The sequence below is a fragment of the Bubalus kerabau genome, chromosome 1, assembly GCF_029407905.1.
Source record: "Bubalus kerabau isolate K-KA32 ecotype Philippines breed swamp buffalo chromosome 1, PCC_UOA_SB_1v2, whole genome shotgun sequence".
Lineage (NCBI taxonomy): Eukaryota > Metazoa > Chordata > Mammalia > Artiodactyla > Bovidae > Bubalus > Bubalus kerabau.
The window spans coordinates 62950368-63022456 of NC_073624.1; the positions used below are offsets into that span (position 1 = coordinate 62950368).

General features: G+C 36.0%; 3 protein-coding genes and 2 pseudogenes across 3 annotated transcripts in view; 4 read left to right on the forward strand and 1 right to left on the reverse strand.

Annotated features, from left to right (window-relative positions):
* Positions 1 to 8401: 8401 nt before the first annotated feature.
* On the forward strand, positions 8402 to 9340 carry LOC129641527 (olfactory receptor 6C4-like). Its single transcript, XM_055566221.1, has one exon. It carries the CDS (start codon positions 8402 to 8404, stop codon positions 9338 to 9340), a length of 939 nt encoding a protein of 312 aa, XP_055422196.1.
* An 11586-nt stretch (positions 9341 to 20926) lies between these two features.
* LOC129641528 (olfactory receptor 6C74-like) lies at positions 20927 to 21855 on the reverse strand (annotated as a pseudogene).
* An 18251-nt stretch (positions 21856 to 40106) lies between these two features.
* LOC129641529 (olfactory receptor 6C74-like) lies at positions 40107 to 41042 on the forward strand. Its single transcript, XM_055566222.1, has one exon. It carries the CDS (start codon positions 40107 to 40109, stop codon positions 41040 to 41042), a length of 936 nt encoding a protein of 311 aa, XP_055422197.1.
* Positions 41043 to 56655: 15613 nt separating this feature from the next.
* On the forward strand, positions 56656 to 57614 carry LOC129645520 (olfactory receptor 6C74-like; annotated as a pseudogene).
* Positions 57615 to 71884: 14270 nt separating this feature from the next.
* Positions 71885 to 72089, forward strand: part of LOC129641530 (olfactory receptor 6C74-like) — a 940-nt gene continuing 735 nt past the window's right edge. Inside the window, 1 exon segment of the mRNA XM_055566223.1 lies at positions 71885 to 72089. This exon segment is cut by the window's right edge and continues 278 nt beyond it. Coding sequence (XP_055422198.1) covers positions 71885 to 72089 — 205 coding nt within the window.

The window sequence follows — 72089 nt, forward strand, 5'->3', positions numbered from 1 at the left end:
ATACCTCATACTGTGTACAAAACTTAACTCAAAATGGTTCAAAGACGTAAATTTCAGAACTAAATACATAATTACATTTACATAAAATTTTAGAAAATATGCATTAATTTATAGTTATAACAATAATTTAGCTGTGTGGGAATGAGTAGAATACCTGGAAAAAATTAAAAAGGAGTGTGAGGAAATTTAGTGTTCCGTAGATACATTCATTATCTTGATCATGGTGGTGTTTGCACAGATATAATCTGAAAACTTAATCAATTTGTATATCTTAAATATGTGAAATTTATTATAAATCAATTATACCTCAGTAAAACAGTAATTTAGAAATCTAACTGGGCTTAAATTTAGAAGCTATAATGCTATATGCCCTTCTGCACAACACACACACACACACACACACCATAAAAAAAAAAAAATGATAGTTGCCCAAAACGTCCTTAGGTATACAGAGAAGATAGTAAATATGTCTTATATAGGATATTACATAGCATATTCATGTTGAAGCAGAATTTTAAACAGAAAAGAGATTCAATGAAAGAGATGTGCAAAAAATGTTTGGCAGCATCCATGTGACATCTACTGAAAGAAAGGGCCAAGAGAACACGGAAAGATGAGTTATCATTTGAGCAATTCACTTGTTATTTCACAATACTAGATTTAGTGCTAAAGAAGTCATATGAAGAGATAATATATAAAAAGAGGAAAGTATGTTATTTATGCATAGATTAATCAAGGGAAGTTCAAGAGTGAAACTGACAATTTCCTGAGAAAATATTGAAATCATTACATTAGGATGTGTGTGAGAATATTATGTCAGGCAAGCAATAAATTGCTATCTGAAAGAAGTTCAAATTGCATACAATTTTTTTTAATATTTCTATTTTGTATATAGAAATTTTTCATTGATTACAATCATTTTTTAAATTTTATATTTAATTAAATTTATTTATTTTAATTAGAAGCTAATTACTTTACAATATTGTATGGTTTTGCCATACATCAACATGAATCCACCACGGGTGTACACGTGTTCCCAATCCTGAACCCCCCTCCCACCTCCCTCCCCATACCATCTCTCTGGGTCATCCCAGTGCACCAGCCCCAAGCTTCCTGTATCCTGCATTGAACCTGGGTTGGTGATTCATTTCTTATATGATATTATACATGTTTCAATGCCATTCTCCCAAATCATCCTCCCGTCCCTCTCCCACAGAGTCCATAAGACTGTTCTATACATCAGTGTCTCTTTTGCTGTCTCGTATACAGGGTTATCATTACCATCTTTCTAAATTCCATATATATGCCTTAGTATACTGTATTGGTGTTTTTCTTTCTGGCTTACTTGACTCTATAATCGGCTCCAGTTTCATCCACCTCATTAGAACTGATTCAAATGTATTCTTCTTAATGGCTGAGTAATATTCCATTGTGTATATGTACCACAGCTTTCTTATCCATTCATCTGCTGATGGGCATCTAGGTTGTTTCCATGTCCTGGCTATTATAAACAATGCTGCGATGAACATTGGGGTACACATGTCTCTTTCAATTCTGGTTTCCTCAGTGTGTATGCCCAGCAGTGGGATTGCTGGGTCATATGGCAGTTCTATTTCCAGTTTTTTAAGGAATCTCCACACTGTTCTCCATAGTGGCTGTACTAGTTTGCATTCCCACCAACAGTGTAAGAGGGTTCCCTTTTCTCCACACCCTCTCCAGCATTTATTGCTTGTAGACTTTTGGATTGCAGCCATTCTGATTGGTGTGGAATGGTACCTGATTGTGGTTTTGATTTGCATTTCTCTGATAATGAGTGATGTTGAGCATCTTTTCATTTGTTTTTTAACCATCTGTATGTCATCTTTGGAGAAATGTCTAGTTTTTTGGCCCATTTTTTGATTGGGTTGCTTATTTTTCTGGAATTGAGCTGCAGGAGTTGCTTGTATATTTTTGAGATTAGTTGTTTGTCAGTTGCTTCATTTGTTAATATTTTCTCCCATTCTGAAGGCTGTCTTTTCACCTTGCTTATATTTTTTTTTGTTGTTGTTGTGCAGAAGCTTTGAATTTTAATTATATCCCATTTGTTTATTTTTGCTTTTATTTCCAATATTCTGGGAGGTGGGTCATAGAGGATCCTGCTGTGATTTTTGCCTATGTTCTCCTCTAAGAGTTTTATAGTTTCTGGTCTTATGTTTAGATCTTTAATCCATTTTGAGTTTATTTTGTGTATGGTGTTAGGAAGTGTTCTAGTTTCATTCTTTTACAAGTGGTTGACCAGTTTTCCCAGCATCACTTGTTAAAGAGATTGTATTTTCTCCATTGTATATTCTTGATTCCTTTGTCAAAGATAAGGTGTCCATAGGTGCATGGGTTTATCTCTGGGTGATTACAATCATTTTGAGTCATGGATATATTTAGTACGACAGAGGATGAGATGGCTGGATGGTATCACTGACTCGATGGACATGAGTCTGAGTGAACTCCGGGAGTTGGTGATGGACAGGAAGGCCTGGCGTGCTGCGATTCATGGGGCTGCAAAGAGTCGGACACAACTGAGCAACTGAACTGAACTGAACTGATGCTTTATCCATCTATAGGTATTTGTATATATGTATATATATATCTCATATGTAAGATGCTTACTCCTTGGAAGGAAAGTTATGACCAACCTAGATAGCATATTCAAAAGCAGACATTACTTTGCCAACAAAGGTCCGTCTAGTCAAGGCTATAGTTTTTCCTGTGGTCATGTATGGATGTGAGAGTTGGACTGTGAAGAAGGCTGAGCGCCGAAGAATTGATGCTTTTGAACTGTGGTGTTGGAGAAGACTCTTGAGAGTCCATTGGACTGCAAGGAGATCCAACCAGTCCATTCTGAAGGAGATCAGCTCTGGGATTTCTTTGGAAGGAACGCTGCTAAAGCTGAAACTCCAGTACTTTGGCCACCTTATGTGAAGAGTTGACTCATTGGAAAAGACTCTGATGCTGGGAGTGATTGGGGGCAGGAGATGAAGGGGACAACAGAGGATGAGATGGCTGGATGGCATCACTGACTCGATGGACGTGAGTCTCAGTGAACTCTGGGAATTGGTGATGAACAGGGAGGCCTGGCATGCTGCAATTCATGGGGTCCCAAAGAGTCAGACACGACTGAGCCACTGATATGATATGATCTGATCTGATTTCATACAGTATTTATTTTATAAACCTGATTATTTTTAAACATATGCTTAGTTGAATATACTTATCATTAAATTGAATTTATACTGAAGATATACACATGTATATTGGTGATTAGAAGAATCATCTATATAATTCTTTAATTATAATTAATCAATTAATTTATAAAAAATTGAATGGAGTTAGGAATATAATCATAAAGGTGACATTTTATTTAACTGTTAATGCTGACATTCCATTTCATTTTTCTTGCACTCATTTTGCTTATAAAAATATTGGTTTTTTTAGCTGTTTGTATGTGTTTTCACATGATTCAATTAGAAATATTTCTCAGAATGATTTTTTAGACAGAGATGATGAATTTCTCTTATTATTCCTTAAATAGGAAATGTTAGAGTGAAATATATTTTCTTAAGTGAATACTTCAAAGGTCCTTTCAGATCAGTATATTTAAAATACTCGATATAGTATCGTGCATCGAACCTGGACTGGATGCTTGGGGCTGGTGCACTGGGACGACCCAGAGGGATGGAATGGGGAGGGAGGAGGGAGGAGGGTTCAGGATGGGGAACACATGTAAACCTGTGGCGGATTCATTTTGATATTTGGCAAATCTAATACAGTTATGTAAAGTTTAAAAATAAAATAAAAAAAAAAATAAATAAAAATAAAAACTTCAAAAAAAAAAAAAAATAAAATACTCGATATAAACCTAATATTTCTTTGAAGTTTTCTGTTTTTAATCTGTCAACCTTATTTTTTTCTATGTTGGAGTATCTTTGCGTTGATTTAGAGAAAATGAATTTTTTAATTATTTTTTAAATTATTATTATTATTTTTTACAATATTGTATTGGTTTTGCCATACATCAACATACATCCTCCATGGGAGTACACGTGTTCCCTATCCTGAATCCCCCTGATCTCTCATGAAAAGTTAAAGTAATATGACATGCTAGAATAGCTCAAAACTAGAAAAAACTGATATGAAATAAGATTCAGGTAAAAAGAAGATGCAATTCACATATATTAATAGAATTTTAAATATGTACTGGTCACTTTCATAACACCTAGTGACTTACGACCTAGCATTAATAAAAGTCCTTCACTTAATGAAGCTTACATTTTAGTGACGATGATATGCAATAAGCATGAAAGCAAATAAAAAATAATAGAATTTAGAAGTGATGTTAACAATAAAAAAAAATACTCTGTATTAAATACCAAGCAAGCTAAGATATCTGGTCCCATCACTTCATGGTAAATAGATGGGGAAACAGTGTCAGGCTTTATTTTTCTGGGCTCCAAAATCACTGCAGATGGTGACTGCAGCCATGAAATTAAAAGATACTTACTCCTTGGAAGGAAAGTTATGAACAACCTAGATAGCATATTCAAAAGCAAAGACATTACTTTGCCAACAAAGGTCCATCTAGTCAAGGCTATGGTTTTTCATGTATGGTCGGACACAACTGAACAACTGAACTGAATCAAACTGAAGGTGTCAGACGTGACTGAGTAGTGACTATCCTGTGTAGTATGGTCAGGGAGGTTTCTGTGAGGCATGCCCACTTCTGAGATCTGTGTGACGTGAGGGAACTCCAGTCTTGTGATGGCTGGAGAAAGAATGCAGAAAGTTAGATGAGCATCGAGTTGGTAATGCTTTTACGTGACCAGGAAACAGCAATATATACACTCAGAGCAAAGTGAATATGAAAAAGAGTGGTAGATAATTTCTAAGATCAATGAAATTGTAGGGAAGATTTGGCAGGGGGTTGCAGCCTGGGTATATGCTCTACATGATGCTGCTGCTAAGTCACTTCAGTCGTGTTCGACTCTGTGCAACCCCATAGATGGCAGCCCACCAGGCTCCTCTGTCCCTGGGCTTATCCAGGCGAGAATACTGGAGTGGGTTGCCATTTCCTTCTCCAATGCACAGGACCACCGTTTTCTTCTCCTACCTTCTAATTTTCCTACCTTTGTTAGGAGAGAAAATCAGGCTCTTGCTGAGGGTTTTGAAGCAGACACATTCTCATGGTCCAGGGAGGATTTCCCAGTGGGTTCTAAAACTTTATATTCTCTCTTTCAGCCACAGAAGGAGCTGATTTGGAGTGAAGGTAGAACTGATTTATCTATTTGAGGTAGAAGAGGGCTGATGACTGCTGCATTTAACTAGAGATGTGTCTCATTATTGTTTTGTTTGTATACCTTTCATGTGTACTTGTTGACATAACTGCACATACCTTTTTTTTCATAAACTTTTGATTGACTTAAGTAAAGGTAAATTTTTTCAAAGCATTATATTTTAACAGCAAAAGGTATTTTCAAGCCAAAAAAATGTTATGCTACGCTCACAGAATTAGAGCTTGAAGTGGTAAAATACATAACTTTTTTCCTGTTTTTCAACTATTTCAATTCGTACTTTTCATGGATTGAGTTTTCTTAACTTTCCTCCTGAATGTAATCAAGAACAAAGGGATAGAGGTTTCTAATGCTTAGGGTCCACTGCAGAAAGAGACATAGCCTAAACATGAGGGTTATATGTAATTCATTGTGAAGGGATTCAAAACTAATGATATCTAGAAAAGTCTGAGAAAGTTTATCAACATCTTTTCAACTACAAATAAACCTTATCTTTAAAAAAAATCAGTATCTTAGCAGGATACCTTTTAATGACAAATATATCTTTTACTAAATAAATCTTGTTTGAATGAAATATTTGTTATTTGATAATATATAGATGTAATTTTATATATGAGTATATATATTCTTTTTCTGGGAATAAAGCTGTTTAATCTTAAAGGATTGTCATCTTTTATTATGTTAAAATGTTTGCTATAAAATTTTCTTCTTATATAAAATTATCATTTTGTTCATCTTTTATTTAATAGATGAGATCACTTATATAAAAGTGTTTTTGCTGAATTTTTAAAATCTTTTATTCATTCAAAAAAGTGTTTATATTACATGGGAATTATTTACAAAGTTTTTATTTTGTCAAAGATGCTAAACAATGAAAATTTCAGAATATTGTTGCTTAGTGAATGTAATTGATTGATTAATGAATTTCTAAAGTAGAATTTTGAAACTTAATAGTTAGGACCTCAAACAAGTAGATTAACATTGATATATTCAAATTATATGATACACTAGATATTTTTATGTAGAAAGGAGAAAATCACTACTAACTGTTCAAATCTCAAGATTTATTTCAGGTAGTTGTGGCAATATTACAGTTTAATGAGCTAGCTTTTGATAGTGGAAGTACTGTCCTAATATGTCTCTGAATATAAAATATTTCTGTGAAATTCATTATTTGTGCATAATTTTTAATTTCTCACACTCATTTATCTGTACTCATTACAAAGTAGTCAAGATAATATATTCTGACATAGATAACCATAATCAATTAACATTTAAATTTATATTATTGGTACATTTATCTCATTATTAACATAACAGGATTTTTAATACACTAATACTGTATAACTGCATAGCATGTTATAACTTCATGTTAATACATTAATATAGAGGTAGTTAACAAAAGAGACAATTCTGTACAAAAGTGCAAATTGGTTATAGTTATAATATCAGGAGACATGAATCTTCAAATTTTCCAGACATAATTCTATCATACAATAAATCTCCCCCAGCAAAGTTACCCTTTTATGTGTATCAAATATTTCTGGAATTTTTACCTTAATAAGGATGTAATGTGTTACTACCACTGCCTTATTGCATATCATCATATGAACATATGTCAACATAAGTAGTGAAACAATAGCTAAATGAAAAAGAAACCTCATAATATTTTGCATAGGAAAATCATTCTTATAGTAACATTTTTTCATGTCTGATTATGGAAACTATTAAAAGAAAAATCTGAGAAACTGTATGCATAAACTTAATTGGAGTTTTGATTTGCATAAAGCTGTATAGTATTCAATTAAATAGGTCTATGAATGAACTGTAGGCTGCCAGGCTCCTCCGTTCATGGGATTTTCCAGGCAAGAATACTAGAATGGGTTGCCATTTCCTTCTCCATGGGATCTTCCCAGACCAGGAATTGAACCTGCATCTCTTACATCCCCTGCATTAACAGGTGGGTTCTTTACAACTAGTGCCACCTGGGAAGCCCCATGAATCTAAAGAGAAGTAAAAAAAAAAAAAAAATTTGCATTGAAATTTTTAACAAATCTGTGCAATTTTCTAGCCTCTCTAAAAAAGATATAAAGAAAACTGGAGCCTGTTCTTGTGGGCTATAGGTTTATGTAAAAGTTGGATAAAGTATACATATTTGATATAATTAGAAAATAATTTGACTTTATGACCCAGTGTTACTTTCTGATAAATTTTTATAAAGAAGAAGAGAAACAATTATTGCTAATTGCATTTGTCAGATAAAATTGTATGGAAAGCAGAGCTTGAACTGACTTTTAAAGAACTGCAATAGGTTGATGGGCAGATTCTGCTAATAGCAAGAAAGTACAATATTTCTTTAAATTTAATATTTCACCAAGGACACATTAATCCATATATCTATATTAAATGGTGATGTCATTTATTGAACACTGATGACAGAGAAACTGTCAGTATTGTAAGTTCCAAACACTTCTGAATTAAAATAAAAATCTATCCACTCTTTGAACTTCAGTAGATGCACAGAACTATTGTTCAAAATGAGAAATCTGAAATAAGAGAAAAGGCAAAAACAGCAAAAAAAAAGTGAGCAAGTCCAATTTTATTCCAAGAGTTCATACCTTGGATTATATATATTTGTTGGCTAACAAACTGAGTTAAAAGGCTAATTAAGAAATCCCAATTAAAATCTCCTCTCTAAATTTTCCTTATATTTGTGTGTGTATGTGTGACAGCATCCAACAGTTTAGAGAAGAAAGTTAGAATAGAAAGAATACAAAGGAAAGTGCAAACAAGTGGGAAAATGATGAAAAAAAATATTGATTCATTTTAAAAGAAACAATTGAAAATGTCGCTAAGAAGCAGTACCTTTGTTATTTATGAATCAAAATAGGAAAATGTGTAAATTGTTTCATTAAAAGATCTGACTTTGAAAAAAGTAAGGGGAAGAGAAAGATTCTGAGTTTTAAATTTTACTTCTAATTGTTTTGAGTTTGATTTTATTTTTCAATAAAACCTGGTAAATTTTATTCCAACCATTATCATTATTATTTTATTCTTCCTGAATTTGTCAGAAGTTAACTATGGGAAACCAAACATCCGTGATAGAGTTCATCCTTCTTGGTCTGACAAGAGATGCCAAGCTTCAAGCTGTGCTTTTCCCTTTTCTGCTGTTAACATATGTCTTAAGTATCATGGGAAACTTGACAATCATCATTCTGACCCTGCTGGACCATCGCCTTCAGACTCCTATGTATTTCTTCCTCCGGAATTTCTCTGTTTTGGAAGTATCTTTTACCTCTGTCTTTGTTCCCAAAATGTTAGTCAGTATTGGAACTGGAGACAAGACTATCTCCTTTGCTGGTTGTTTCACTCAGTATTTTTTTGCCATCCTTCTGGGAGCAACCGAATTTTACCTTTTAGCTGCCATGTCCTTTGATCGCTATGTTGCCATTTGCAAACCGCTACATTACACAACTCTAATGAGCAGAAGACTCTGCATTCAACTTGTCCTTTGTTCCTGGTTCTCTGGCTTTTTAGTTGTCATTGTGCCCCATGTAATGACTCTCCAGCTGCCTTTCTGCACCTCCAACGTCATCAATCATTATTGCTGTGACTATACGGTACTGTTGCATTTATCCTGTTCAGACACACGTTTCATAGAAGTGATTGAGTTTGTCCTTGCTGCTGTTACTCTCATCTTCACCTTGATGCTGGTGATTCTTTCCTATACATACATTATCAGGACAATTCTGAGAATCCCGTCTGCTCAACAAAGAAAAAAAGCTTTTTCTACATGTTCTTCTCACATGATTGTGGTCTCACTTTCTTATGGAAGCTGTATCTTCATGTATATAAATCCCTCTGTGGAGGATGCCTCAACTTTTAATAAGGGAGTGGCTGTTTTAAATACCTCAGTTGCCCCTCTCTTGAACCCTTTCATCTATACATTAAGGAACAAGCAAGTGAAAATAGCCTTCAGACATTTGGTCAGTAAGATAATAACCTTTTCAAGAAAGTAAAACTATCTGAGTTTCATTATTATATAATAAATGTTTGGAAGACCATAGATGTACATTATCTTAATTTAAAAATATTTTCTATGTTGTTAATATTCCTATTCAATCACTGGAACAGTATAACTACTTGTTTAATTAGCCTATTTTATCATCTCTTTATGTTCTTAAAACTTAATACGTGTGTGTGTGTGTGTGTGTGTGTGTGTGTGTGTGTGTATGTGTATGTGTCCTCTAATGCTTGCATTCTTGTTTATTCATCTGTATTTCACTTAAAAGAAAAAAAGATTTGACAAAATTCAAATTGGGAATATGATTTCTAATAGTTTTCTTTTTACAATGAATTTTTTCTTGTCTTGCCCATTACCATGTAGTCATCAATCTCTATACTTGTACCTGAATTATACTTACATCAAAGAAATTTATATTAGCTTGTTGATGATAGTGTAATCAATATATTAGTGAACTGATATAAAGTTGGTTATTTTCAAATTATTCAGATTTAAACTTCGTCTTTCTACAATAATTTTTTAGTGAGAACTTAAGCATTACTCAGTAATTGAGGTAAAACATTTCTGAAGAAGAGAAAATAAACATGTTTGTTTTAGCATTGATGCTGCTGCTGCTGCTGCTAAGTCACTTCAGTCGTGTCCGACTCTGTGTGACCCCATAGATGGCAGCCCACCAGGCTCCTCCATCCCTGGGATTCTCCAGGCAAGAATACTGGAGTGGGTTTCCATTGATGGGGAAATGCTTAATGAGGATTTGTACACAAACTCTTTGAATAAACCCATGAAAGAGGTAGAAGGATATTTCAAATTTAAGCTAATCAGAAATGTCTTTATAGCAAATTTCATATAATTTAGTGTCCTGATAGTAATTGTTTTGGTTCTCATTTACAAGAATATAAACTATGTTAACGTTGTCTATGATATTAATGATTTTATAGTCTTATCTCATACTCTTTCAAAATTGCATGCTGCTGCTAAGTTGCTTCAGTCGTGTCCGACTCTGTGTGACCCCATAGACAGCAGCCTACCAGGCTCCCCCGTCCCTGGGATTCTCCAGTCAAGAACACTGGAATGGGTTGACATTTCCTTCTCCAATGCATGAAAGTGAAAAATGAAAATGAAGTCGCTCAGTCCTGTCTGACTCTTAGCGACCCCATGGACTGCAGCCTACCAGGCTCCTCCGTCCATGAGATTTTCCAGGCAAGAGTACTAGAGTGGGTTGCCATTGCCTTTTCCATCTAAATTGCATACCAAACTATAAATCTTGATAATCTGATATCCTTAGGCAAAGTCTCCACAAGTAAAAACTGACATTTTCTGATCATTTCTTGACCATGTTAACTTTTCAGAATCCATGGACCCGATTCATAGCATGAGTAATTTTGAAATTTAATGAAACTCCAGATACTTCTATTATAATCCCTGTAATATACAGGTGAAAAAATTGAGTCTGAGAAATATTAACAAACTTTTATTAAAGTACATAGTTACTTAGTGCCAATTTTGTACTCTTGAATTCCTTGTTTATCCATTTAATAATGATGAAACTACCCAGTAGGAGAGGTACTAAAAGAGTGCCTTGGGAAATGATGATAGAGAAAAATGATTGAAAATGTAGAATTTGTGTTTTTATACACTTTGTCATGATTACATCAAAGCACACCTAAAAAAAGCCTAAATATCAAACACACAATTGATGTTAACAAGTTAGTTAGCTTGTTTTTTCATTAGTTATTTAGATCAACAGGTAATTGACTCATTAGTTGACTCATTTGTTGCTTTAAACATCATCATCAGTACATTAATCATAGTCATTCAGTATGTTTGCTTACCCTGTGGTGGTTGCTTGTTTTCAGAAATATATATAATGATGTGTAGCTAAACTTAGATTGACAGAGATAATTTCTTTTCAACCATGCAAATACAGACATAGATGCAAAATTTAAATAGACAATTCAGAAACTCAGCTTGGATTTTTTTTCTGGAAAAAAGTGGTAACTAACAAAAATTGCACAAAACATGAATTAGCATAGCAATATATCAACCTGAAATCTCTCTGAATCAAAGATTTTTAGTCTAAAAACAAGCAATATAAATGATATTCAAAATTATATGCATATAAAATTCAGGAAAAATATAAGAATACTTATTAGAGGTTTAATGTTTAGTATATCATTTTTGCTTCTTCATGGATCATAGCTTGTCATGACAAAGGGGCTTGCATAACTCAATGAAGCTATGAGCCATGCCATGCAGAACCACCCAAGACAGATGGGTCATAATGGAGAGTTCTGACAAAACATGGTCCACTGGAGGAGGGAATGGCAAGCTACTCTGGTATCTTTGCCATGAGAACCCCATAAATGGTATGAAAATGCAAAAATATGTGACACCAGAAAATGAGCCCCCTAGTCAGAAGGTGTCCAATATACTACTGGGAAAGAGTGTGGGCAATTACTTGTAGCTCCAGAAAGAATGAAGTGGCTGGGCCAAAGCAGAAATGACACTCAGTTGTGGATGTGGCTGGTGGTGAAAGTAATGTTCAATGCTGTAAAGAACAATATTGCAAGGAACCTGAAATGTTAGGTCCATGTATCAAGGTAAATTAGATGTGGTCAAGCAGGAGATGGTAAGACTGAACATTGACATCTTAGGAATCAGTAAACTAAAATACACTGGTCATAGAAAACACCCTTTTTCAATAATTCAAGAGATGACTTTACATGGGCATCACCAAATAGTCAATAATGAAATCAGATTGATTATATTTCTGTTCAGTCAAAGATGGAGAAGCTCTATACAAGTGTAAGTTGCTCAGTCATGTCTGACTCTTTGGGACCCCCTGAACTATACAGTCCATGGAATTCTCCAGGCCAGAATACTGGAGAAGCTCATACAGTCAGCAAAAACAAGACCTGGAGCTTACTGTGTCTCAGACCACCAACTCCTTGTATCAAAATTCAGGCTTAAAATAAAGTGGGGAAAACCACTAGACCAGTCAGGTATGACCTAAATCAAGTCCCTTACTTTTATACAGTGGAAGTGATAAATCAATTCAAGGGATTAGATCTAATAGAGTGCAGAAGAACAATGGATGGAGGTGCATAACATTGTACAGGAGGCAGTGATCAAAACCATCCCATAAGACTTTGTATAGAACAGTCTTATGGACTCTGAGAGAGAGGGAAAGGGTGGGAAGATTTGGGAGAATGGCATTGAAACATGTAAAATATCATGTATGAAACGAGTTGCCAGTACAGGTTCGATGCATGATACTGGATGCTTGGGGCTGGTGCACTGGGACGACCCAGAGGGATGAGGGTTCAGGATGGAGAACACATGTATACCTGTGGCGGATTCATTTTTATATTTGGCAAAACTAATACAATTATGTAAAGTTTAAAAATAAAATAAAATTAAAAAAATAAAAAACCATCCCAAAAGAAAAGAAATGCAAGAAGGCAAAATGGTTGTCTGAGGAGGTCTTACAAATAGCTGAGGAAAAAAAAAAAAAAAAAGAAGCAAAAGACAAAGGATAAAGGAAAAGATATACCCAACTGAATGCAGAGTTCCAAAGAATAGCAAGGAGATATAAGAAAGCCTTCTTAAGTGAACAATGAAAACAAATAGAGGAAAACAATAGAATGGGAAAGACTAGAGATTTATTCAAGAAAATACAATATGTAAAGTAATTAGCCTTCAATTAAAATAAATACATTTATATTAAAAAATAAAGTGGAGGGGGGAGAAAACTGGAAATACTAAGGGAACATTTTATGCAAAGATAGGCATAATAAAGGACAGAAACACTATGGACCTAACAGAAGCAGAAGAGATTAAGAAGAAGTGGCAAGAATACCCAGAAGAACTGTACAAAAAAGCTCTTAATGACTCAGATAATCATGATGGTGTGGTCTCTAACCTAAAGCCAGACATCCTAGAGTGCAAAGTCAAGTGGGCCTTAAGAAGTAGTACTGCTAATAAAGCTACTGAAGGTGTTGGAATTCCAGCAGAGTTATTTAAAATCCTAAAAGATGATGCTGTTAAAGTGCTGCACTCAATACATCAGCAAATTCGGAAAACCCAGAAGTAGTCAAAGGACTGGGAAAGGTAAATCTTCATCCCAGTTCCCAAGAAGGGCAGTACTAAAGAATGTTCAAACTACTGGACAATGCACTCACTTCCCATGCTAGTAAGGTTATGCTCAAAATCCTTCAAGCTAAACTTCAGCAGTACTTGAATCAATAATTTCCAGATGTACAAGCTCAGTTTAGAAAAGGCAAAGGAACCAGAGATCAAATTGCCAACATTTAGTGGGTCATAGCAAAAGCAACAGAATTCCAGAAAAACATTTACTTCTGTTTCAATGACTGTGCTAAAGCCTTTGACTGCATGAATCATAACAAACTGTGGAAAACTCTTAAAGATACAGTAATAAGAGATCATCTTTCCTGTCTCCTGAGAAACCTGTATGCAGGTCAAGAGGCAACAATTAGAACCTTATATGGAACAGCTGACTGGTTAAAAATTGAGAATGGAGTGTAACAAGGCTTTATATTGTTACCCTCTTTATTTAACTTATATGGCGAGAACATCATGAGAAATGTCAGTCTGGATAAGTTCCAGGCTGGAATCAAGGTTACTGGGAGAAATATCCACAACCTCCAATGAGAAGATGATGCCTCTCTAATGGAAGAAAGTGGAGAGTAACTAGAGAGCCTCTTGATGAGAGTGAAAGAGGAGAATAAAAAATCTGGCTTAAAACTCAGTATTAAAAAACTAAGATCATGGCATCCAGTCCCGTCACTTCACAACAAATAGAAAGGGAAAAGGTGAAAGAAGTGACAGACTTCCTCTTCTTGGGCTCTAAAGTCACTGTGGATGGTGACTATAGCCATGAAATTAGAAGACAATTGCTTCTTGGAAGGATAGCTATGAAAAACCTAGACAGAGTGTTAAAAAGCAAAGACATCACTTTGCCAACAAAGGTCCATATATAGTCAAGGCTATTCGGAGAAGACAATGGCACCCCACTCCAGTACTTTTGCCTGGAAAATCCCATGGATGGAGGAGCCTGATAGGCTGCAGTCCATGGGGTCGCTAGAGTCGGACACTACTGAGCGACTTCACTTTCACTTTTCACTTTCATGCATTGGAGAAGGAAATGGCAACCCACTCCAATGTTCTTGCCTGGAGAATCCCAGGGACAGGGAAGCCTGGTGGGCTGCTGTCTATGGGGTCACACAGAGTCAGACACTACTGAAGCGACTTAGCAGTAGCAGCATGGTCTTTTCAGTAGCCAGTTATGAATATGAAAGATGGACCAGAAAGAAGGCAGAGTGCCAAAGAATCGATGCTTTCAAACTATGGTGCTGAAGAACACTCTTGAGAATTCCTTGGACAGAAGGGAGATCAAAGCAGTCAGTCCTAAAGGAAATCAACCCTGAATATTCATTGGAAGGACTGATGCTGTAGCTGAAGTCCCAATACTTTGGCCACCTTATGGGAAGAGCCAATTCATTGGAAAAGACCCTGATGCTGGGATATTTTGAGGGCAGGAGGAGAAGGGGGCAACAGAGGATGAGATGATTGGATAACTCAATGGACATGAGTTTGAGCAAACTCCAGGAAACAGTGAAGGACAGGGAATCCTGACGTGCTGCAGTCTGTGGGGTTGCAAAGATACGACTTGATCGGATATGACTTGGAGATTGAAGAAAAACAACCACAAAAGTGAAACATTCTATGAAGAAGTCAACAAAAGAGGATTTTAGCATCCCTCAACCAGTAATATTTTATCAGTTGACAAATATTTAAAATCTTTGCCTGTAAAATAGCAGCATATGTTAGTCACTCTGCTGCTGCTGCTAAGTCACTTCAGTCGTGTCCGACTCTATGCAACCCCATAGTCGGCAGCCCACCAGGCTCCCCCGTCCCTGAGATCCTCCAGGCAAGAGTACTGGAGTGGGTTACCATTTCCTTCTCACTCAGTCATGTACAACTCTTTGTGACCCCATGGACTGTAGCCCACCAGTCTCCACTGTCCATGGAATTCTCCAGGCAAGAATACTAGAGTGTGTTACCATTCCTTCTGCAGGGGATCTTCCTGACCCAGTGATCGAAACTGAGTTTCTGCATTGCAGGCAGATTCTGGAATATTATCTGTCTGTCTGTGCTTAGCTGTTCAGTCATCTCTGACTCTTTACGACCTCCTGGACTGTAGCCTGCCAGACTCCTCTGTCCATGGAATTTTCCAGGCAAGAATACTGGAGTAGGTTGCCATTTCCTACTTCAGGGGATCTTGCTGACCTAGGGATAGAACCCACATCTCTCATGTCTCCTGACTTGGCAAGCAGGTTCTTTACCACTGTACCACGTGGGAATGGAATATTACTCAGTCATATAATAGAACAAAACCTTTCCATTTGTGACAACATGGATGAACCTAGAGGGTATTATGCTATGTTAAATAAATCAAACAGAGAAAAATGCATATGATTTTACGTATATTTGAAATCCTTAAAATAATGAGCAAATGTAACTAAACATAAAGAATCATAGATACAAGTTACTAGAGGAGAGGGGATAGAAAGAGCTCATTAATAAAATTAAAAGTGATCAGAATTTGAGAGCCTTAGGCTTTACTTGTAATATATTGTCTCAGCATATATCTAGCTAGATAGATAGATATGAAAGAGTTAGTTGCTTAGAGGTGTCTGACATTTGCCACCCATGGACTGTAGCTTGCCAGGATCTTCTGTCTATGGAATTCTCCAGGCAAGAATACTGGAGTGGGTAGACATTCCCTCCTCCCAGGGAATCTTCCTGACCCAGGGATCAAATTCGGGTCTCCTGCACTGCAGGCAGATTCTTTACCATCTTAGCCACCAGGGATATACATACATACATATATGGACTTCCTTGGTTATGCAGCAGTAAACAATTTGCCTGCCAACTCAGAAAATACAAGAGATGTGAGTTTGATCCCTGGGTCAGAAAAATCCCCTGGAGAAGGAAATGGCAACCCACTCCAATATTCTTCCATGGAAAATCACATGGACAGTGGAGCCTAGTGGGCTACATAGAGTCTGTGGGGTCAAAAAGAGTTGGACATGACTGAGCACACATGCACACATGCATATACTTGTATATGTATGTGTGTATATATATATATATATGTGTGTGTGTGTGTGTGTGTGCATGTGCTGTGCCTCATCTCTCAGTCGTGTCCGACTCTTTGCAACCCCATGGACTGTAGCCCGCCTGGCTCCTCTGTCCATGGGAATTCTCCAGGCAAGAATACTGGAGTGGGCTGCCATGTCCTCCTCCAGGGGATTTTCTCAACCCAGGGATTGATCCCAGGTCGTCTGCATTGCAGCTGAACCACCAGGGAAGCTATATATATATATATATATACACACACACACATATATATGGCTCTAGTGGTAAAGAACCTGCCTGCCAGTACAGGAGACAAAAGAGATGCAGGTTTGATCCCTGGGTCAGGAAGATCCCCTGGAGGAGAGCATGGCAACCCACTCCAGTATTCTTGCCTGAAGAATCCCGTGGACAGAGAAGCCTGGTGGGCTACAGTCCATAGGGTCACAAAGAGTTGAACATGACTGAAGCAACTTAGCAGCAGCAGCAACATATGCGTATGCCGCTAGAAAAACTTAGCTGCTGCTAAGTTGTGTATAATATATATATATATATATATATATATATAAAGTTATGTGCTTTAAAGATTTCTGAAATCTAGATAATGCTTCAGGATCACTTTCTGATAATGGGGGAAAATACCTAAATTATCAGGAAAAAAAAGTAATAATTTGTTTAAATAACCATTTTTTTTCTAAAATCATATTTATGAACCAATTTTGAGATACACACAGTAAATTCTACAAATTGTACAGGAACATGTAAAATTGTCCAATCAATTATATATTACATATTTCTTCCTGCCTATATTTTATTCTGCTCTTTAGATAGTTTTTTTCAAGTGTACTTTATCCTAAATATTGAGTTACTATTGAAAGTACTTTAGTAAAACAGTCATATATTTTAAATAGACAGATATTTCAAAGATATGCATCAACATTGATACTAATCTCTAAAATTTTCTTTTAATTACTTTGAGTAGAATATGCCCCCCAAATTGGTAGTATGAAAAATAATATAAATGAATATTAGTTTTAAGTATATTGTCACTGATCACAAATAGAATATTAACCTTTGGATTGTATGCTACTTTTGCATTCCAGTCCCCTATAATGAAAAGGACATCTTTTTTGGGTTTTAGTTCTAAAAGGTCTTGTAGGTTTTCATAGAACCGTTCAACTTCAGTTTCTTCAGCATTACTGATTGGGGCATAGACTTGGATTACTGTGATATTGAATGGTTTGCCTTGGAAAAGAACAGAATTCATACTGTTGTTTTTGAGATTGTATCCAAGTACTGCATTACGGACTCTTTTGTTGACCATGATGGCTACTCCATTTCTTATGAGGGATTCCTGTCCACAGTAGTAGGTATAATGGTCATCTGAGTTAAATTCACCCATTCCAGTCCATTTGAGTTTGCTGATTCCTTTTAGAACTAACACCCAAAAAAGATGTCCTTTTCATTATAGGGGACTGGAATGCAAAAGTAAGAAGTCAAGAAACACCTGGAGTAATATGCAAATTTGGCCTTGGAATATGGAATGAAGCAGGGCAAAGACTAATCGAGTTTTGCCAAGAAAATGCACTGGTCATAACAATCACCCTCTTTCAACAACACAAGAGAAGACTCTACACATGGACATCACCAGATGGTCAACACTGAAATCAGATTGATTATATTCTTTGCAGCCACATATGGAGAAGCTCTATATAGTCAACAAAAACAAGACTGGGAGCTGACTGTGGCTCAGATCATGAACTCCTTATTACCAAATTCAGACTTAAATTGAAGAAAGTAGGGAAAGTCACTAGACCATTTAGTTATGACCTAAATCAAATCCCTTATGATTATACAGTGGAAGTGAGAAATAGATTTAAGGGCCTAGATCTGATAGAGTGCCTGATGAACTATGGAATGAGGTTCGTGACACTGTACAGGAGACAGGAATCAAGACCATCCCCATGGAAAAGAAATGGAGAAAAGCAAAATGGCTGTCTGGGGAGGGCTTACAAATAACCATGAAAAGAAGAGAAGTGAAAAGCAAAGGAGAAAAGGAAAGATATAAGTATCTGAATGCAGAGTTCCAAAGAATAGCAAGAAGAGATAAGAAAGCCTTCCTCAGCGATCAATGCAAAGAAATAGAGGGAAATAACAGAATGGGAAAGACTAGAGATACCATCAAGAAAATTAGAGATAGCAAGGGAATATTTCATGCAAAGATGGGCTCGATAAAGAACAAAAATGGTATGGACCTAACAGAAGAGAAGATATCAGGAAGAGGTGGCAAGAATACACAGAAGAACTGTACAAAAAAGATCTTCACGACCCAGATAATCACGATGGTGTGATCACTCACCTAGAGCCAGACATCCTGGAATGTGAAGTCAAGTGGGCCTTAGAAAGCATCACTATGAACAAAGCTAGTGGAAGCGATAGAATTCCAGTTGAGCTATTTCAAATCCTGAATGATGATGCTGTGAAAGTACTGCACTCAATATGCCAGCAGATTTGGAAAACTCAGCAGTGGACACAGGACTGGAAAAGGTTAGTTTTCATTCCAATACCAAAGAAAGGCAATGCCAAAGAATGCTCAAACTACCGCACAATTGCACTCATCTCACACGCTAGTAAAGTAATGCTCAAAATTCTCCAAGCCAGGCTTCAGCAATATGTGAACCGTGAACTTCCTGATGTTCCAGCTGGTTTTAGAAAAGGCAGAGGAACCAGAGATCAAATTTCCAACATCCGCTGGATCTTGGAAAAAGCAAGAGATTTTCAGAAAAACATCTATTTCTGCTTTATTGACTGTGTGGATCACAATAATCTGTGGAAAATTCTGAAAGAGATAGGAATACGAGACCACCTGACCTGCCTCTTGAGAAATCTGTATGTAGGTCAGGAAGCAACAGTTAGAACTGGACATGAAACAACAGACTGGTTCCAAATAGGAAAAGGAGTAAGTCAAGGCTGTATCTTGTCACCCTGCTTATTTAACTTATATGCAGAGTACATCATGAGAAATGCTGGACTGGAAGAAGCACAAGCTGGAATCAAGACTGCTGGGAGAAATATCAATAATCTCAGATATGCAGATGACACTACCCTTATGGCAGAAAGTGAAAAGGAATGAAAAAACCTCTTAATGAAAGTGAAAGTGGAGAGTGAAAAAGTTGGCTTAAAGCTCAACATTCATAAAACGAAGATCATGGCATCTGGTTCCATCACTTCATGGGAAATAGATGGGGAAACAGTGGAAACAGTGTCAGACTTTATTTTTTTGGGGCTCCAAATTCACTGCAGATCGTGAGTGCAGTCACGAAATTAAAAGACGCTTACTCTTTGGAAGGAAAGTTTTGACCATCCTAGATTGCATATTCAGAAGCAGAGACACTACTTTGCCAACAAAGGTTCTTCTAGTCAAGGCTATGGTTTTTCCTGTGGTCATGTATGGATGTGAGAGTTGGACTGTGAAGAAGGCTGAGCACCAAAGAATTGATGCTTTTGAACTGTGGTGTTGGAGAAGACTCTTGAGAGTCCCTTGGACTGCAAGGAGATCCAATCAGTCCATTCTGAAGGAGATCAGCCCTGGGATTTCTTTGGAAGGAAAGATGCTAAAGCTGAAACTCCAGTACTTTGGCCACCTCATGCGAAGAGTTGACTCATTGGAAAAGACCCTGATGCTGGGAGGGATTGAAGGCAGGAGGAGAAGGGGACGACAGAGGATGAAATGGCTGGATGGCATCACTGACTCGATGGACATGAGTCTGAGTGAACTCCGGGAGTTGGTGAAGGACAAGGAGGCTTGGTGTGCTGCGATTCATGGGGTCACAAAGAGTGGGACACGACTGAGCGACTGAACTGAACTGAACTGAACTTGTATGCTACTTTAAATGTAATTAAGTTAAACATTTTGTAGACTTGATTAATTAAAAATCAAAGATAAAAGATTGAAAAATTAGTGCAATTTGTTTTATATATTAAGAGGAAAAGGAAGTGAGGTGAGGGGGAATGTCTATTGAAAAATATAAAGAAAACTAACTTCACAGAACCAAGAGTTTTGTTAATGAGGCATGGAGGAATTTAAGATGACTATGATAGAAATTAAAGGGGAAAATTGAGGGTAACTATGGATAGGGAGGGCTTCCCTTGTGGCTCAGCTGGTGAAGAATCTGCCTGCAATGCAGGAGACCTGAGTTCAATCCCTGGGTTGGGAAGATGCCCTGGAGAAGGGAAAGGCTACTCACTCCAATATTCTGGTCTAGAGAATTCCAAGGAGTCAGATTCAGACAGGATTGAAGGACTTTCACTTTCATTTCAGGGATAGGGAAGCTACTATTGAACACACTGTTATTATTGAGACACTTGCTGCTTTTCTTTATGTATAATGCAGTATACATAACTTCACTTCTTTGAGAAATATTCACTTCTTTGAGAAAGAAAGAATCCTGTGTATCATATTCACAAAGGCGTTTTTCACTTGTTAGTTCTGTAAAGTGTAGATAAAAAGGTTCAAAAGTGGTGCAACAGAGGTATTGAGCACTGCAATTCCCTTGGAAAAAGATACTCTTTGTTTGACTGATGGTTTAGCATACATGAAGATGCAGCTGCCATAGTATAGAGTTATCACAACCATGTGAGAAGAACATGTTGAAAAAGCTTTTTTCCTCTGATTAGTGGGATGGATTTTTAGAATTGTTTTTGTGATATAGGTATATGATATCATCAATGCGACCACAAGTGTCACCAAAGCTGAAATGTATCCCATCATCTCAAAGATCTCTGTGTCTGAGCAGAAGATCTGCAGGAGGGGAGTTGTGTCACATTAGAAATGGTCAACAGAGTTGGAAGTACAGAAATCAAGATTTAGGCCTAAGAAGAGCGGTGGAAAGATGACAAAGAATCCGGCAAGCCAGCTACAGAAGACAAATTGAATGCAGATTTTATTGTTCATGATGGTTGTGTAATGCAGGTGCTTACAGATGGCACATAGTGGTCATAGGACATAGCTGCCAGCAAGTAAAACTCAGATGCTCCAATAAGGAAAGCAAAGAACACTTGAGCTGCACAGCCATTATAATAAATGGTTTTGTCCCCAGTTGCCATGGTAGCCAGCAATGTAGGGATGCATGTAGTAGTATAGGGGACTTCTAAGAAAGAAAAAATCTGGAGGAATAAATACATTGGGGTCTTGAGATGAGGATCCACCAGGGTAAGTGTGATGATGATCAAATTGCCAGTGATACTTGGTAAGTAAATGAGAAGTAAAAAGATGAACAATGCAATTTTCAATCATGGGTCATCAGTCAAACCTGCTAGAATAAACATTGGCACTCGTGTATGGTTTCCCATCATTGTCCTGTACTTTTCCAGGTCTTCATAGTATAAAAGAAAGAAAGAAAATCATGATCCCAATGGAAAAGTAACAGTGATAATTAGTGTTTAAGGTAAAGTTAAGCGAAATGATATTTCAGCTAGAAGAACACTATGCTCATTTTTGTTTTAAAGATGGTTGCACCAGGAAGAAAAACAGTTTGCATTTCCCGAGTATCTGGACAGAGAATTCAATCTTTAATTTGCAGTTCTGCTAAAAATAATCTATACAATAATTGTAATTGTTGATTTTTATGTGAAAAAATTAGAGGGATATTAGACTTTAAATCCATGGAAAAACATTTCTCTCTTGATAATCTACTAGAGTATTGATGACTTTCTTTTCTTGTTCAATTAAAGAAATATGCATACTAGAACCAAAATTTAATTTCTATGAAAAGTATATCACCTCCTTCTCAAACTCTTCCAAAAGATTGAAGAGGAAAGAAGACTCCCAGAGTCATACCATAAAGTCACCATCACCCTGATACCAAAACCAAACAAAAACACTACCAAAAAGAAATATCTTTAAAAAAAAAAAAAAGAAATATCTTTGATGAATATAGATGCAAAAATTCTCAACAAAATATTAGCAAAATGAATCCAACAACACATAAAAAAGATCATACACCACAATCAAGTTGAGTTCATCCCTAGGTATCAAGGATGGCTCAACATATACAAATCAATCAATGTGATACACCATGTTAACAAAAGAAATAATAAAAACCACATGCTCATTTCAGTAAATGCAGAGGAAACATTTGATAAAATTCAATGCCCATTTGTGATATAAACTCTTACCAAAGTGAGTATAGAGGGTACATATCTCAACATAATAAATGCTATTTATGACAAACCTACAGTCAATACACTATAATACTGAATAGTGAAAAGTTGAAAGCCTTCCCGCTAAAATTTGGAAGAAAACAAGGATGCCCACTCTCACCACTTCTATTCATTGTAGTATTGGAAGCCCAGCCAGAACACTCAGACAAGAAAAAGAAGTAACAATTATCCAAATTTGAAGGGAAGGGGTAAAATTGTCATTAGATGCAGATGACACGATACTGTATACAGAAAACCCTAAACTATTAGAACTGAAGAACTTCCCTGGTAGCTCAGCAGGTAAAGAATCCGCCTGCAGTGCAGGAGACCCCACTTCTATTCCTGGGTTGGGACAGTCCCCTGAGAAGTGGTAAGCTTTCCACTTCAGTACTCTTGGGCTTCCCTGGTGGCCCACATGGTAAAGAATCCACCTGCAATGAGGGAGACCTGGGTTTGATCCCTGGGTTGGGAAGAGCCCCTGTAGAAGGGAATGGTGATCCACTCCAGTATTCTTGCCTGGAGAATCCCCATGAACAGACGGGCTACAGTCCATGGAGTTGCGAAGAGTCAGACATGACTGAGCAACTAAGCACTGCACAGCATTGCAGAAACTATTAGAACTGAAAAACTATTGGCACTAAAAAATGAATTCAGCAAGGTAGCAGGATACAAGACTAACATACAGAAATCAGTTGCATTTCTTTATGCCGACAATGAAATATCAGAGAGTGTAAAAATCAATCCTTTTTAAGAAAGAGGGAGGAGGGAGGAGGGTTCAGGATGGGGAACACATGTATACCTCAGTCAGATTCATGTTGATATATGGCAAAACCAATACAATATTGTAAAGTTAAAAAATAAAATGAAAAAAAAAATACATATAAATAAAAAAAATAAAATGACAATTAAAAAAAAAAAAAAACAGAAAGTGAAGATACTCAGTCATGTCCAACTTTGGCATCAGGTGGCCAAAGACCTTATAGGCTTTTGTACAGCAAAGGAGAACTCAAACAAAATGAAAAGACAACCTATTCACTGGGAGGAAATATCTGCAAATGATGTGACTTATAAATACTTTTTAATTACCAAAATATACAAATAGCTCATACAACTAAACAACAACAAAAAGTAACCCAATTGAAAAATATGCAGAATCCCTTAATAGACATTTCTGCAAGGTAGTTATACAGAGGGCCAACAGACATGAAAAGATACTCAATATCACTAATCACCAGAGAAATGCAAATTAAAACTATAATGAGGTACCATCTCACACAGGTCTGAGTGGCCTTCATTGAAATGTCCATAAATAACAAATGCTGGAGAGGATGTGGAGAAAATGGAACCCTTCTACACTGTTAGTGGGGATGTAAATTGGTACAGCCCATATGAAAAACAGTATGAATGTTCCTCAGAAAACTAGCATTGCCATATAATCTGGTAATCTCACTCCTGAGCATATAGATTAGCTGGGGAAAATGAAAATTCTAATTAGGGAAGATACATGCACCCTAATGTTCATAGTAGCACTGTTTGCAATAGTCAAGACATGGAAATAACCCAGGTGACAATCAACAAATGAATGGATAAAGAAGATGTAATATATATACACACACACACACATATATATAACAGAATAGTACTCAGTCATAAAAAAGAAGGAAATATTGTCATTTGCAGCAACATGATGGACCTAGAGATGATCATACTTAAATGAAATGTCAGAAATAGAAAGACAAATACCATATGGTGTCACTTATATGTGGAGTCTAAAATATGTTACTAATGAACTTATTTCCAACAGACATAGAGAACAGATTTGGGGTTGCCAAGAGTGAGAGGAAGTGAGGGTGGGATGAATCAGAAATTTGAGATTAGAAGATGCAAACTAATATACAACATACAATAAACAAGATCCTACTGTATTACACAGAGAACTGTATTCAATATCTTGTGATAAACTATAATGGGAAATAAGAAAAAGAATGTACATATATATTAATATATACATTAAATTATATATATTTTATACATTCAGTTATATAACTGAATCAGTTTGCAGTACAGTGAAAATTAACATGTAACTCAACTATACTTCAATAAAATAAAATTTAAAACTAGACCTATGATAATGATCCTCAAGTCCCACTTCTGGACATATATCTGGAGAAAAATCTAATTCAAAAAGATACATGATGAACTTCAGTATTCATCACAGTGCTACTTATAATAGCCAAGACATGGCTGTTCAGGCTTTGACAGCTAGAAAATTGGAAATCAGTATTAAGTTTGAAAAACTGTATTTTCCAAAGTTTTTCTCTTAAAAGTACAACATTTTGTACAAGTAATTATAGGACAAATTATAGTGTATTTCTTTTACAAAATAAAAGATTAATGGTATCTCTAAAAAAAATTTCCTGTCTCAATATGTTCACCATCAAACACATAAAATGATTAAGGTTTGGTGATGGTCACTAGATTAAGGCTTTTCTGTATTGTGGATGTCAAAGTTATTATTTCCAATCTCTAAAACACACATTATTATTTAAAAAGCATGTCTATAGATAAAAATATCATAAAAAGACAAATAAAAGCTGTTTCCAATAGTAGCTAAAGGAGTTTGTGGGAAGAGTCTATAATAAAAAATATGACATGCTGCCAAAATCATGTTAATAATGTAGATTCTGCTGCTAAGTCGCTTCAGTTGTGTCCGACTCTGTGCGACCCCAGAGACGGCAGCCCACCAGGCTCCCCAGTCCCTGGGATTCTCCAGGCAAGAACACTGGAGTGGGTTGCCATTTTTTCCTCCAATGCATGAAAGTGAAAAGTGAAAGTGAAGTCGCTCGTCATGTCCAACTCTTAGCGACCCCATGGACTGCACCCTACCAGGCTCCTCCGTCCATGGGATTTTCCAGGCAAGAGTACTGGAGTGGGGTGCCATCGCCTTCTCCGAATAATGTTGATAGATATGGGTAAAAAAGATATGATTTTTTTCATAGACATTCTTTTTATATTCACACAATTATAGAGCAAGCTACTATAGAGTTTTCTTCATTTTCAGACACAATTCAGTGGAAACAATTGCAGGCATATGTATATATAAAACGCTTAACTCAGAATTTTACTGTGTCAAATCATTTCTTGTTTGAACTTCAATAATCACACACACCAACTAATCCCAATACACAGTGTAAAAGAATTACAAGGCTCACATTACAAAACCATTAGATGCTGGCCCTATGAATGCAATGATGTCTAGTTGTGTTAGATATTGTGAAGATCAGATAAATTTTAAAGGAAACTTTTTTTAGTAGTAAATTACCAATACAGTATTGTAAAGTTGCTGCTGCTGCTGCTAAGTCGCTTCAGTCATGTCCGACTCTGTGTGACCCCTGAGAAGGCAGCCCACCAGACTACCCCGTCTCTGGGATTCTCCAGGCAAGAACACTGGAGTGGGTTGCCATTTCCTTCTCCAATGCATTAAGGTGAAAAGTGAAAGTGAAGTCGCTCAGTCGTGTCCGACTCTTAGCGACCCCATGGACTGCAGCCCACCAGCCTCTTCCATCCATGGGATTTTCTAGGCAAGAGTACTGGAGTGGGGTGCCATTGTCTTCTCCGATTGTAAAGTTAAAAAATAAAATAAAAAAAAATAAATAAATTACCACTCTATTCCATATGTTTTCTTTTACCATTTTCCCTAAATCAAACTGTAAGAGGTTTAGAATAAAGAAGTTAATACTTATGGCAAAAACAGACCAAAAGTAGGTTAAAATGTATCTGAAAAAGAAAATATGGTTTTTAAATTTTATTTGTGTGCTCAGGTGCTCAGCCATGTCCAACTCGGTGGCCTGATGAACTGTATCCCTCCACACTCCTGTTCATGGAGTTTTCCAGGCAAGAATACTGGAGCAGGTTGCCAGTTCCTACTCCAGGGGATCTTCCTGATCCACGGATCAAGCCTGCCTCTCTTGCATCTCCTGCATAGGTACATGGATTCTTTATCTCTAGTGCCACCTTTTCGGAGAAGGCAATGGCACCCCACTCCAGTACTCTTTCTTCCCTGGAAAATCCCATGGACGGAGGAGCCTGGTAGGCTGCAGTCCATGGGGTCGCTAAGAGTTGGACACGACTGAGCGACTTCACTTTCACTTTTCACTTTCATGCATTGGAGAAGGAAATGGCAACCCACTCCAGTGTTCTTGCCTGGAGAATCCCAGGGACGGGGTAGTCTGGTGGGCTGCCTTCTATGGGGTCGTACAGAGTTGGACACGACTGAAGCGACTTAGGAGGAGCAGCAGCAGCAGCAGCAGTGCCACCTTTTAGACATATCAATTCTTTTCATCTGTTTGTGCCAGGAGCCGGTGAGGCATTCCACTCGTGACAAAGGTCATGAGGAAGGAGGCTTGGCATATGCAAAGTCGGGATCGAACCTCAGGAGTCCCCCTGGATATTCTCGAGCATCTACCCCCCAAAAAACAGAGTCTGCCTACTTTATTGCTTTGTGCTCTCACCTCTGACTTTACTGGGGACTGTCCCCCACCACCATCTCACTCTCTCTGTCAAAGAGTTAACTTACAGCTCCAATTAATAAAGTTCCTGGGCAATTAGGAGTGTTTAAATCCAAACCCCTCAGATAGCTCTTTAACTCGCCTGACAAGTTTACCCGGTCTCCTACAGCTATGCATACGATGGTTTACAGTCTCCCAGCGTCCAGAGGCATGGGAAGCTTAAGATATTCAAATAGCTTAGAGCCTCTCAGAGAGTTAGAAACTGTCGGAATAAACTAGTAAAGGATTTCATTGATGAGCCAATGCTTGCTGCCAAGTTTCCACATCCCCTGAATTGTATCCTTGAATGTGTATTAATTAATATAGTTGGTATGTAGAAAAAAATAAGTAGTGGCTTTAGTGTTAGCAACTTTAGACCCTTAAGATAATAAATTCTTTCCTTTGTTGTAAACCCATTACGCCTCTGCCCTATAGGAATGCAATTTTATCTAACACCTTCGGAAGATGGCGCCAAACCTTAAAATAATTACTCTTAGAGAAAATAAGTCTTACAGTTGATAAACCTTTGTCAAGAGTCATAAAATGTTAATAGGCCTTCTGGCCAGAAGATGATGTAAATCACCTAAACCATTTGTATATGATAAATTTGCAGGAAAGAAATCCTAGTTTTTGATAAGAATCAAAGACTGCTGACTTTGCATCCCCTATTATCCTCTATGTGTAACTTAGGGTATAAAAGCCCCTGTTGAAAATAAAGCTACAGGCCTTGCTCACCAAAACTTGGTCTCCCCATGTCATTTTTCTTCTCAATTTCCAGCTGAGTCTCCATCTGGAGCATGGAAATCCTCTGCGACCATTTATTTGCCTGGGCTTCTAAGACCCACTTGAGAAGGTGTCTAAGGTGGGGCACCTTCCGCTATTTGAGAGGGTGCCTGTGGCCTCCGTGGTCAGAGCTAACCTGGTGTCACAGATTATATTGATTTCCCGTGTAAACCAAGCTACTCAGCCTCTTTTCTCCACTGAATTTTCCTACTGAGCTATCCTCATTCTATTATTCTTTATATCTTTGATGAATAAATAAATAAATAGGTCGCCAACACCATCTCCCCTTCGAATATCCTGGATCAGGCAGGGCTGGGCCTCAGCATGTTTGGACTCAAGTAGTCTGCCAAAAACACTTAAAAACTCAAATATTTTTTGAGAGAAGATATATACACAGATTTATTCAGAAAAAGTCATCTCTACCTCAATATTTAATTTTTTTATCATCATACTGAACAGAGCATGCTGATATTTTATTCTTTTCTGGATCTCACTCCAGCCCTCAGTGAATGATTGTTTTTTTATAATATATTTTTGGCAAATTTGTAAATGTAAATACTTTGTAATTAAAGCTTATTTTCAGATTTTTTGACTAATGTATTGCATTTGCCCATTACAATTTGCTTATATATGCATTGAATATATTTCTAAGTATTACCTACTATGCCATATAAAATTATTCAACACTTGATCCCTTGGAGTATTTATACTCCTGTGCCCCAAAGGAAAATAACTAATAATTATGAAGAAATCTTATGAGGATATGAAATCTAAGAAACCCATTCCTAAAGGATCACAAATTTATATGTTATACAAGAGTTCTCTCTATGCACTAAATATTTGAAAAGATATAATTATATATATATATATATATATATATTCTTTTTTTATGTTACTTTAAACTATGCCTCCAGAGAATTCAGTTTTGATTCCTCTGTTTGCCCTCCCACGCATTCATGTTTTGAAATCCTAAATACATAGATAATGTTTTGGAAACAGAAAAAGGAAAAAACGAATCATTCTTATTGGTAATAAAAAGTGACCATGTAAGTCAGTGTAAGAATTTAGCCTGTCATAGAAAAGAGTTGTGCCTTATACTGAATGCACCATTATCAATTCTCTAGACATTTCATGTTCTGTATGCAATTCCATCTCTATTCTAAAAGCTTCCTTTCATTAGTGTTTGTGTTATTTTTTATTCAGTCTTAAATTGATATTTCCTAATAAGTAAGCATTATCCACTTCTTCTGTGTTAGTGAAATATTTATTTATGTCTCTCACCAGACTTCCTTGCAACTTGTGGCCCAGTGAATAAATTCTGTCTGAAGAATGTAAATCAAGATACTTTGTGCAAATTCCAGGAATTATTCTTTGATAAACAGTGTTCTCCCTTTTCCTCCTCTCTAGCCTATCTCACTGTTGCTATGCAGATGTGATGGCTAGCTATTTGGCACATTGATGATGAGTAATTACAGTAGGAATGGTGAATAAACAAGATATTAATAGAACTCATCCAGCTTCCTGACAGCATTGCAGGGATATTAGCTTAGAACCTCTAAGTCTTCATTGAATATTTTCATCCTACCAGTCTGAACATTTCAAAGGGACAAAAATAAATTTTTTTGTTTGTTTAAACTGCTATAATATTTGTCTTTCTCATACCCTACCAAGTCTCTGTTACACACTTCAGTTATAAACCAATTTGGCATCTGTTGAAAAGTCCCATACATAATTTATACTGTTGACAGCTTCTTGGAGAGCAAACATGTTAATGGAAAATACTCTTAATTTTATTTTATCTGAAAATATCTTTATTTCCCCTTCATTTTTGAAGGGTAGTTTCACTGTACAGAATTCTGGGTTGACAATTTTTTTTTTTCTTTCAGAACACTATAAAGATTCCCTTTTGTTTTCTGGCCTCCAGTGTTTGTGAAGAAGTTAGAAATTTTTTATGCCATTGTTCCCCAGTGTTCATAGTATGTAATTAGTCTTTCTTTTCCAGCCACATTAAATATTTTCTCATTATCTTTGGTGTTTAGTAGTTGGATCGTGAGATGCTTAGGTCTTTTGTTATACTTGGGATTAGTCTGACTTTTGATTATGTAAATGTATGCTGTTCTTCAAATGCAGGAACTTTGAAGCCATTGGTTCTTCAAAATTATTAAATGTTCAAGTTACCCATTCAGTTCAGTTCAGTTCAGTTCAGTCACTCAGTCATGTCCGACTCTTTGCGACCCCATGACCTGCAGCACGCCAGGCCTCCCTGTCCATCACCAACTCCCGGAGTTCACTCAAACTCACGTCCATTGAGTCAATGATGCCATCCAACTATCTCATCCTCTGTGGTCTCCTTCTCCTCCTGCCCTCAGTCTTTCCCAGGATAAGGGTCTTTTCCACTGAGTCAGCTCTTCTCATCAGGTGGCCAACGTATTGGAGTTTCCGCTTCAACATCAGTCTTCCCAATGAACACCCGGGACCGATCTCCTTTAGGATGGACTGGTTGGATCTCCTTGCAGTCCAAGGGACTCTCAAGAGCCTTCTCCAACATCACAGTTCAAAAGCATCAATTCTTGGGCACTCAGGTTTCTTTATAGTCCAATTCTCACATCCATACTTGACCACTGGAAAAACCATAGCCTTGACAAGACAGACCTTGGTTGGCAAAGTAATGTCTCTTCTTTTTAATATGCTGTCTAGGTTGGTCATAACTTTCCCTCCAAGGAGTAAGTGTCTTTTAATTACATGGCTGCAGTCATCGTCTGCAGTGATTTTGGAACCCAGAAAAATAAAGTCGGCCACTGTTTCCAATATTTCCCATTCTATTTGCCATGACGTGATGGGACCTGTGCCATGATCTTAGTTTTCTGAATGTTGAGCCTTAAGCCAACTTCAGGGAAGGCATTGTATAAATTTCTATTATTTCACTGACAATCTTGTTGGAGTTTCTCTTTAAAAATGTTGAATAAAGCAAAAAAAAAAATAAAGAAGTAATAAAAGAAGGGAAAGAAGAGGGAAAATGAAAGTAAAGACGAAAAAAATAGGGAGTGAAGCAGGGAGAACAATGAAACAGACAGGAATTTGAAGGTAATCTTAGTTGGATCTCAGATTTTTACCATTCAAACTTTTAGTAATGATGTTGGATTTGTAATTAATTTTACTAAAACTCAACTAAGAGAATTGGTGCTACTTATTAGCACCAATAGGTTAGCAAAATGAAAGTGAAAAGTGAAAGGATTAGTTGCTCAGTGGTGTCCGACTCTTTGCTGCCCCATGTGCTGTAGCCTATCCAGGTCCTCTGTCCAAGGAATTCTCCAGGCAAGAATATTGGAATAGTCAAAGGTAATTATACTTTATCTTATCTTCAATAGTCTCCTTTTCTTGATGTATATCTGAGTTTCTGACCTATATATCATTTGCCTTTTTCCTGAAGAACTTTGTTTAACAGGGCAAGTCTGTTGCAAATGGATTCTCTGTTTTTATTTCTCTTAGCCCACTTGAGCTGCTATAACAAAATATTATAAATTGAGTGGCTTGAACAGCAAACATGTATTTCTCAAAATCCCAGAGGCTGAAAAGTGTAAGATCTGGGTGCTGCAGATTCAGTGTCTAAGGGGTTTCCCAGGTGGCTCAATAGTAAAGATTCCGCCTGCTAATGCAGGAGATGCAGGAGACTCAGGTTCGATCACTGGGTCAGGAAGATCCCCTAGAGCAGGAAATGGCAGTTCACTTCTGTATTCTTGCTTGGAAAATTTCACGGACAGAGGAGCCTGGTTGGCTACAGCCCACAAGGTCACAAAGTCCTGGACACGACTGAGCACAGCACAGGGCAAGGAGTCCCTGCTACATATTAATAGATTTAATAGTCTTTCCATCATGTCCTCACATGGAAGAATAGATCAAGGATGCTCTCTAGGGCCTCTTTAAATGGGCACTAGTGTCATTTCTGAGGGTCTCTCCTTATAAGCATCACGTTTAAGCCCCACTTCAAATATCATTCCACTTGGTATTCGGTTTCAACATATCAATTTTGTTGTTGTTGTTCAGTCACTAGATTCTGTCCGACTCTGTGACCAGGTGACACAAACATTCCAGTCTATGGCAGTTTCTCTCAGCAAGCTTTTGTTTATTCTTCACCTTTGAAGGATGTTTTATCTGAGTATTTATTTCTTTAAAAAAATTAAGTAGTTCACTCCTCTGTTCTTGCTTTCAGTTTCTGATGAGAAACTAAACTCCTATTCAATTTCTCTTTAGAGATTTTTTTTTTCTGGCTTTTTTTTCCAAGATTTTTCTTTGCATCCAGTTTTTTTGTGGTTTGAATATGTTATGACTAAGTGTAATTTTATTTAGTTAGTTAGTTTTGTTGGAGGGTGTCATAGGGAGAAGTGAGAAGTGTTTATCCTGTTTGGTCTTGTCTTAAATTTCTAGATCTGAGATTTTGTGTTTGACATTAATGTTGAAAAGTTCTCAGTCATTGTCACTTCAAATATTTCTCTGGCTCTGTTTTTCCTTTGTTCTCCTAGTTTTCCAATAAAACATGTGTTGCATGTTTTGAAATTGTCCATTACTTCTTAGATGCTGGGCTTTTTTTTTTTTTCTTTTTGCTTGACTGTTTTTATCCTTTTTCTCTTTGTATTTCAGCTTGGGGATTTTCTATTGACCTGTCTTCAAGCTTGCTAAAGTTTTCCTTGGCTATGTGTAGGAGACAGGAAGAATAAAAGAAAAGCAGGCCCCAGCAAGGGCTGCAAAATAAATTTATAATTATTGATAAACTGGATGCTATAAAGCATGAGACTTTTGGAACAAGTCCAGAGGGAGCAGTTCATAATCTTGAAAACCAGATATGATCCTAGGGTCAGAAATCTGACCCCAGACTGTTTCTCAACTGGCATCGTGGAGTCACATGTTTTACATATCTGGTGGAAAATCTATAGATAAGAATATTAGTCTTAGTTACTGATTTGTTATTGATTACTATTTCCTAATTACTCAATGGTTAATGATCATTTTGTTCTTTGGCCCTGAAGGCCACATGAGTTATATTTTAACTCCCCGCATATTCTTTCATTCACGGCTGAAAGTATAATAAAGCTGGCTTGGATTCAGTTTCGGCACCTTCACCTTGGAGTGATGTTGGTCCCCTGATCCTACTTTTCTCTGGATTCTTGTGTCTCATTTCTCATTCTCTCGCCTTATCGCACTTTTGGAAACTCTGCTTGTCTAGCTACTCTCGATAGCAATGTTCAGTCTACTAATGAGTTCATAAAAGGCATTCTTTATTTTCACTATGTATGTATGTGTTTGTTAAGTCACTTCATTCGTGTCTGATTCTTTGCAACACTTTGGACCATAGCCTGCCAGGTTCCTCTAATCCAGGCAAGAATACGGCGTGGGTTGCTCTGCCCTCCTCCAGGGGCTCTCGACCCAGGGATTGAACCCATGTCTCTTATGTCTCCTGCATTGGCAGGTGGGGTCTTTACCACTAGTGTCACCTGGGAAGCCCTCTTTTCACTCTACTTTTTTCAATACTGACATTTTGTTTTGATTCTTTCTTAGAGTTTTCTTCTCTCTGGTTATATTTTCATGGAGCTCTTCATGTTTATCTAGATTTTCCATTATAGCCTTTAACATATTAATTTTAACATCAGTTCTGTGATTCTGTTTTTGGTAATTGCCTTCCCACTTCCATCTGTAGTTTTTTTCTCCTTTTGGTATGATTTGTAATTTTGTGTTGAAGGCAGGAAATGATCTGTCTAGTAACAGGAACTAAGGTAAATAGGCCTTTAATGTGAGGTATTCTGTTGATCTTGCTAGAAGTAGGTTTTATTTAGTGGTTGCTATGGCAATTGGTGCTAGCAGGGTCGAATTCCTCTAGCATTCTTTATTGTGAATCTCTTGTTGATTTGGGGTTTTCTTAAGCACTCCTCTTCAGAAAGTGTCTGCATCTTGCACTCTTTCAGCTGTAATTCAGTTGTACCAGAGCTCTGTTGATGTTGTATCAAGCTGTGGGAGAGGGTAAGCATTCTATAACTTTATAATGAAATCTGATTGTATTAGGCCTATTTTATAGGGCTATCATCATCACAGTGTCTCTGGTGATCCAACTGTTTTCCACTTTTAGGCAGGACAAGGGTGTTCGGGGCTAGAGTGTGAGAGATGCCCTTTCATCAGGTGTGATAGTCTTCTGGTAGTCTTGTGCTGTGGAGAGTAGACCTTTATATATGGAAATGCTCTGGTAACATTTCGTGATAACTCATCTCTGTTCCACTCTAGAATCAAAAGGGGATCATCCCTGGCTTTTCACTCTGAGAATTTGGTGGAGTCCTAGAAGTAAAACCCACAGCAATCCTGCTCTGCTGCCTAAGAATACAGCTTCTAGGAGTTTCTCACTTTTCGCACTACCCCACAGGCATTCCCCTGTAGACATTCAGCATATATAAATTTATCAATTTGAAGAACTAAAGCATTCCTGTCAGCTTATGGCTTTGACTCCAAATAAGCAGGTCTTGGCTCCCTCTCTCTAGGTGGGCCTGTTTCTCCTGATTTTGCTGTGGTGGTTTGCCTTGCTACCTCAGTTCTCTAATAGGTACAAGAAAGCCATTGATCTTCAATTTTTTTCTGCTTTTTCTGGTAATAGAGACATGAGTGATGACTTCTCAGATCTTTATGTGTTGAATTAAAACTGGAAATCTTCCAGGTGTGCTCTGAACCTAATTCTTAACCCTTCATATACTCACATTTATATTTATGTATCTTGATTACAGTTTTATGCTCATTACATAGAAGCATGCTTGACACATTTCAAGCACATGTCAAATATGTATTCAAGGAAGGAATGAATAAATTTCTAAATAGATGAAGGTAAAAAGAGTGCATGGTGACTTCAATACAGTGTATTTTGTTGAGAAACTCCTGAGAATGTAGTTAAAGGAGATAGGAAAAAAGTCTGTATCCATATTGACATCTCTTTGGTTTATTGTTTACTAACAAACCAAAGATCCACAGGGAAACTATGCCTTTGAATCTGAATGTCTTGGAGAAATTTTTTTACTCTTTAGGATATTTCCTGGAAATAAACAACCCTAATCACTTGCTGGGATAAACAGTTGTTTAATTATAGTGCTATGCTGTATTATTATTAACTTAAATATTGTGAATATAAAGAATAAAGGTGATATTTGGATAGTCTATAAATTGCTGATCAGAGCTACAAATGGCTAATCACAAAATGTCTACATGTGTTAAATTTATTTTATTTATTTGATTTTTTAACTTTACAATATTATATTGGTTTTGCAAAATATCAACATGAATCCGCCACAGGTATACACGTGTTCCCCATCCTGAACCCTCCTCCCTCCTCCCTCCCCTTACCAGCCCTCTGGGTCGTCCCAGTGCACCAGCCCCAAGCATCCAGTATCGTGCATCGAACCTGGACTAGCGACTTGTTTCACATATGATATTATACATGTTTCAATGCCATTCTCCAAAGTCATCCCACCCTCTCCCTCTCCTACAGAGTCCAAAAGACTATTCTATACATCAGTGTCTTTTTTGCTGTCTCATATACAGGGTTATTGTTATCATCTTTCTAAATTCCATATATATGCGTTAGTATACTGTATTGCTGTTTTTCATTCTGGCTTACTTCACTCTGTATAATCGGCTCCAGTTTCATCCACCTCATTAGAACTGGTTCAAATATATTGTTTTTAATGGCTGAGTAATACTCCATTGTGTATATGTACCACCCCTTTCTGATCCATTCATCTGCTGATTGACAACTAGGTGGCTTCCATGTCCTGGTTATTATAAACAGTGCTGCGATGAACGTTGGGGTACACGTGTCTCTTTCAATTCTGGTATCCTCAGTCTGTATGTCCAGCAGTGGGATTGCTGGGTCATAAGGTAGTTCTATTTCCAGTTTTTTAAGGAATCTCCACACTGTTCTACATAGTGGCTGTACTAGTATGCATTCCCACCAACAGTGTAAGAGGGTTCCCTTTCCTCCACACCCTCTCCAGCATTTATTGCTCGTAGACTTTTGGATTGCAGCCATTCTGACTGGTGTAAAATGGTACCTCACTGTGGTTTTGATTTGCATTTCTCTGATAATGAGTGATGTTGAGCATCTTTTCATGTGTTTGTTAGCCATCTGTATGTCTTTGGAGAAATGTCTGTTTAGTTCTTTGGCCCATTTTTTGATTTGGTCATTTATTTTTCTGGAATTGAGCTGTAGGAGTTGCTTGTATATTTTTGAGATTAGTTGTTTGTCAGTTGCTTCATTTGCTATTATTTTCTCCCATTCTGAGTTTTAAAAATTACCTATTTCACTGTGACACCATGGAAGAAAAAAAAAAATCTGAGTGCTTCATTCTTCAACAGAAATATAAGGAATGTGAACATTAACAGCCCATTTTTTTTTACCTAAGTAATTCTATTTATTTACCTTTATGAGAAATGCTGGGCTGGAAGAAACACAACCGGGAATCAAGATTGCTGGGAGAAATATCAATAACCTCAGATATGCAGATGACACCACCCTTATGGCAGAAAGTGAAGAGGAACTAAAGAGCCTCTTGATAAAAGTGAAAGAAGAGAGTGAAAAAGTTGGCTTAAAGCTCAGCATTCAAAAACTAAGATCATGGCATCTGGTCCAATGGCAAATAGATGGGGAAATAGTGGAAACAGTGTCAGACTTTATTTTTTGGGCTCCAAAATCTCTGCAGATGGTGATTTCAGCCATGAAATTAAAAGATGCTTACTCCTTGGAGGGAAAGTTATGACCAACCTAGATAGCATATGAAAAAGCAGAGATATTACTTTGCCATCAAAGGTCTGTCTATTCACGGCTATGGCTTTTCCAGTGGTCATGTATGGATGTGAGAGTTGACTGTGAAGAAAGCTGAGCACTGAAGAATTGATGCTTTTGAACTGTGGTGCTGGGCAAGGCTCTTGAGAGTCCCTTGTGCTGCAAGGAGATCCAACCAGTCCATCCTAAAGGAAACCAGTCCTGGGTGTTTATTGGAAGGACTGATGCTGAGGCTGAAACTCCAATCTTCAGCCACCTCATGTGAAGAGTTGACTCATTGGAAAAGACCTTGATGCTGGGAGGGATTTGGGGGTAGGAAGAGAAGGAGATGACAGAGGATGAGATGGCTGAGTGGCATTATCGACTCAATGCACATGAGTTTGGGTGGACTCTGGGAGTTGGTGATGGACAGAGAGGCCTGGCGTGCTGTGATTAATGGGGTCACAAGGAGTCGGACACGACTGAGTGACTGAACTGAACTGAACTGGAAGGTAACAGTTTGTAAGTTTCAGTGTATTTTGCAAACTGATATATAAATCCACATATTATTGAAAATAAATAAAAAATTCTAAGCTTGCTTAATGTTAATAAATTTAAATTTAATTCTTCAGATTTTATTTTAATTGTAGGTGGCCTGAAATTGATTTATTAAATATCACCATTTTATGGAATTTAGAAAGATGGTAACAATAACCCTGTGTACGAGACAGCAAGAGACATTGATGTATAGAACAGTCTTATGGACTCTGTGGGAGAGGGAGAGGGTGGGAAGATTTGGGAGAATGGCATTGAAACATGTAAAATAGCATGTATGAAATGAGTTGCCAGTCCAGGTTCGATGCACGATACTTGATGCTTGGGGCTGGTGCACTGGGACGACCCAGAGGGATGGTATGGGGAGGGAGGAGGGAGGAGGGTTCAGGATGGGGAACAAATGTATACCTGTGGCGGATTCATTTTGATATTTTGCAAAACTAATACAATTATGTAAAGTTTAAAAATAAAATAAAATAAAAAAATAAAATAAAATAAGTTTTATCATGATTTTTAAAGGAGCGAATTTCCTTTCAGTTTTTAATGTAAATACAAATAAGATTAATAAATTTTCTATATATTTTATTTATATAATATATATAAACACTGTTTCAGTGTATATTGAGTATTATGGAGCAATAGGAAAGCTAGGTCCAATTTAATTCTGACTCGGGATGATAGATCTGTTTCTGACTCAAGTGACTATTTCCATTACAATACAGTTAGTTTCCTCAGAAATTATCCCTTAGATTTGGGAAAATGTGTGCAAATACTAGGAAGATGTTATTATATTTTGATACTAAAAGACAGAATCTAAAACTTTATATTTCATAATGTCTCTGGTAAATTTTTATTAATTCATGAGTTTTCATTCTTATGTAGCTTTGTTGACACTATTTATCCTACATAAAAGGCTTTATTCTACTTCCTACTCTGTCTCCAATGCCCAACTGAGGATCCATCCTCTCTTTAAACATTCTCTCTTGTTCATCTCCCCAACAGTCCCAAGCCCCAGAGAAATCTTCTCTCCTAGTCTCCAATGCCATATAGTAAACTTGAGTCTTATTTATCCTTAAGTTCATGGGGCATTGTATACTGCTACATGCACACATGCATCCTGTCTCCTCAAAACATTCAGTTCAGTCTCTCAGTCGTGTCTGACTCTTTGCAACCCCATGAATTGCAGCATGCCAGGCCTCCCTGTCCATCACCAAATCCCAGAGTTCACTCAAACTCATGTCCGTCGAGTCGGTGATGCCATCCAGCCATCTCATCCACTGTCGTCCCTTTCTCCTCCTGCCCCCAATCCCTCCCAGCATCCCTCAAAACATTGGTAAACTGCAATTCTCTTAGACAGTGTCATATACCTTTACAGTGTACAAGAGTGCATTCTCCATAGACCTATAAAAATTGGTTAATTAATGTGTGTTATTGATGGTGAAGTCACTAAAGAAGCATAAATGATAATGAAGTCATCAAAACATAACTGATAATGAAGTCATCCTCTCAAGGGATGATATGTTTATACCTAGGAGGATCCATGACATTTAACTTAGTACGAGCTTATAAAATTCTCAGCCACATAATCAACTTCATTTCATGTGGCTTGACTTTTGATTTACCATATTTTCAGGGCAGTCAGTATTACCTGTAAGTGTCTGAAACCTTGCTCAGACACAGATCATTAGAGTAAAATTTACTAGAGCTTCTCTTTTTTATTCACCTCAGTAAAGATAAATTACATATTTGCCGCCTTGATCTATAGATCAGTTTAAAAGCCAAGAGGTAAATAGAATTCTTATCTGAAGAGAAATTCAAACTTAATGGTAAGTCTTTGTCTTTACTATCTTCCCTTTCTGCTTTGCCTCTATTCTCCCTTTTCTCTTCCTTTTATTCTTCTACCATATTTCATTTTCCCTCATGCTGAACCCTTACTAATTTTGCATATTGCTTTATTATTCTCTTCCCATTTTCAGAACTATAATCTGAAGAAACATTAAATCTGATTGATTTTGTTCAAGTCAGGTTCTCTATGTAATCAGATAAGTTTAATATTGGAATAGGCCATGGTAAAAGAGAAGAGTGACAGAAAAAGAGAGGTAGTCAAAATAGGGACAAAATACATTACACTAATTTACAAAACAAATCAGAAAGAACTGTAGGAAATAGTTTTAGTTAGTTGAGTAGATTGGTAAAAGGCCAAACTGAAGAGATATGAACATTATTATACTGAATTATTTCCATTATGTATCTTAAGCCTAAAGCTGGGTTTCTGTTTTCAACCATCACACACATTTATATACCATTTGCTTCTTGCTTCTCTGTTGCTCCCACTGTCAGCTTCTTAAGGCAATGCTATTTATGAAATCATCAGCAAGACTGAGTGTAAGTAATATGATGTGTTCATACTTACATATTAAGAAAAAATCAAATTTTTTCACATACATATTCATCTCTTCACTTCATTATCATAAATATAACTAAACCAGAATATAAAAGTGACATAAGGTACTTTTTTATTTCATCAAATTTGTACAACATATTTGCTTGTACTCAAAAGAAAAGTAACAGCTTTCGCTAGTTTATCTTATCCAAAGTAATCATATCCAAAAAGTACTCCTTTAGCAATTACTAATGTTCTGACATTGTCATGTTCATGTTTTCTGGTCCTTTTGCATAATTTTTTTCTCAATATTTTCACCGGACCAGAAGCAGATCAGGAGGCAATAATGGAAAACCATACATCAGTGACAGTGTTTATCTTAGTAGGATTGACAGAGGACCCCAAATTGAAGATTGTGCTATTTATCTTCCTGCTTCTCACCTATTTGTTAAGCATCTCAGGCAACTTGACTATCATTACCCTCACTTTGCTTGATTCTCATCTCAAGACTCCTATGTATTTCTTTCTTCGAAATTTTTCCTTCTTAGAAATTTCCTATACAACAGTCTGTATTCCCAAATTGCTTGCTAGCATGGCAACTGGTGACAAAACCATTACCTATAACTGTTGTGCAGCTCAGTTATTTTTTGTTTTCCTTCTTGGTGCATCTGAATTTTATCTCCTGGCCGCCATGTCCTATGATCGTTATGTTGCCATCTGTAAACCCTTGCATTATACAACCATCATGAGCAACAAAATCTGTATCCAGCTGGTCCTTAGCTCTTGGATGGCTGGTTTCCTCATCATTTTTCCAGGACTCATTTTAGGCTTAACCTTGGATTTCTGTAACTCCAATGTCATCGATCATTTCTACTGTGACACTGCTCCTCTCCTGCAAATCTCCTGCACAGATACACATTTGTTTGAAATGCTGAGTTTCATCCTAGCCCTGATGACTCTACTGATCACTTTGGTATTAGTGATTCTATCATACACATATATTGCCCTGACAATAATAAAAATTCCTTCTGCCAACCAGAGAAAAAAGGCTTTTTCCACTTGTTCTTCTCACATGATTGTCATCTCCCTCTCATATGGCAGCTGCATCTTTATGTATGTGAAACCCTCAGCCAAACAGAGGATCTCCTTAATGAAGGGAGTCGTGGTTCTCAATACCTCTGTTGCCCCAATTTTGAACCCCTTTATTTATACTCTACGGAACCAGCAGGTGAAGCAAGCATTTAAAAACTTGCTACAAAGATTTCTGTTTTTATTCAAGTAAAATCATAGTGAGTTATATGAGGGAAATTAATAATTAGGGAAAATAGTAAAGGAGGAACTTGGATTTGTTCCCATCTTCCTTATTCTACTACTTATTATTTGTCCTTTCACTTCTTTCTGAAGTGTCATGGTGTTTACATTTAGCTGTTTTATGTCAATCATGTTTTCCATTTAAAAAATCAAAACCTTCTTTTTATGTTCCATTATAAGCATACTCAAATTTGATCTCCTCCACTCCTCATCTTTCACTTAAGTGTAACAAATATTTGAAAGTTTATTTCAATAAAATATATGTATTTCTCATGGAGACTGTAAAGCATTTCTATATATGTTCAGAAAAAGTTGTTCTCATATTTGAGTTTCTGTAAAAGCTTAATACATTCAAAACAATGATATGATATGGCTTCTTGAGACTATTTATTTATGTCCTGGCTTTATGTCCTTTGCACATTTTTCTATTGTTTTTAAAGAAATATATTAAAAGGGGGACGTTAAGATTAAACTGTTTCTTTTTGTCTTTAGGCAAATAAAATGTTTTTTTTTTTTGTCTTTAGATTTAAAAAAAATCACTCACACTATGCTAGTGTAATAAATAAAAAAATCTTATGGCATATTTCTGTTACATTTTATTCTATGTAGCTAATAAATATTGAGTCATATATGTGTACTGTATCTAGGTAACTTTGATTAAGAATAAAATGCAGCCCAGTGAGATCACATTTAGTACTTTATCAGCTATTCTCTGTTCATTTTGGAACTATGTTCCTTAGATTCTAAGTAATAGCATAAGTATATAACTAAAAATAATAATGTAATGATAACCAGCTTATTTTGAGATATTATAATGTCTAATTGAAAGTATAACTATTGAGTGCAGAGAGTAATGTTAATTATTAATTCATTTATATTATTGCATATATTCACATACACTGTTAGGAAAACAAAAACAAAGTAGAGCACAGGAGTTTTTGTTGTTGTTGTTGTTTTTAAAGAATCATATAATTCAGTTGTAAGTAAGAATAATCATAACAGAAACAAGAAAATCAAATAAATTTATTTAATTGTACTAAGGAATAAGCAACTGTTAGAACTGTACATGGAACAACAGACTGGTTCCAAATTGGGAAAGAAGTACGTCAAGGCTGTATATTGTCACCATGCTTATTTAACTTATATGAAGAGTGCATGTGAGAAATGCCAGGCTGGATGAAGCAAAAACTGAAATCAAGATTGCCGGGAGATCTTTTGGACTCTGTGGGAAGGGGCGAGGGTGGGATGATTTGGGAGAATGGCATTGAAACATGTATAATATCATGTGTGAGATGAATCGCCAGTCCAGGTTTGATGCATGATACTGGATGCTTGGGGCTGGTGCGCTGGGATAACCTAGAGGGATGGTATGGGGAGGGAGGAGGGAGGGAGGTTCAGGATGGGGAACACGTGTATACCTGTGGTGGATTCATGTTGACATCTGGCAAAACCATTACAATATTGTAAAGTAATTAACATCCAATTAAAAAAAAAAGATTGCTGGAAGAAAATCAATAACCTCAGATATTCAGATGACACCATACATATGGCAGAAAGTGAAGAACTAAAGCACCTCTTGATGAAAGTGAAATAGCAGAGTGACAAAGTTGGCTTAAAACTCAACACTCAGAGAACTAAGATCATAGCATCTGGTCCCATTACTTAATGGAAAACAGATGGGGAAGCAATGGAAACAGTGATAGGCTTTATTTTTTGGTGGCTCCAAAATCATTGCAGATGGTAACTGTAGCCATGAAATTAAAAGATGATTGCTCCTTGGAAGAAGAGTTATTACCAAACTAGATAGCATATTTAAAAGAAGAGACATTATTTTGCCAAAGGTCTATCCAGTCAAAGCTATGGTTTTTCCAGTAGTCATATATGGATATGAGAGTTGGACTATAAATAAAGCTATGTGCTGAAGATCTGATGCATTTGAACTGTTGTGTTGGAGAAGACTCTTGAGAGTCCCTTGGACTGCAAGGAGATCCAACGAGTCCATCCTAAAGGAAATCAGTCCTGAATATTCATTGGAAGGACTGATGCTGAAGCTGAAACTCCAATACTTTGACCACCTGATGTGAAGAACTGACTCATTTGAAAAGACCCTGATGCTGGGAAAGATTGAAGGCAGGAGGAGAAGGGGGCGGCAGAGGATGAGATGGTTGGATGGCATCACTGACTCAATGGACATGAGTTTGAGTTAGCTCTGGGAGTTGATGATGGACAGGAAAACCTGGTGTGCTAAAGTCCACAGGGTCTCAAAGAGTCGGACATGACTGAGCGACTGAACTGAACTGAGGAATAGAGTGTGATTATAAGCATGTAAAGTGTAATTTAAAAAGATTTCTGGTAAAATTCAAGTTGTATGTTTTAAAACTATTTAAAAGTCAGATGTCTATACATAAACTACCGTTTTATAGGAAATATAGGACTCAGAGGATCCCGTTAAATAACATCATAAGGATCCAGCTGTTCAATTTAGAAAATGACATATTGTGTATTAAAATAATCTAATTATTTCAGCATACCAAAAGCATAGAAAAAAGTAATGCTTGGGAATATTATTCTAGATTAAAATAACGTAAGATACATATTCATCAACTGAACATGTAGACCTCAGAGTCATAGTAACCTAACCAAGAAAAGCATTTTTTAAGTGCCTGGTTAATTTTAAAATATGCAAAATGTGATAATGTCATTAGAATTATGTCTTTAAATTCCTTCTCTGTTAAACAATGGAGCACATAGTGTTGCCATAGAGTTCTCTGTTGTTTGTTTCAAAATTGTGCACTAAAAAAAATTACAGTGATATCAACTAAACAAAAATACTATAATGTTTATAATAGTTGAAGCTGAAAGATGGGTTCATTGGTATTATTTATACTATGCTCTCAATAGTGTATATTTATAAATTTTCATTATACGTATTTTATAATAAAATTAACTTAGAAAAATATGGTGTATGACATGGTTAATGTTCCAATTTACATAATATTTTTCAACTATCTCCCAATTTATTCGACACATTTGATTAACTTATACATGCCCTTTTCTTACATTTTCAAATATAAAAACAATAAAGAAGATGCATTTTAGTGGATAAATGAAAAGGGGAAAACTAAACATGCATTAATTCTATGAAAATTCTTATTCCATTATATAATGTTTACTGTAACCAGTACCTTAAAGTCCATAAAATTCTAAACACAAAACACCCCAATTTCTGCAACTATTGCAGGTGATATTAAGGACAGTTACACAGGGATAGTTATCACAGGCACTTTTTATTTGTGAGTAAGACTTTCCTTCCAGATACCTAAAGCAGCCTGCTGTAGTAAGGTAGGCAAAAAAAAAAAAAAATATATATATATATATATATATATATATAATTTAATATCATTTAGATAATTAATAAGAACCACCATTTCTGTTCCAGGCATCATCCTAGGGGTCTACATATACTATTTGAATGTTCAAAATCAAAAGAAAACAGAACAAACTATCCTGTATCATTAATTATTTTATCTTGTGAAAAAGGTGAACTTCAATGAGCTACAGTAAAATTTCCAGAATCCCATTTGTTATTAAGAGAGTCAGAGGAGGCAGTCCTAAGATGGCAGAGGAATAGGATGGGGAGACCACTTTCTCCCCCACAAATTCATCAAAAGAACATTTAAACGCTGAGTAAATTCCACCAAACAACTTCTGAATGCCGGCAGAGGGCATCAGGCACCCAGAAAAGCAGCCCATTATCTTCAAAAGGAGATGTTTTACCAAGGTGCTGTATAGAAGGAAAAGTCTTGAGACTACTGTAAAAATAAGACTGAAAACCAGAAGCAGAAGGCTAAAGTCCAAACCCTGAGAACACCAGAGAACTCCTGACTCCAGGGAACAGTAATTGACAGGAGCTCATCAAATGCCTCCATACCTACACTGAAACAAAGCACCACCCAAGGTCCAACAAGTTCCAGAGCAAGACATACCATGCAAATTCTCCAGCAACACAGGAACACAGCCATGAACTCTAATATACAGGATGCCCAAAGTTACTCCAAAACCATTGACATCTCATAACTCATTACTGGACACTTCATTGCACTCCAGAGAGAAGAAATCCAGCTCCACCCACCAGAACACCGACACAAGCTTCCCTATCCAAGAAACCATGACAAGCCGCCTATACAACCCCACCCATAGCGAGGAAACTCCACAATAAAGAGAACTCCACAAACTGCCAGAATACAGAAAGGACACCCCAAACTCAGCAATATAAACAAGATGAAGAGACAGAGGAATACCCAACAGGTTAAAGAACAGGATAAATGCCCACCAAACCAAACAAAAGAGGAAATGATAGGGAATCTACCTGATAAAGAATTCTGAATAATGATAGTGAAAATGATCCCAAATCTTGAAATCAAAATGGAATCACAGATAAATAGCCTGGAGACAAGGATTGAGAAGATGCAAGAAAGGTTTAACAAGGACCTAGAAGAAATAAAAATGAGTCAATATATAAAGAATAATGCAATAAATGGGGTAACACAGAGTCAGACACGACTAAAGTGACTTACTAGTAGTAGTAATGCAATAAATGAGATCAAAACACTCTGGAGGCAACAAATAGTAGAAAAACAGAGGCAGAAGATAGGATTAGTGAATTAGAAGATAGAATGGTAGAAATAAATGAATCAGAGAGGAAAAAAAAAAACGAATTAAAAGAAATGAGGGCAATCTCAGAGACCTCCAGGACAATATTAAACACTACAACATTCGAATCATAGGCGTCCCAGAAGAAGAAAACACACACACACAAAAAGACCATGAGAAAATACTTGAGGAGATAATAGTTGAAAACTTCCCTAAAATGGGGAAGGAAATAATCACTCAAGTCCAAGAAACCTAGAGAGCCCCAAAGAGGATAAACCCAAGCAAAACACATATTGATCAAATTAACAAAGATAAAACACAAAGAACAAATATTAAAAGCAGCAAGGGAAAAACAACATATAAAACACAAGGGGATTCCCATAAGGATAACAGTTGATCTTTCAATAGAAACTCTTCAGGCCAGGAGGGAATGGCAAGACATACTTAAAGTGATGAAAGAAAATAACCTACAGCCCAGTTTACCGTACCCAGCAAGAATCTCATTCAAATATGAAGGAGAAATCAAAAGCTTTACAGGCAAGCAAAAGCTGAGCGAATTCAGCACCACCAAGCCAGATCTCCAACAAATGCTAAAGGAGATTCTGTAGACAGAAAACACAAAAAGGGTGTATAAACTCAAACCCAAAACATTAAAGCAAATGGCAATGGGATCATACTTATAAATAATTACCTTAAACGTAAATGGGTTGAATGCCCCAGCCAAAAGACAAAGACTGGCTGAATGGACACAAAAACAAGACCCCTATGTATGTTGTCTACAAGAGACCCACCTCAAAACAGGGGACACATACAGACTGAAAATGAAGGGCTGGAAAAAGATTTTCCATGCAAATAGAGACCAAAAGAAAGCAGGAGTAGCAATACTCATACCAGATAAAATAGACCTTAAAACAAAGGCTGTGAAAAGAGACAAAGAAGGATACTACATAATGATCAAAGGATCAATCCAAGAAGAAGATATAACAATTATAAATATATATGCACCCAACATAGGAGCACCGCAATATGTAAGAAAAATGCTAACAAGTATGAAAGGGGAAATTAACAATAACATAATAATAGTGGGAGACTTTAATACCCTACTCACACCTATGGATAAATCAACTAAACAGAAAATTAACAAGGAAACACAAACTTTAAATGATACAATAGACCAGTTAGACCTAATGGATATCTATAGGACATTTCACCTCCCAAAAATGAATTTCACCTTTTTCTCAAGTGCACACGGAACCTTCTCCAGGATAGATCACATCCTGGGCCATAAATCTAGCCTTGGTAAATTCAAAAAAATTGAAATCATTCCAAGCATCTTTTCTGACCACAATGCAGTAAGATTGTATCTCAATTACAGGAGAAAAACTATTAAAAATTCCAACATATGGAGGCTGAACAACATGCTGCTGAATAACCTACAAATCACAGAAGAAATCAAAAAAGAAATCAAAATATGCATAGAAATAAATGAAAATGAAAACACAACAACCCAAAACGTGTGGGGCACTGTAAAAGCAGTGCTAAGGGGAAAGTTCATAGCAATACAGGCATACCTCAAGAAACAAGAAAAAAGTCAAATAAAAAACCTAACTCTACACCTAAAGCAACTAGAAAAGGAAGAAATGAAGAACTCCAGGGTAAGTAGAAGGAAAGAAATCTTAAAAATTAGGGCAGAAATAAATGCAAAAGAAAGAAAAGAGACCATAGCAAAAGTCAACAAAGCCAAAAGCTGGTTCTTTGAAAAGATAAATATAATTGACAAACCATTAGCCAGACTCATCAAGAAACAAAGGGAGAAAAATGAATCAATAAAATTAGAAATGAAAATGGAGAGATCACAACAGACAACACAGAAATACAAAGGATCATAAGAGACTACTATCAGCAATTATATGCCAATAAAATGGAAAACGTGGAAGAAATGGATAAATTCTTAGAAAAGTACAACTTTCCAAAACTGGACCAGGAAGAAATAGAAAATCTTAACAGACCCATCACAAGCATGGAAATTGAAACTGTAATGAGAAATCTTCAGCAAACAAAAGCCCAGTTCCGGATGGCTTCACTGCTGAATTCTACCAAAAATTTAGAGAAGAGCTAACACCTATCCTGCTCAAACTCTTCCAGAGAATTGCAGAGGATGGTAAACTTCCAAACTCATTCTATGAGGCCACCATCACCCTAATACCAAAACCTGACAAAGATGCCACAAAAAAAGAAAACTACAGGCCAATATCACTGATGAACATAAATACAAAAATCCTTAACAAAATTCTAGCAAACAGAATCCAACAGCACATTAAAGAGATCACACACCATGCCCAAGTAGGCTTTATCCCAGGGATGCAAGGATTCTTCAATATCCGCAAATCAATCAATGTAATACATCACCTTAAATAATTGAAAAATAAAAGCCATATGATTATCTCAGTAGATGCAGAGAAAGATTTTGACAAAATTCAACATCCATTTATGATAAAAACTCTCCAGAAAGCAGGAATAGAAGGAACATACCTCAACATAATAAAAGCTATATATGACAAACCCACAGCAAACATTATCCTCAATGGTGAAAAATTGAAAGCATTTCCCCTAACGTCAGGAACAAGACAAAGGTGCCCACTTTCACCATTACTATTCAACATAGTTCTGGAAGTTTTGGCCACAGCAATCAGAGCAGAAAAAGAAATAAAAGGAATCCAAATTGGAAAAGAAGAAGACTCTCTCTGTTTGCAGATGACATGATCCTCTACATAGAAAGCTGTAAAGACTCCACCAGAATATTACTAGAACTAATCAATGAATATAGTAAAATTGCAGGATATAAAATCAACCCACAGAAATCCCTTGCATTCCTATACACTAAAAATGAGAAAATAGAAAGAGAAATGAAGGAAACAATTCTGTTCACCATTGTAATGAAAAGAATAAAATACTTAGGAATATATCTACCTAAAGAAACTAAAGACCTATATATAGAAAACTATAAAACACTGGTGAAAGAAATCAAAGAGGACACTAATAGATGAAGAAATACACCATGTTCATGGATCAGAAGAATCAACATAGTGAAAATGAGTATACTACCCAAAGCAATTTATAGATTCAATGCAATCCCTATCAAGCTACCAACGGTATTTTTCACAGAGCTAGAACAAATAATTTCACAATTTGGATGGAAATACAAAAACCTTGAATAGCCAAAGCTATCTTGAGAAAGAAGAATGGAACTGGAGAAATCAACCTGACTGACTTCAAGCTCTTCTACAAATCCACAGTCATCAAGACAGTATGGTACTGGCATAAAGACAGAAATTTAGATCAATAGAACAAAATAGAAAGCCCAGAGATAAATTCATGCACCTATGGACACCTTATCTTTGACAAAGGAGGCAAGAATATACAATGGATTAAAGACAATCTCTTTAACAGGTGGTGCTGAGAAAACTGGTCAACCACTTGGAAAAGAATGAAACTAGAACACTTTCTACACCATACACAAAAATAAACTCAAAATGGATTAAAGATCTAAACCTAAGACCAGAAACTATAAAACTCCTCGAGGAGAACATAGGCAGAACACTCTCCAACATACATCACAGCAGGATCCTCTATTACCCACCTCCCAGAATATTGGAAATAAAAGCAAGAAGAAACAAATAGGACCTAATTAAACTTAAAAGCTTCTGTACCAGAATGGAAACTATAAGCAAGGTGAAAAGACGCCATCAGAATGGGAGAAAATAATAGCAAATGAAGCAACTGACAAACAACTCATCTCAAAAATATACAAGCAACTCCTGCAGCTCAATTCCACAAAAATAAATGACCCAATCAAAAATGGGCCAAAGATCTAAACAGACATTTCTCCAAAAAAGACATACAGATGGCTAACAAACACATGAACAGATGCTCAACATCACTCATTATCAGAGACATGAAAATCAAAACCACAATGAAGTACCATTTCATGCCAGTCAGAATGGCTGTGATCCAAAAATCTACAAGTAATAAATGCTGGAGAGGGTGTGGAGAAAAGGGAACCCTCTTACACTGTTGGTGGGAATGTAAACTAGTACAGCCACTATGGAGAACAGTGTGGAGGTTCCTTAAAAAAACTGGAAATAGAACTGCCTTATGACCCAGCAATCCCACTGCTGGGCATACACACTGAGGAAACCAGAATTGAAAGAGACACGTGTACCCCAATGTTCATCGCAGCACTGTTTATAATAGCCAGGACATGGAAGCAACCTAGATGTCCATCAGCAGATGAATGGATAAGAAAGCTGTGGTACATATATACAATGGAGTATTACTCAGTCATTAATAAGAATACATTTGAATCAGTTCTAATGAGGTGAATGAAACTCGAGCCTATTATACAGAGTGAAGTAATCCATAAAGAAAAACACCAATACAGTATACTAATGCATATATATGGAATTTAGAATGATGGCAATGATAAACCTCCATATGCAAGACAGCAAAAGAGACACAGATGTATAGAACAGTCTTTTGGACTCTGTGGGAGAGGGAGAGGGTGGGATGATTTGGGAGAATGGCATTGAAACATGTATAATATCATATATGAAACGAATTGCCAGTCCAGGTTAGATGCATGATACTGGGTGCTTGGGGCTGGTACACTGAGATGACCCAGAGGGATGAAACGGAGATGGAGGAGGGAGAGGGGTTCAGGATGGGGAATACGTGTATACCTGTGGCAGATTCATGTTGACATATGGCAAAACCAGTACAATATTTTAAAGTAATTAACATCCAATTAAAATAAATAAATTTATATTAAAAATAAAATAAATAAAAAATAAGAAGATGAAAAAAAAGAGAGACAGAACTCAAATTCATTTTTGTTTGATTCCATAGGCTTGTTCTATTCAGTTTCAACATTTCCCAGTAAGTTTGTGACCAAGAGTGGTTTACAGACATGCCAAGATAGTGATAAGTACTTTTTAGTGATTGAGTTTGGAGGTGCAAAAAGGAGTCTTTCAGGCTCTCAGACACTCAGAAACAAAAAGACACTTTTAGTAACCTAATGCAGTACCAGGTTATATCAGACTGGTATTATATTTTGCAAGTAGTAGGTTGTCATTAATATATGTGCCAATCCATTTAAAAAGCTGGAAAGCTCTGTAACATCGCAGGGCAAGTATATATTAATACTTGGAGGATGCTCCTTATACATTTACCATATGGCGTATTATCAACTTGAATTGTCTTGAATGATATAGACAGTTTGTCAGATAAACTGTCTGACAGGCTAATCTCACAATCTCTCTCTCTTTTTCTCTCTCTCACACACACATACATTTTTAGCTCTACCCCAATCATTTTATTTATTTCTTTATTCAGGTAGAAAATCATCCATAAATCATAGTTTGGCATGAGGCCAAAATCAGTTCAGTAAAACTCAATAAAGTTTTCTAAATGTTTGAGAAAATATTTTTTTCTGTTACAGTTAGAGCTATGAAAAAATAAACCTGAGTCTTTGGAAGCCACTAAATATAGTATGTTTAATGACTATGAAAATAATATAAAGAAAATCAGAAAATAGTTGGGGAAGATAAATACCAATCACTTGTCTTGATTTCCTGTAACCACCCTTAGCAAAAGCTAGATTCCCTTGAAATTTCAGGCTGGATTTTCTACACTCATGGTCAAAAGGAGTGTATATAGTTGTTCTGCCTAATAAATGTTATCTCTGTATCACTATGTACTTCTCAGCCCATGGCAGCTTTTCAAACTTCTCTTGTCCTAGGAAAAATAATGAAATACAAATGCATTCAGGATTTTAATTAATAGCAGTGTGCCAATGCTTGTGTTTTTGATATATGTTTTAATTTTGACAGTAGTATCGTGAATTTGTGAAAAAGCAACTGATGACTAACAAGCCTGAAATTTTTCAGTGTTTTTCCCTGAACACATTTGATCAGTTTTAATCCTTAAGTAATGGAAACCTGAGGGCTTCCCTAGTAGCTCGACGGTAAAGCATCCGCCTGCAATGCATGAGACCCAAGTTTGATCCCTGGGTCCCCTTTAGAAGGAAATGGCAACCCACTCCAGAATCCTTGGCTGGAAAATCCTATGGACAGAAGAGCCTGGTGGGTTGTATGGACCGTGGGGTCACAAAGAGTCAGACATGACTGAGCGACTAACACAACAGAAACCTGAGTCTGCATGCATAAAACAACAGCTAACAGATTAAACCTCTGAGAAGAAATTATTTCTGTCTACTAGTCACTGAAGGCAAAATTTTGACAGTTACAGTTTATGAAGATTCAAGAGCATGGGTAAAAATGTAGGCTTTTAGTTCAGAGTGCTGAAATTTTATACCCTAAGAATAAATATAATGAATTCATTATTTCTCAAAAGTGATGAAAAACAGATTTGAATAATCTTACTATTTGTTTTGATCAAGGTCATCAGACTTTACCTGTGTGCTGTGATATAATAAATTCTTTTTGTAGGCATAACATGTCATCCAGAGCCTTTAACATTTGCAGATTGTTTTGAGTATAGATTAAAAAATTTGCAGGTATACCAGAGGGAGATCAAATGACCAAAAATAATGGAAACGACACCAATAGAGAGACCCAAGATGATCTAACCATATTTAAAACACAATCTGTAAATAGTTAATATTGCTTTAAATAACTAAGAAATTTGTAACTTAATTGGTGTTTGGACAGTAATCAACAAATATCAGAGCTCTTTGAACAAATAATTATTTTAATCTGGCTTGGTATGTGAAACTCTTCCTTAAAATCATTGTGTTTTTATGCTGGTATGACCTACAACTGTATCAGAATCCTGGATGTGTTCTATCTTGTGTATTCACCATTCCTTGTATACTTTCTCATGATAATGACTGCAAATGACTCACCATTATATCTGTATTTCAGTAGTGAGAGGAAGTAAAGAGGAAGAGGAGGAATAACCTCTTATATCAGAAGATAATCCATGGAACTGAATAAGATCTCTTCTTTTAATATATCCTTTGGACAGAATTTAGTTACATGGCCACAATAAGTTGCAAGAAGGCTAACTATATACATGGAAAAATATTCATTCCACATAAGAAAGGTAGAGACTGCTTAGTTATTAAAGATCAATCTCAAATCCAATAAAAAACATCACAAAACCTATTTGGAGAAAAGAAACTGAGGTCATATATGACATGAAGTGGAAGCTATGTCTGGAAAATTAACATTGGTACTTTATTTTCCACAAACTGTGGACAGTTCTTACAGAGATGGGAACCAGACCACCTGAACTGCCTCTACAGAAACCTATATGCAGGTTAGGAAGCAACAGTTAGAACTGGACATGGAACAACAGACTGGTTCCAAATAGGGAAAGGAGTACATCAAGGCTATATATTGTCACCCTGCTTATTTAACTTATATGCAGAGTACATCATGAGAAACACTGGGCTGGAAGAAGCACAAGCTGGAATCAAGATTGCCGGGAGAAATATCAATAACCTCAGATATGCAGATGACACCACCCTTATGGCAGAAAGCAAAAAACTAAAGAGCCTCTTGATGAAAGTGAAAGAGGAGAGAGAAAATGTTGGCTTAAAACTCAACATTCAGAAAACAAAGATCATGGCATCTGGTCCCATCACTTTATGGCAAATAGATGGGGAAACAGTGACAGACCGTATTTTGGGGGCTCCAAAATCACTGCAGATGGTGACTGCAGCCATGAAATTAAAAGACACTTATCCCTTTGAAGGAAAGTTATGACTAATCTAGACAGCATATTGAAAAGCAGAGACATTACTTTGCCAACAAAGGTCCATCTAGTCAAGGCTATGGTTTTTCCAGTTGCCATGTATGGATGTGAGAGTTGGACTGTGAAGAAAGCTGAGCGCTGAAGAATTGATGCTTTTGAACTGTGGTGTTGGAGAAGACTCTTGAGAGTCCCTTGGACTGCAAGGGGATCCAACCAGTCCATTCTAAAGGAGATCAGTCCTGGGTGTTCTTTGGAAGGACTGATGCTGAGGCTAAAACTCCAATACTTTGGCTACCTCATGCGAAGAGTTGACCCATTGGAAAAGACTCTGATGCTGGGAGGGTCTGGGGGCAGGAGGAGAAGGGGACGACAGAGAATGAGATGGCTGGATGGCATCACCAACTCGATGGACATGGGTTTGGGTGAACTCCGGGAGTTGGTGATAGACAGGGATGCCTGGCGTGCTTCAATTCATGGGGTCGCAAAGAGTTGGACACGACTGAGCAACTGAACTGAACTGAACTGAACTGAAAGATTGTCTAGGAATATGAACAGTCACTTCTTTTTGAATTTGTCTACAATGTTAAGATGATTATGACAGCAGATTTCATTTTTTTTTTCTTAGAATTCTAAGAAAACTTCTCCAGTTGTTTTGGAATTACTTTTATTTGTCCTTTTGTGCATATATATATATATATATATATGTATATACATACATATATGGCTTCCCTATATGAAGGGAAAGAGTTGGACACAACTGAGCGACTGAACCGAACTGACTGATGGCTTCCCTGGTGTCTCAGAGGATTAAGCGTCTGCCTGCAATGCAGGAGACCCGGGTTTGATCCCTGGTTTGGGAAGATTCCCTAGAGAAGGAAATGGCAACCCACTCCAGTATTCTTGCCTGGAGAATCCCATGGACAGAGGAGCCTGGCAGGTTATAGTCCACGGGATTGCAAAGAGTCAAGACATGAATTAGCGACTTCACACACACATATATGTGTGTAATATATATAAATATATGTACACTTCTTTAATAACACATGTATACCTGTGGCGGATTCATTTTGCTATCTGGCAAAACTAATACAATTATGTAAAGTTTAAAAATAAAATAAAATTAAAAAAATAATAATAATAATGTGTATTTTAGAAGTTGGAAATAATAATCTCGATATTTTCAATGCAGTAAGCATTGTTTTATCTAGTACGTCTCACAAAACCTTAATCACTTTATATGCTTCCTGTTGAAGATACCAAGGAAGTAACAGTTCCTTAGAGATGTCATTAATCTTTTTTTTTTTTTTGTAAGTTTCCTTTTTTTTTTTAATTTTATTTTGTTTTTAAACTTTACATAATTGTATTAGTTTTGCCAAATATCAAAATGAATCCGCCACAGGTTTACATGTGTTCCCCATCCTGAACCCTCCTCCCTCCTCCCTCCCCATTCCATCCCTCTGGGTCGTCCCAGTGCACCAGCCCCAAGCATCCAGTATCGTGCATCGAACCTGGACTGGCAACTCGTTTCATACATGATATTTTACATGTTTCAATGCCATTCTCCCAAATCTTCCCACCCTCTCCCTCTCTCTCAGAGTCCATAAGACTGTTCTATACATCAGTGTCTCTTTTGCTGTCTCATACACAGGGTTATTGTTACCATCTTTCTAAAAAATGCAGTATATCTGCTATAAAATTATTTGTACAAAATGTACTTTTAAGAGGAGAGTTTTGAAAAATATAACTCTTTCAACTTGATCTTGACCGTCAAATTTTTATCTGTGCAAACCTGAACAATAGGATTGTCCAGTGATGAGAATAGATCTCTATAGTTAATATTTCTGGAATTACATGTTACTCATATGTTTGAATATCCTTATAATAAGGAAACATATGCCTCCTAAACTTTGTCAGTAAGTCTAAGGTTCAGTATGTGTTTGAAATGTACTAACTGGTGACTCATCTCTCAGGCTATGCTGAACTCAAATTTGTTCTTATTTTTATCTCTATGACAAAAGAATAAAGTGGTAAGTGTAGATAATAAGAGCAGATGGAGAAAAAATTCAAATGGTCAAAATTTTCTCCTTATAATTTTATTTCCTAATTTTTATTAAGTTAATAATTTTCACTTACTAATATATGTATTTTAATTTGAAAATTACTTGCATATTTTCAGTCCTCTTTCAAATTTTTCCTTAGTTTAACTCTATCTCTAAAAACCCTTCTTAATGTTCTACTTTTGCATAATGCTTTGCTTTTCCTTTCTCTTTTTTCTACTTCTTAAGCCTTCTACAGTTTCCTGAACACATATTTGCATATTTCTATCTGATCCTATATCCTGAATTCTTATTTTTACTTTTTCTTACATGTACTCTCAGATTTGTAACGCAGAAGAAAACATTAATTTCTTATAACATATATTGAAAATTTCATACTATTTCTGCTAATTTTGTTTCAGGATTCCAAAAGGGGAATTTTGAGAATGGTAACAGAAATAGAGAAAGTACATGACAATAAGTGCAGCAAATAAGTACATTCCCAATTTATCATATTGACTTATGAGAAATTGGATTCCATTAGCCATGCAGGTAAAGCAAATGAGTATCAGGCATTTGACTTGATTAATTAGTAAAATGGTATAGATATGTTATTCCTGTTCATTGATGGTGGCTAGGACAGTGTGTGTGAATGTGTGCATGTGTGTGTGTATGTTAAATGCATAAGAAGGGCTGATATACATGTAATGACAGGTATCATTTTGCTTTAATAATGCAAAGCGTTCAATTAAACAGGTACGGGCATTCATCCCAACCCTTGCAATAAAATCAACAGAGGAAAAAGCATTTTTGTATGCTTAAAATGTTCATTTAAGTTCCCTTCAACTTATTCACGTATTATCAATCAACATTTATTTCCATCATCTAGGCTATTTTAGAATTGTGAACTAAGATTGAATCATCTGTTATATATACTGGAAATGCAAACTACCGCTCCTCCTGGCATAACCATTTTTAAAACACAAATGTGAATTGTGTTACTCTATCTGAAACATAATTGTGCTAAATTTTCTTTGAACATTAGTTACCAATATTATTTTTTTCACTTAAACCATTTTCTTTTTTTCCTACATAGAACTGGAAAAGTAGAGGATATTAATGGAAAATTATACAAGAGTGACTGTTTATTCTAGCAGGTTTGACTGATGACCCATGATTGAAAGTCATATTATTTATCTTTCGACTTATCCCCTACTTGCTGAGCATCACTGGCAACATGATCATCATCATACTCATCCTAATGGATCCTCACCTCAAGATACCCATGTATTTTTTCCTTCGGAATTTTTCCTTCTTAGAAATTTCCTATACTACTGCATGCATCCCTAATTTGCGAGTTATGATGGCAACTGGGGACAAAAACATTTCCTATAGTAGATGTGTTTCTCAAGTATTCTTTGTCTTCCTTCCTGGAGTTTCTGAGTTTTACTTGCTAGCAGCTATGTTCTATGGCCACTATGTTGCCATCTGTAAGCCCCTGCATTACACAACCATCATAAACAGTAAAATCTGCATTCAGCTTGTCTTCTGTTGTTGGATTGCTGGCTGCTTTACCACCTTTGTGCCTTTCCTCTTGGATCTAAAACTATTTTCGTGCCTCCAATGTTGTTGAGCATTTCTACTGTGACACAACTGCCCTCACGCAGATCTCCTGCTCAGACACACATATAATTGAGACAGTGGGATTCATTTCTGCTGCAATGACTCTTGTGGTCACATTAGTAATGGTGATAATATCATATACCTACATTGCAAGAGCAAGTCTAAAAATCCCTTCATCGAACCGGAGGGAAAAAGCTTTTACAACATGTTCTCCTCACATGATTGTGATATCTCTTTCCTATGGCAGCTGCATCTTCATATATGTAAAACCTTCAGTCCAAGAAAGAATATCTTTTTCCAAGGGAATTGCAGTGCTCAATACCTTTGTTGTCCCACTTTTGAATCCTTTCATCTACAGCTTACAGAACGAAGTGAAAATGGGCTTCATGAATATGATAGGCAGGGTTGTTTCTTTCTCATACAAATTAATATTATATTTCACTTTATATAAATGAAATAAAGAGTGGGGTCTATAGTAATAACATTGTATCCAATTATAGCTTCTGATACATATTTTCTTTTATTTCCATTCATCTTTGTACCTTTCAAGCTTTATTTTTTCAAAAATCTTTGTTACAACACAGCTTTTTCCTATGTTCTTCAATAGATATTTTTTTAAAAAATCACTTTCTTTTCTTTTATAAGCTGGAAGAGGTATACCTAAGTTTTCAAACCATCTATTTGTCTATGAATTTTATTTAGTCAAGAATACAATACTTTTTATTTAAATTATATTTAATATAGCATGCAATGTAAATGTTTTTGCTATCCTTTATTTGTACTTAGTTATAACCTACTTAAGCTAATATTTCTTTATATTCCTTTGTAATACTAACAACATATTTGTACATAGTCCATTTAATTTAATGAAAGAAAATTGTTGCAAAGATTAACCCGTAGTGTTGATGGTCAAACTATAGATTTTTTTTTTATTTTTTGTTATTTTAAAATAATTTTCATAGAAACTAGTTGCTTAGTTTGTATTTGAGAATTGGTAGCATTTACAAGTATTTAAATTGTAGATGAAAATGTATTATTTTACTAGCCTATTTTAAAAGTTAATAATAAAACATAATGAATATAACACATTAATACTATAACAATATATAAATAAATATAAATAATAATATTAAATAATAAAATATTAATAAAACATAATAATAAAACATATTTGGTGTCTCCATATATAAAATGATACCTTTCAGTAACTTGGGATACTTCTGAAACTTATTGAAAGGTGCGTGTAAATAACTGTTAAATAAAGAAAACAATGCTAGTCAATGTATTATTTTCAGATGATCATAAGTGTCAATGTATAGTTACATAGCTATATCTTCTCTCAGGGAAATCAAGATGACAGAATAATGGTTTTTTTTTTAAGGAATTTTGAATTCTTAGTCATAAAGTGAGTGGAATTTGGGGAACTCAAATCAATTTGTGTGTCATGACCAAAGTTTGAAGATATTAAATAGAATAAAAAGGGTTTTCCAAGGTACACATCATTTTCATGATTTTTTTCTAGAAATGTTTGTGCATTTGACTATAATATCTTTTTCATTTCCTTTTAGTATTTTGATTTTGAATAAATTTTTTTGATTTGAATAAAATATGTTTGAAAAATGCTGTCTTATTACAGACCAGTAAAATATATAGCCAACTAGAAAAATACGTATAGTATATGTGACAGGACAATTTTACAGGTTTTGGTACAACCAGTTAATGGACTATATCTGAAAAGATATGTGTCAGGAATATGATTTCAGGAATAACATTTTAAAAATTGGTTATCATTTTACTTCATCATTATTTCATTTTGAGAATATATAGCTAATGATCTTGGAACACTATTTAACATTTAGAAATTTTAAGAGCACAGAATATGAAAAAAACATGTAACATATTGGGACAATCTTATACAAGTAAAACCTAAGGCTCTCTCAGTGTTCTTTTTAGTTTTGATTCTGTTATGTGTGAGTCAGGAAGAATTTGCTTAAAAAATACTATCCAGGTTAAACCAGTAACTTATCATGGAGCTATTCTGAAATGTTTCACTTATATATTTTTAAATGTCTGTCATTTACTACTTATATTGCACAGATGCTCCACAATTCAGGGTCTGGCACTTCTAAAATACAACTTCCTCATTCCTATTCTGCCCACTCCCAGGAAGATTAGTTATGTTATCTTTCTTCTCTGCCATTTTGCTTAGTCTGTATCATATCTCATTTCTTTATATCTAATAGACCCACAACTGATGGCGTCTGAATTTGAATCTCCAGATAGTTTAATAGTGCTTTAAAAAAAATGTTCTTGAACAAGTAACCCAGTTTCTTCAATACAGGGTCAGCTGAGCTTCTACCTGAAGTACTGAAATGCTTTACTTTGAAATGCGTTCAGCTTTTCTGCTGGACAGCAAACATGATATTAAAATAAGACCTCTGTTTTGTTGAGAACTCAGTAAAGGCACTGGTAGGGGTTTTATATATAATTCTAGAAATAACAATATAGTATAACAGTTAGAATTTCACATAAGAGCAAAAAGATAGTTCAGTAAGTATAAGATAAGATCATTTTGAAGGGGACAGAGCTAAAAAATAGAATCATACATGTTAATGTATGGGAAAACCCACCACAATATTGTAAAGTAATTAGCCTCCAATTTCAATAAATAAATTAGTTTAAAAAATAAAATAAAAGGTGTTGATGATGGAAAAAATAGAATCATGAAAACAAATTTAGAAATATTTTAGTTTTCAGTACTCCTTTAGAGGAGTACTAAATTATGTAATGATTAGTAAGTGATTACTAATAATAAAGATTAGAAGTAGTGATTAGTGAAAGTTGCTGAGTAATATCTGACTCTTTGCGACCCCATGGACCATACTTGATGGAATTCTCGAGGCCAGAATACTGGACTGACTGAGCCACCAGGCAGGCCCAGTGATTAGTAAGAGGAGAAATATAATACATGGAGGTGGACCAAGAAAAGTGGGAAAATATTACTAAAATTACTTTCCACAGATGCTTAAATTCAGACCTTAGAGAACATAGTTAAATAAGTACCAGCTTCCCAGGTGGCCCAGTGGTAAAAGAATCCACTTGCTAAGCAGGAGATGTGGATTTGAACCCTGGGTTGGGAAGATCCCCAGGAGAAGGAAATGGAAATCCACTCCAGTATTCTTGCCTGGTAAATCCCATGGACTGAGAAGCTTGGCGGGCTACCACTACATGGGATCGCAAAGAGTTGGACACGACTTAGAGACTAAACAAGTACAACATAGAAATACTGGATATAGAGTATCTGTAATAGAAAATCAAGCTGTTAAAAATAATATGAAAGTATTCAGTTCAGTTCAGTTCAGTTGCTTGGTCGAGTCCGACTATTTGCGACCCCATGAATCGCAGCACTCCAGGCTTCCCTGTCCATCACCAACTCCCGGAGTTCACTCAAACTCACGTCCATAGAGTCGGTGATGCCATCCAGCCATCTCATCCTCTGTCGTCCCCTTTTCCTCCTTCCCCCAATCCGTCCCAGCATCAGAGTCTTTTCCTGTGAGTCAACTCTTCGCATGAGGTGGCCAGAGTACTGGAGTTTCTGCTTTAGCATCATTCCTTCCAAAGAACACCGAGGGCTGATCTCCTGTAGAATGGACTGGAAAGTATTATGTCTAGTAAAATTGATAACTCAACAGTTTTCAACCATTTTAACTTCCAGGATTTCTCAGTTAAAACATTTGAGAAATGTCTGTGTGAATAAATCTAACCAGTTTATAAGTGGCAAAATACTCAAGTGTACAAAAACAGTAGAACTAAAGAGTTAAAGGAAATTTAGATATTTCCAAAAATAATACAATAAGGGCCATAAGAAGTTATAGAAGACTGCTGCCTCTTGGGGAAATGACCAACATATTAATGACAAAAAATACCTAACTCAGGTTTCGAAAATCACTTGGATATACAAGCCTACTTCCTATGGTTTGTACAACAATAAATGAGTTGAAGGAATTACAAATTATAAATAGTACACATATTTTCCCATGTATCATAAGGAAGATGATAAAGGAAAGCATTTTTGATTTCTGTTTCACTCAGCTTTCTTAAAGTTCTGTCCTTTTATATGATACAGATTTTGAAAGCATAAACTCATTACTTGGACTAAAGATAAAACAATATAATAAATATATCTGCAGGTTAATACATTTAGCAAAAAATAAGATACTTATTAAAAATAATAAATGAGATTTTCTGTGTTAAATAAATGAACACTGTTTGGCGGTTATAAGTGCTGTAAGTTAAATTCAGATACTGATGGAAAAATAAAATGTGAAAAGTATGAAGTGAAGTGAAATTCGCTTAGTCGTTTCCGACTCTTTGTGACCCCATGGACTATGCAGTCCATGGAATTCTCCAGGCCAGAATACTGGAGTGAGTAGCCCTTCCCTTCTCCAGGGGATCTTCCCAACCCAGGGATCGAACCCAGGTTTCCCGCATTGCAGGCAAATTCTTTACCAACTAAGCCACCAGGGAAGCCCATGAAAAATATAAATAACTTTGTGTAGAAATATGTGTAGAAATCACATTATTCCATGTGTAGAAATAACATGGACTTAAAAGTCTATTATTGAGAGGAGCTCTTTGGACCATAGATTATATTTGACTTTACTATTTCAAATGTGCTTCTGTAATTTTTTCTTAGATATCACTATAAGTGACTAACATGTTCTTTAAAATAACTCTTTAAAATATTCATAGAGTAAGGAATCAAATTGTAAACAATAAGGTAATTTATGTATTGGCAACTAGAGCTATACAAGTTCTTAAAGAGCGGAATATCTGTTAGAATATAGCGATCTCTAGGTCTGTCTGTTATATGACTTCAGCTCTTATGTGACATTTTATGCAGGGAAAAATACTTCCTCATAGCTAAGATTCTGCAAATATGCCTTTCTTTGGTTGTCAACCTGAAAAAAAAAAAAAAAAAAAAAACACTTCTATTGCCATTTTAATTATCTTTATTGTGTAGTTTTGTTAAGATTCACAAAAGGGAAATAAGAATCCATCATGGAAATAGAGTTCATTTGACTTGGACTGATAGCTTAAACTTTACTGAAAATTGTTATTTTCCTGTTTCTGTTTCACAAATAGGTGATTGAGAATAATTCTTGAGATAAATCAAGAATTTATCCTTTTTACAATGTTGAATCCCTACCTAAAATTTTAATGTAATTTTTCATCCAAAATTTCTCTTTTTGAAATATATATTCCTAAAGTTTTTTAGTATTTATTTATTTTTTCCTTTTATTATTATTATTATTTTTTTACTTTACGATACAGTATTGGTTTTGCCATACAATTTGGAAGATCCCCAAAAGTGGGAAAAATTAATTAGCTAAACTCTAGGAAATTGTTTAGTCTTTCAACACAGTTAACTACTACTACAGTTAACTACTGTGATGAAAGACTAAACAATTTCCTCAGTTCAGTTCAGTTGCTCAGTCATGTCCGACTCTTTGTAACCCCATGAATCGCAGCACGCCAGGCCTCCCTGTCCATCACCCACTCCCACAGTTCACTCAGACTCAGGTCCATCGAGTCAGTGATGCCATCCAGCCATCTCATCCTAAGTCATCCCCTTCTCCTCCTGCCCCCAATCCCTCCCAGCATCAGAGTCTTTTCCAATGAGTCAACTCTTCGCATGAGGTGGACAAAGTACTGGAGCTTCAGCTTTAGCATCATTTCTTCCAAAGAACACCCAGGGCTGATCTCCTTCAGAATGGACTGGTTGGATCTCCTTGCAGTCCAAGGGACTCTCAAGAGTCTTCTCTAACACCACAGTTCAAAAGCGTCGATTCTTCAGTGCTCAGCCTTCTTCACAGTCCAACTCTCACATCCATACATGACCACAGAAAGAACCATAGCCTTGACTAGATGGACCTTTGTTGGAAAAGTAATGCCTCTGTTTTTGAATATGCTATCTAGGTTGGTCATAACTTTCCTTTCAAAGAGTAAGCATCTTTTAATTTCATGGCTGCAGTCACCATCTGCAGTGATTTTGGAGCCCCCCAAAATAAAAAGTCTGATGAACAAAGCTAGTGGAGGTGATGGAATTCCAGTGGAGCTATTTCAAATCCTGAAAGATGATGCTGTGAAAGTGCTGCACTCAATATGCCAGCAAATTTGGAAAACTCAGCAGTGGCCACAGGACTGGAAAAGGGCAGTTTTCATTCCAATCGCAAAGAAAGGCAATGCCAAAGAATGCTCAAACTACCGCACAATTGCACTCATTTCACATGCTAGTAAAGTAATGCTCAAAATTCTCCAAGCCAGGCTTCAGCAATATGTGAACCATGAACTTCCTATGTACAAGCTGGTTTTCGAAAAGGCAGAGGAACCAGAGATGAAATTGGCAACATCTGCTGGATCATGGAAAAAGCAAGAGAGTTCCAGAAAAACATCTATTTCTGCTTTATTGACTATGCCAAAGCCTTTGACTGTGTGGATCACAATAAACTATGGGAAATTCTTCAAGAGATGGGAATACCAGACGACCTGACCTGCCTCTTGAGAAATCTGTATGCAGGTCAGGAAGCAACAGTTAGAACTGGACATGGAACAACAGACTGGTTCCAAATAGGAAAAGGAGTACGTCAAGGCTGTATATTGTCACCCTGCTTATTTAACTTATGTGCAGATTACATCATGAGAAAATCTGAACTGGAAGAAACACAAGCTGGAATCAAGACTGCTGGGAGAAATATCAATAACCTCAGATATGTAGATGACACCACCCTTATGGCAGAAAGTGTAGAGGAACTAAAAGCCTGTTGATGAAAGTGAAAGTGCGGAGTGAAAAAGCTGGCTTAAAGTTCAACATTCAGAAAACGAAGATCATGGCATCCGCTCCCATCACTTCATGGGAAATAGATAGGGAAACAGTGGAAACAGAGTGTAGCTAATTAATTTCCCCACTTTTGGGGATCTTCCACATTTTATATTCCTATGTTCTATGACTACTTTGTTGTGATTCAGGCTCTTTCCTTGCCTGATCAATATGTACAGCAAAATGTGCTATCAGCTTGTACTTGGCTCCTGGGAACTGGATTACTAAATTAATCTTTTGATAATTTGAGCACAGATCATAATTATTTTGATGGTATTTGGGTATCCAGTTTTTCCTGTAGTACTGGGTTGGCCAAACATTTCATTCAGATTTTTCTACTGGATGTAACATCACAGAAATACAGACATATCGAGCCAAAATTTCAGAATCAATTATTCTGGAACTTTGGACACAAGCAAATGTTTCCAACAACCAAGCGAGTGTTGAATAAAGAAAAATCAACTGAAAACCATAGGAGAGGTTTGCAGCATTTTTATTTTCCCTTGTTCAGCCCCGTCTCTGGGTTTGCATTGGTCCTGATGGTGGCAACCCCATGTTCACTGTGTGGGACCTTGTTTACTAAGTTCAAGTAAAGTAGAACAGACCTTATTCTCACTTCTGCATTTTATGATTTTAATAGCTTAATTAATGTGTGGCTTGCTGTGATTTTCCTTATTCTAAATAACATCCATATATGTTTCTACTTCCATATTTATGAATTTTGCTCTCAGAATTTTGTTATTGCTGCCTTAAAGAATGGCACTCTAATATTAGGAAGTTCAAATATCCCCCAAACATGTAACTACACTTGGAAGGAGGAGAAAGGTAAAAGTACTCTTCATGTATATGGGGAACAGGCATTTCTATACAAGAGTTGTACATCGAACCTAGAAACAATCCATGCTGACATGGCTGGGAGCAAAAAGTGTCCCAGAACAGATGATGCTGAGGAAAGGGAAAATGAAGATGGAAGATTGCCTAATGTATTTATTATTTTTGAGGATATAGTCGCACTTCTGGATTCTAGACTGAGTTGGGAATACGGAAAAATATGTGAATACTTATGCAATTATTTTAATGGAAATTGATCCCTGTGGATACAAAATATTGTTAAATAGAGAAAAGGCATGTAGACAAAGATGTTGCTCAGCTTGAAAAATAATTTCATTGTCAAAATAGTGTAAATTAAGATAAAACTGATGATCATTATAAAAGTATGAACAATATAATAAAAATGAGAAATATTAATAGAAATTATTTTTGTGGTGGTGATTTAGTCTCTACATTGTCTCAGACTCTTTGCAACCCCATGGGCTGTAGCCTGCCAGGCTCCTCTGTCTATGGGATTACCCAGGCAAGAATACTGGGAAGTCTCCTCTGTCTCCTGCATTGCAAGTACATTATTTTACACACTGAGCCATTGGGGAAGCCAAGAATACTGGAGTGAGTTTCCATTTCCTTCTCCAGGGCATGTTCCCAACCTAGGGGAGGAGTAAGGATATAAGAAAATAAATAACTAATTTTTCATACTAGAAATCCAATAGCCTAAACTGAAAATGTCATTTAAGAAATAGTAATAAATATCAAGGGGAACAAAAGCTAATACTGGAAGTCTCCAGAGAATAAGAGTTAATGACAGGTGAGGGATGAAGCAGGAGGCTACTAATTTTCATTGGCAGAGTTCCAGAATTTTTCACTTTTTGAACTTTGCATATATATATCTTTAATTTTTTTAAAAAAGCAATTTTATTACAGTGGTATTTCAGGTTTAAAAAATAACACAATAATTAAACCACTTTTTACATATTTTTATTTTTTTTAATTTTATTTTATGTTTAAATTTTACATAATTGTATTGGTTTTGCCAAATATCAAAATGAATCCGCCAGAGGTATACATGTGTTCCCCATCCTGAACCAAGTCTTAGTGATGGCACGTGGGATCTTTGATTTTTGTTGCAGCATGCAAACACTTGGTTGTACCATGTGAACTTAATTTTTTTTTTTTTTTGAAGCATAGGTCATTACAGAGTATTGAGTAGAATTCCCTGTGCCATCTCCTCTAAATTCTCTCCATTCTTACTGCCCAGACTTCCTGTTGCTATGCTTGGTCATATGTAGTGAATTTGCCTTATTTTTTGTTCTGTTCTATCTTCATCAACATTTTTGAATAAACTTCATCAACTCTCCTATCAAGATAATTCCATTTTTAATTCATCATATATATTTATTCAGTTACTACTTAGTACCAAGGTTATTCCAGATCCTAAAATTATATGGATGAAAAATGTGATAGACAAGATTCTACTATAATGCAACTGGAATTTTGTAGGAGAACCAGATTTAAAAAGTGAAGAAATGACATGTAGAAATAAATATTGATAGAATTATAAGCAATAAAAGTCTATACATAAAATCCATGAGAAGAGAAATGTCTCCTCACAAATGGTCACTTCACAAATTCACTTTTTTATGGAGATATATTGGGTTGCCCAAAAAGTTAATTCAGGCTTTTCTATGAAAATGTTAAGGAAAAATCTGAATGAACTTTTTGGCCAACCTAAGATAATCTGAGTTCTCGAGTTTGGTGATGGAGTGAGAGCAGAGGTGGGCAGAGAGGTGAAAAAGAGCTCGAGAATGAAATATAAAAAGAAAAGAGAGGAAGAACGTGAAGATAGGACAGGAAGGAAGTGAGGAGTTATACCAAGGATTCTTTGCTGGTACCTGGTACCTTGCCATTCAATTATGTTTCAGGACATAATTTTAGCAATAATGTGGGATAATATGAATTAAATTTTAGAGAACATATTTTTATCTTCTCTGTAGAAAATGGATTGGATGAGGGAAGGAAGCAAGATTATTTAGACATCTCCTATAGGCTATTAAGACTAGGTGGAAAGTAATGGTTTATTGGATTAGAATGGTGGCAGTTGTAGCAGACACCGTCTTCTAATTACAAAATGTTTCCTGCTGGACTGAAAAATAGATAGGTGCATTTCACTTTTCTTTTCTTCTTCTTTTTTTTAATGTATATTTGTCATGGACATGTAGGGTAACTTAGTATTTTTTTTTTTAATTCCTATGGTTTGCAACTTATGAAAATGAGAAGTGAAAGTGTAGTCCCTCAGTTGTGTCCAACATTTTGTGACCCCATGGGCTGTAGCCCACAGGGCTCCTCTGTCCATGGGTTTCTCCAGGCAAGAATACTGGAGTGGGTTGCTATTCCTTTCTCCAGGAGATCTTCCCAACCCAGGGACTGAACCCTTGTCTTCTGCATTGCAAGTAGATTCTTTACCATCTGAGCCACCAGGGAAGCTCTCATACAACTTAGAGCTGCCTTAAAAAAAAAAAAAAAAAAAAAAGTGTTTTTGTCTTGTTCTATAAGGAGCTTATAGATTATAATTTCTCCATTCAGTCATTTTTCATATAGACTTAACATCTTGTGCAATGTTCTCAGGGAAAACTTTTCTTTAAAAAAATATTTTATTTTATTTTATTTTATTTTTTTGATTTTAACATTTTATTTTATTTTTTTTTAATTTTATTTTATTTTTAAACTTTACATAATTGTATTAGTTAAAAAAATATTTTAAATCAGTTAATCCTCTTGAGACACATGACATACTGCTTAAAAATGGATGATACCTATAATCTTAAAGCTACAAAATAAACAGCTGAGCTTTCCATGTAAGACAAAACCATTTCAAAATAAAAGGAGCCTGAAATATTCTTTTATTCATTTTTTTCTTAACTTCTTAAAAAAAGAAAAAAAACTATTTGTTTTGCTCTAATCTTGACAAATATGCTCCAAGTTAAATAAAACATAAATTGGAGAATATTTCCTATCTTAAAAAAATGAGAAGAAATGAAACTGAATTTCTTACTGTGACAGAATCCTTGAATTTACACATTTGAGTGTGTATTACTGAAGCTGATGTTGTTTGAATAAGAATGCAAAATAAAAGTAGGGGTTAAAGCAAAATATAAAAACATGGTGTATAGGCAACATTAGAAATTGCCTCTATCCTGGAACTCGTGTCAAAAGAAGCAAGTTAAGAATGAATTGCTACTAAAGACATTAAGGTTTGGGGGAAAAGTCCGTTTTTATTTTAATTAGAATAACTTTACTGCATGAAACTGGAAGAAATATTCAACCCCTGCTTATCAGTTGAAATAGGATGGCATGCAATTAGAAATATTTTTCTTTCACAAATAAACATTCAATTGACTTTTAAAACTTACACTGAAGACATCAATTGTTCTATTGTAATAAGAAATCTGTACCTTTCATTTCCTAGAATCTGGCTTTCAATAGACATTCTTCTCAGCATTAAACAGAATCTCAGAAATGCTCTTTATTAAATGAATGCTGTTTACCTCAGATAATTATAAATGCGTGTTCCTTTAGTGCACAGAGTCAGTGTAAGTAATGTGGATTATGACACTGGACTGAACTTGGGAAATTATTTTTGTATTTATCAAGCAGTTGTATTGAATTTAATAGAATTTAAGCCTTTCAAGAGCTGTCTAATTTTAATATGATAAGAGAATCTCTTATCTTGTACCTGTAAATTGTCTAAGCAGTTAAGGAAGCCCTTGGGACTGTGTGCTTGTGCTTAGTCCCTCAGTAGCGTCCGTCTCTCTGCAACCCCTTGGTCGGTAGCCCACCAGGCTTCTCTGTCTGTGGGGATTCTCCAGGCAAGAATACTGGAGTGGGTTGCCATGCCCTCCTCCAGGGCATCTTCCCAACCCAGGGACTGAACCCAGGTCTCCTGCATTGCAGACCGATTCTTTACCAGCTGAGCTACCAGGGATGTCTCCCTGTAACTGTAATAGTAGTTAAACAATCACTATTTTACTTTTACCCAGCAAGAATTTATTTGAGGAATTAGGAAGAAAATAATGTTGTCAAGGAGTTTAGAATACTTGTTTAGAATGTTGTAATTTAAGGTTAGGCTAGTGTGTGTGCCTAGTCGCTTAGCTGTGTCGACTCTTTGTGACTCCATGGACTGCAGCCTGCCAGGCTCCTCTGTACATGGGATTCCCCAGGAAGGATACTGGAGTGGGTAGCCATTTCCTTCTCCAGAAGATCTTCCTGACCCAGACATGGAAGCTGGGTCTCCTGCATTGCAGGAAGATTCTATACCATTTGAGCCACCAGGGAAGCCCCTATAAAATAGAGTAACCATTTATGAATCTACCTCTGACAAAATACTCTGGCAGTTTATATAGCTCATCACAGTTTATTGATATTTGCCTATACATTTCACCTTTAAAATAGACTAACTTTATATTTCTAAAATCTCACTGAGTATAAATTTTACTTAGAATGTAAACACATTTAGAAAAAAGGATCCATTGAAGAGGATAGAAAACAAAGGAGGTAAAAGAAGGAAGACAAAAATTTTAGTTGCATTGTATTCATTTATAATCATTTGAGATATTTGCATATTAAGTCCACAATTGGAATACAGAAATATAATGTGGATAAAATCGTTTCAGATATGACATCATATTATTCTTAAGGAAAATATTTTCATTCTCTAGAAAGAATTGATGATACACTTTTGTGGTAATGAATGTAAGATGTAAGGGTTTTGAAGAAGATAAAAAAATAAGAAAGAAGATGGAGAATAGAATTTCAAATTGTCATGTATTGAACCAGAAAGAAATGAGGTTAGAGGTGAATAAAAAAGAAGTGGCTCACATGGCAAGAGGGGGAGACACATGGAGCAGTGATGCACCAGGCATGTCTAGATAATCTTTTATTGTTTTAAATACCTTATTCTAGAACCTTGCTCATTACTGCAGATATTTAGTAAAGTGTGCTATATAACACACTCCATGCAGGATGATATGCTTTGTATCTGCTTGAGTGAATATCAGAAAAAAGAGCACAGCCAGAGTGAGTAAGATGAAAGTAAATTCTAATCTTCAGGTAGAGTGGAAAAAGCAGAATTAAAAGTGGTCATGAGGATTTAAATACTGAAGTGTATAGAAGTTTGGTAAAAGTAATTCCCACTTTATATAGGCTGGGGATACTTAGGTCAAGTTATGTTAATTTTTAAAGGTGAAAATTTCACTTCAGGTGAAATCTGACTTCCAGAATTATAAAGTTTACCTTAAACTGTAATAAACACAAAAAGAGATGTTTGGCAGAGTAGAATTAATCATCTTCCTGTAAATTGAAGATAATGACATTTAACCTTTCTTAAGTAAATGGCTTTCTGAAGATCTTTGGAGGCTCTGTGTAGCTTTAGAATCTGTGACCCAAGAAGATAGTTCCATCACTTTGTATTTTCATCCATATAAACATAAATGATTCTTTTAATAATGAAAGAAGAAGAAAGTTATGTAAATAATTTAATGTATACTAAATAGATTGGAAACTTTGAAAATACAGAAAATACAAGTTAAGATACTATTTTTTTCTCTTTGTTTCTATTTTTATGAGATTATCTTTTTTTTTATTAAGAATGGCCCCCAAATTTATTATGATTAAACATAAACCATATTCAGCTTTTTTTAAAAGATAAAATATAAAACCAATTAGAATTACATTGACTTGTTTGGTTTTAGAAAACTTGAAGAAAAATGACCCATTTATCACCTGCAGATAGGAGATTGGGCTATTTATTTATTTAAAATTTGTAACAAAATTACCTTATATTTGTATAACTGTTTAGAATTTACCCAGTTTGTAGTTTTAAAACATTTTCAAATCTTCTAGAGGAATGATTAGGTTATAAATTTGTAGGTAACTAGGATAATTAAAAAAAATAAAAACCATTCAGCAAAGCAAACCATTTAAAAGAAGCAACCTATGTATGTATCTTTCCTCATTCCTCATGGCAGAAACAGTACAGTAAATGCTATTCTTCTATAACAGCCAACAGCCAGTGCAATTATAAGTGAAATTTTTTCTGTTTAATGTCAAGTTGAGCTGGGTCAAAAGAAACAGTTAAAAGGAAATTGAGTTTTTGAGTGGGAACTGACTGTAGAATACATTCAATTTAAAGGTTCGATCAAAGAAAATGTAAATGTGACTAGTCAAAGATGTTTCTAGAATCCTTAGCCATCTCTCAATCTTTATTCGGCCACTAAGGACATACTGTGACAGAAACTTGATGTTCTGCATCACTTCCCCCCTCCCCCAAAACGTATTTTCTCTTTTGTGCTTCTATACTATCTGTCTAGAGACACTGAGAAAAATGGGGAAATGGGCTTTACTGTGGGTCCAGGAAACACCTACTGATTTTTACCCAAAGTAAGGACTCTCAAAATGAAAGTTGGACAAACAACTGTAGAGAAAACTAAATACAAAATAAAAGCTATGGAAGTCCCTCTGAGAACTAGTGGGGAGAGAGCAATTCAACTTAAAACAGCAACAGTCTTTGAGATATTACTTGAAACAGGCAGCCCAACCGAGGTTAGGATGGAAAACAATGACAGTAGAGTTCTTAGATCAGTCAGTTAAGGAATTGGTGTGAGTGCCACACATTACTCTTAAGAAAGAAAACAGTGTCTTTTCCTCCAACTTCTGTCATAGTTTTAGTGTTCATGTAGAAATGGCATCATTTAAAAAAACTCAGACAGGGCTACGAGCTCAATTATCAACAGAGGTAGTAAACAAAGGAACTCCTAAGAATAGATTTTAAAATGGATCAAAGTGTGACTATGTTTTCCTTTGGGAACACATGAATTTATGACACTTGAGGAAACAAACAAAAAAACCTCATGAATTGCACTCAGTGAAATTTTGAATAAAGATTATATGAGTACATTTTTATAGGCTGGTATTCCTTTCTGATTCTTCTTTCTTTCTTTTTTTAAATAGAAGTCAGCGATGAGAAACCGCACAACAGTAACAACATTTATTCTTCTTGGAGTAAGCAATGATCCACAATTACAGGTGGTTATTTTTCTTCTCCTTTTTTTCACTTACTTAATGAGCGTCACTGGGAATCTCTTCATCATCACCCTTACCCTGCCAGATTCACACCTCAAAACACCCATGTATTTCTTTCTTCGAAATTTCTCATTTTTAGAAA

Bases quoted from the DNA above. Each gene is read 5' to 3' on its own strand.
- LOC129641527 (XM_055566221.1), top strand. From the start codon at position 8,402: ATGGGAAACCAAACATCCGTGATAGAGTTCATCCTTCTTGGTCTGACA.
- LOC129641529 (XM_055566222.1), top strand. From the start codon at position 40,107: ATGGAAAACCATACATCAGTGACAGTGTTTATCTTAGTAGGATTGACA.